The following is a 72,089-nucleotide window of genomic DNA, read 5'->3' on the forward strand; positions in this document are numbered from 1 at the left end:
GCTTATCTCTTAAACACCTCATGCAACTAATAAAATAAAAGACCTATGCTTCCTTTTCATCCTAAACAATTAATTCTAATTCCAAAACATCTTTGATCTCCCCGTCATTATTCTCAAAACTCAATCCCAAATCTTTGGGACGTAGCTTCTGTACCCCATAGCAAGAAAACTGCAGCAGCCACAGAAAAATGATTACTGCTGAACACAAATCACAGAGAGTTGCATAAATAGTGACGAGGGAAAATTGTAGCTTAATGCTGCTGATAGAATCAATATCATCTCTGATCACAGCACACCCCAGGTTCTATTATCCGTCCACCAAATACCAATACCGCGCAACCTGCAGAAGAATTTCTCTCTGGATCTACCCTCTGTTAATTCCCAAGGGAATAATAAATCAAATCAGATACTGGAAAGATCATCTCCTCCTCCACTTGTTCAAGGCCCTCAACTGGTCACCGTGCAGCTCCAATGAAGGTGCGTTAGGGAGCATGTCTTTAAATTTATACAGCTTCTTAGCAGAAGAACCAGTGGTAAAGAAAAGAGGTGATTTATAGAGACTCGTGCTTCCTAAAAAACGTTTTGTGCGATTATTCTCTTGGAACCACAGTGCTTGGGAAGGGGCCTGGAGCACAGGGCTAACCTGTAATTAATTGCCCTTTGAATAAGCAAATATGTATTGCTTGTGCTTTCTTTATGTCTAGCTCTCGTTGCTCATTTTTCTCTTTTTCCTTCTCACTGTTCTTTAAATTAACCTGCGGGTTTGCAAATGTGAGAAAGCAACCTGTCTGCAATTCTGAAGGTGCGTTCTAAATGTTCCCTTCGTGGTAGCATCGTGATACCACCCGCCGTGACAGTCTCAAGTCTTACAGATCAACCAGCTTACCTTTCAAAGTGGCCTCTGTTCTCCCAGCATAGTAGAAGACTGCTGATTCAATCCTGTGAACACTAACACACTTCTATATAAACACACACACACACACACACACACACACACACACACACACACACACACTAGATTTTGAGTTCTACATCATGACTTATTTTTGGGTCAATAATCACCATAATTATATGCCAGGGAAAAATATATTTATTTCTCTCTCACCATTCGTACAAATCTTTCTACTACATTTGTCTTGCAGGGGAATGTGACCTGATTTTTATAATAAAACATCTTGGCACAGGGTCAAGAGGCCCAGGATTATAATCCCCAGCTGTTCAGAAGGTTAAGGCAAGAAGATCACAGATTCAACATGTGCTAGGGATACAAAGCAAATTCAAGGTCATCTGGGACAGCCTAGTGAGACTCTGTCTCAAAAAGAGAGTTCATGGACTCTAGATCAACAGCTAGGGAGCCTACACGGGACTGACCTCGGCCCTCTGCATGTGGGTGACAGTTGTGTAGCTTTGTCTGTTTGTGGGGTCTGTAGCAGTGGAACCAGGATCTGTTCCTGGTGCATGAGCTGGCTTTTTGGAACCTATTCCTTATTCTGGGTTGCCTTGCTCAGCCTTGATGCAGGGAAGAGGAGCTTGGGCCTGCCTTAACTTGATATGCTATGTTTTGTTAACTCCCATGGAGGCCTTACCCTTTCTGAGGAGTGGATGGGGGTGGGGTGTAGGAAGGAGGTTGGGGGGAGGGAACAGGAGGACAGGAGGGAGGAGAAACTGTGGTTGGTATGTAAAATAAATAAAAATAAAAGGTAAAAGATGACTAGGAATATAACTCAACAGCAGTGGCCTTGCCTAGCACATGAAGGGCCCTGGGTTCATCCTTAGAACTGCCCGAAAGACTAGGCAGCTGCCTGTTCTATGCCTTGGGCCTTGGGTGTGTGGCTGATGCTGGTGAGGCAGGCCGCCTTTCCTGTGCTGTGGACCAAGATCTTCAGTGAAGTCCCCAGCGGCAGGCAATCTGACTCAATCCTACTTGAAACCAAGGGTGTTCAAAAATAAAATGTTTTTCAGTTGACATTCACCACTCTAATTCTTAGGAGGAAAGATTAAAAACGTGAAATTTGCCAGGAATGGCTCTGCACAAAATTAAATTATAGCACCTTCTGTATAAAATTTATTAAGAAACTAAAGTGGCAGCTGCAGAGCACTCAAACCAAGCTACACCCTTGTCCTAGGGCCTGTGTGGCTACAGTCAGTACCCCCACACTGCCCACTGCCACATCACCAGCCTTGGTCTCCTCTCTCTTCTTTGACACCCATGTGGTCCCGAATGGCTTAACACCATTCAGGTTTTGTTTGGGGGTCCAGAGAGGGTGGTCATTAAGTGCTTCCTGCCACATGGGTGTGGTGGTCTTGAGCAGCACAAGAAATTTAAAGCATGATAAAAAAATCTCTATTTTATTACTATTTCTTTACCTTCTCCTTGTAATTGCTATAACAGTTCTACATATTTACAAGGTGCATGTTGACACTTTGATACGTGTATCTGACCTGATCAGGGCTACTGGATTATCTGTCACTTTAAATAGTCGTTCCTTTTTGTGGACAATGCTCAAAATACTTTCTATTAGCCATTTTGAATATAATTGTCAGCTAATATCATCCTATGATGCATTGGAAGTTAGGACATTAGGAATTATTCCTGCTGTCCTCCTGCACTCTGTACTTGTTAACGATTTAAAACTATTTGGGTTTTGATTAGAGTTGGGGGGCAGATAAGATATTGAAGCAATGAAATTCTGTGTAGCAGGAATCTTAAAAGTTCTTATTAATAAAATCAAATCTGGAGCCAGTTATTAGGGTGAATGCTGGAAGATCAGAGAAGCAGAACAAGCCACAGCTTCCTCACCTTGCCAGTTCCTCAGCTGATCCTGTTTCCTCAGACTAGAAGCCTCTGAATCCTCATCCAGAATGAATCTCAGCTGAACTGCTGCTCCAAAGCCGAAAAGCTTAACCAGCCAAATGCTTCTAGTTTCTGGTTCTCAAGCCTTATATACCTTTCTGCTTTCTACCATCACTCCCTGGGATTAAAGGTTCGCATTCTGGGATTAAAGGCGTGAGTCACTATGCTTGGCTGTATCCTTGAACAGATGGATTTCTGCCTCTGGAATGCTAGGATTAAAGGCGTGTGCTACCACTGCCTAACCTCTATGTTTAATATTGTGGCTGTTCTATTCTCTGACCCCAGATAAGTTTATTAGGGTGCACAATATTTCGGGGAACACAGTACCACCACAATTCTGTGCTCAGTTTTCTTTCTCTAACCTGACATTGAAGTGCCTGGTGCCCCCTCTCTGGACAGTCACTACCTTCTCCCCATTACCTTATACACTTGCTGTCACTAGTCACTGGGCACAAGGGTGGTTTTTCTCCAAGAGTTTCTTGTATTAATCTGAGGTATCCCTAGGCACATGACATGATGATATAAGGTATTCCTTTGAGCCCTCATTGACCTAGGACACTGTTCCCCATCAGACCCAAGCAGGAAAACTCTTCGAAGCTACAGGCCTGTTTTAACTGAGATGGGCAGCTCCAGATATCAGGTAAGTCCCTTGGGCAAGGCTTTGAAGCAGACACTCTTTCTAGGGAAGGCAGAGGATGGATGCTACCATGGCTTCTAAGGTGAAGGATCATGCTGAGTCTTTCTTCAGTGAAGATACTTCCAATTAGATAGCCTCTGATATGGGGACCCAAGGAAGCACCCAGTATAGCTGATTAAACTTAAGCTTAAGCCTAGTAACGGCTCAACCTGCCATGGCTTTCTATGTTTGCATAGAACCTTGCATCAGTGCAGGCTGAGTCCTGAGACCAGGGAATAGCTTCAAAATGTCAGGGGTAATTTCAAAGCCCAAATCACTTGTAAACAGAATCCAAGGACAGACTGAGCAAACCTGTAATAAACAGTCCCTAAAGGGAGACGACTCAGTCAGTAAAGTGCTTGGTGCGTGGGCATATGGACCTGAGTGTGATTTCCCCAGCATTGATGTAGAAGCCATACATGGTAGTATGTGTCTATAATCTGAGCTCTGGGGAGGTGGAGACAAGAGCATCCCCAAGACCCACTGGACAGCAAGTTCCTGGTTCAATAAGAAAACCCATCCAAAAAGGTATTGTTGGCGAGCAATTGAGAAAGACACTTGATGTTGACCGCTGGCCTGCATATGTGTCTTCCCCATGTGTACACAAGGGTTACCAGCAGGGAAAAGATCAACTGAAAGTGTTGGGGCAGGGACAAGTCAACTGAAAAAGTACCCGTAGACAACAGATTGGCAAAACACTCGTGTTCGTCAGAACAAATTCAGGTGAGGCTGTGGGAGAAACAAGGTATATTGGGTGTCGCTGGAGAAGCTGTAAAATGATATGATTGCTATAGAAGGGAAATTGGTAATATCTAGAAAAATTATACATGACTAAACACTTTGATCAGACACTCTCACTTGTAGAAATCCTTCCCAGACTGCCAAAAACACAGCAAGGCACATCCACAAAATTAGCCATTTTAGTATATTTATCTTAGCACAAGACTGGAAACAACCCAGGTGTCTCCATTAATTAGGGGTTTGAGGGAGTAAACAACAGAATGTCCACACAAATGAACTGTACACAGAAGAAAAGGAGAAAGGTCTATCCATGGATGTAGAGCTTGGGTATGCAACAGAATGCAACTAGCAAATTATAGAATATAGACTTTTTATGTAAAAAAAGGGAGGTAATATAAATATGTTTAACTATTAGCTTGTATTTCTAAAGCAAAACCTGGAGAGATAAGGGTAAGAAAAATCTCTGTATAAAGGCAGGGATTGAAGTGAGACCTCCCCTTTCTGAATCATGTCCATGGTTTCCAGAGTTAATAGTATCTTAAAACACATGGAAGTCAATAAACATGCTGTATATGAATATGAGGCATAAATATATAGCAAATAATGATTTCAAGTGATTTTAGAAGGGCACCAATTAACCTGTACTTCCAGAGGAGGAATATTTTTTGTGGGCAAACAGAGCAAGAACATGATGTTAAAGCCATTCTATAATCATATTGCTGGTAGGATGCATAATGTTATATCCTGCTTATTTTACCCAATTTGAAGGATAAAGCAGTAGGCAAATCAGAGCAGATGGTTCCTGCACGAAACAAATACAAAGGTAAAAATCAAAGGAGATAAAGAAAGTTCTTAGACTATGAATTTTACAATATCAATATGAACTCATGATTTTAAACTTTATTAGTTCCATCTAGAAGCAAAGGCTATATTGTCCCTGCCATAGTGACAATCCCTAGTACCTAAAGGTGGGAAGGGCAGAAAGGAAGAAAAATGTAGCACTGCTGCCCAAAGATGAAGCAGTATGAGCATCAGAAGATGATAGCTGAGAAACTGAAAGTCACTGTAAAAATAGAAACTCAGTGAGTCTGAAAGGGGGTTTAAAAACTAGAGCAAAAGAGAGGAATATGGACACACTGGAAAGAACTGACTGGAAACCACTGATGGCCGTGAGGACTTCAACCCTTTGCCTGACCATTGGCAATGGAACTGACCAAGCTGTTCATTCACCGTCTTTGCGTGCACGCATAGCACTTCTAGCTTGTGAAGGAAAGTTCTTTAGGAGAAGGTGGAAAGTTGGCCTTGTTAGAAGATCACTGCCTAGCAATATGTAATGATTGACAGGTTTAAAGTCAAGCTGGTCCATGGGGAAGTCATTCAATAACTGTGCTTGATTGTGCTTCTGATGATGGCTAAGGTAGAGTCACAGAACTTATGGAATGAATCTCTCTTTCTCTCTCTCTTTACAGGCTGCAGTCCAAGAATGACTAGCTGTGGTTGGAAAGTCCAAGAATCTAGTAGTTGCTCAGTTCCACGAGGCTGAGTTTCTTAGTTGGTCTTCTGTAGATGCTGGAATCCTGAAGAAGCAGGCTCCAATGCTAGAGAAGGAATGGATGTGCTTTCAAGGCTGGAGCAAGAAGATGAGTAAAAGGACCCTGCCTTCTTCCATTGTCCTTATATAGGCTTCCAGCAGAAGATGTGGTCCAGATTATAGGTGTGCCTTCCCACCTCAAGATCCAGATCCAAAGAGTGTGTCTTCCAGCCTCAAGATCTAGATCAAAGGCATATTGTCTTCCTGCTTCAAGATCCAGATCACAATTATGCCCTCCATTTCTGGATTGTGGTTCATTCCAGATATAGTCAAGTTGACTAACAAGAATAGCCATCATCCCCAGTCCTCTTTTGCACTGTGACACTGATTGTCCCAGCAAGAGAGTCTGAACATGACTTGTTCTGAATGAAGGATGAGGTGGAAGTGATGGTGTGGAGCTCTCCAAGCTGGGCCCTATGAGAACTGTAGTTTCTGCCCTTGATCTTAAAATAGCCCCTCTCTGAAGCCACCGGTCACAGAAAACTACCTTGAAACCATGGTGGCGTGAAGAAGCTCCAGCTAGCCATGTGTTAAGATCATTCACAGGGATGATGGCCGAGAAGCCAGACCATCAAACCCCTACTCGATTTGCCATCCCAGAACCCAGCTGACTGCAATGGGATCAAGGAATGTCTCTTTCAATACCCAAAAAATGAATCAGACAACCCAGAGCAAGCTCTGCTCAAACCCTGAGTCATGAAGCTATGCAAGGGAGATGGTTACTCTTTTATGCCACTTGGTGGTAGGGTCATTTTGTTGCATAGCAGCAACGGCTTCATTGGAAAGTCAGTGTTTTCAGCCTACAATAAAACACAAGACAGTACAGGAAGAGATTAGCAATGATGAAATCCGTAGCTCTAAGTTGGGTGGGGACTTGGACCCAACAAGGAAGGAGCAGCTGTTGTAATTTGAACCTAAGGATACAATAGCCAGTCAGCTAGGTCTCTTGATAGGAGGCAAGAAGGTGTATACAATTTGTACCTATTAAATATTCTTGAACCAAAAGCAAGACATTAAAGATTTAGGGTTAAATAAACACTTAACTTTTAAACTAATCTATAGTTTGTGGAATATGCTTGTTCAATATCTATGACACATATGGATGGAGAGAGAGAGAGAGAGAGAGAGAGAGAGAGAGAGAGAGAGAGAGAGAGAGAGAGAGAGAGAGAGAGAGAGAGAGCAGTTAAATGACATTATAAAGGAGAGGACAGAGGACAGAAAAAAAAATCCCAGCAAAGAGTTTTTTTTTTTTTCATGCCAACTGACTCGGTCATCTTCAAAAAGCCAATGACACATACTTGAGAGGATCAGGACCAGTTCTGCACTGAGAGAGGCTGCAGCCAGAGACTTTGAGCTCACTGTGCAAGAATCTTCTTTGGTTCTTGAGTCATGCAGGCCACGTGGCAAGAGACCCCCAAGACACTCGGGTAATTTGAATATGGAATGAGTGTTACATGACCAAGAATTATTTTTTATTTTTAGGGTGTGAGAATGGCATGTTAGTTATGTAAGGACACGTCTAGTCTATTTTTTCAGACATATATGCTAAATACATAGATGTGAAATGACAAGATGGCTGGAATTTATTTTAAAATTCTTTAGCAATTAGAAACAAAAGGAAGGGAGAATGAGGAAGGAAGAAAGAGAAAAAGGGATAAATGATGTGAAAGCCTTAAAAATGGTTAAGCCTGGGGCAGAGTTACAGGGGAATCTTTATTAAAAGTCTCTCAGTTATGCTTAAGAATTTTCATAATAAATTTCACATGATAATAGTTTAAGAAATACAAAAATTCATATAGCTTTCACATTCTGGTTGGAATCATATCAGAACTTGTTTTAGTTTAAATTCATGACTTACACTTAATAATGAAATAACCCGCTTCTTCCAATGTTTGACTCAAACTGATGCTGCAGAAGACTGCCCCCCTCCAACACACATACACTAAGCCCTGATTTCTTGAGCCCTCACCTCTCAGTGTGTGTTCTCTTGTTACCTGGTACCTGATTATTCTTGTTTTAATAGTTTCCTGTGGTATATATTGCTTTCTGAATTATTTAATATGTTGTGAGTCTGCAGTTGAGTCTGAAGAAAGAAGCCCTGCCCATGCGACAGTCAGTGACGTTATTACTCTGCTCTCTCTTTTCAGATTGATTTTCAGTGTTACAGAAAAGCATTGAAATGGTTTGTATCAATGCACTATTATGTTAGGTTCCAATATGTACATACATCGTGGAATACTTGCACCAGATTAAATATGGTTATCTCCTTGATTATTTATCATTTCCTTACAGTGAAAGCTATATAAATTCTTCTAGTTTTTTTTAACTTTATAGTACATTATTGTAACCTGTATATAGTCACCCTACCATGCAGCAGCACATTTGAGTTGTTCTAACTAACTTTGACCCAATATCCATCCATTCCCCCATTCATTCACTCCAGCCTCTGGTAAATTCTGTTCTACGTTCAATGTCTGTGAGATCAAGTTTGTGGATTCTATATGTAAGCAGATCATATAGACTTGCCTTTCTGTGCCTGGATAGTTTCACTTAACACAAGTATCTCCAGTTCCCTCCATGTTGCTACAAATGATAAGATTCCATCTGTTTATGGCTGAATAGTATTCCATGGTATATATGTAACAGCATCGCTTTAGCCATTCATCAGTTGATGGACACTGAGATTGTTTCCTTGGTTGTAATGAAGCTGCCTGGTTTTAATAACTGCATTGGGTCACAAAATAATGCCAGTGTGGTCTCCTAAGTCCATTTGCTTGGATTCAAATTCTGGCATCACCACTGATGTCACAGAGATGTCTTACTCTGTGTTTGCATTCTGTTTGCACACATATGCTGGCATTATTCACGGTAGCCAGAAGATAGATGCAGCCCCACTGTCTAGAGATGGCTGAATGGCAAGTATCATGTGGCACATTCACACAATTGAGTATTTTTAAGTCTTAAAATAAAGGAATTTCTGGCCTATGCTGCACCCCTGAGTGAATCTTGCAGCCACGCTTGTGAAGTAGGCCAGATACAAAATTGTATGGCTCCATTCAATGAAGAATTTAGGGTACCCAGATTCCCGGAGGCTGAAAGTAGAGTGACAGCTAAAATAGTCAGAGTTGGGGGAACTGGTCATTGGGATTTAATAGGGACAGAGCTTCAGAACGGGGTGATGAGAAGAGTTCTGGGGTAGATCGCAATAATTGCACAACATTGAGAATACAGCCAATGGTGTTGAATTGCATCCTTAAGATATTAAATTTTATCGAAAGTATATTTAATCATATTTAGGAAAAGAATTAAAGTCTGAAAGGAAAAAGAAGTCACAGCAGTTCCCATATAGGATTGTTGTAAGACTCACGTGAAATAATCACAAACATTATGTTGATGACTGTCTTGTGCAGAGCGAGTGCCTTTGAAGGACAGCCATGGACATCATGACATTACTTTTACACAGCTGAATAATACTCTGTAATACTGGGTGCCTGGGAGGAGACCCTGCTCAGCCTCCTTACAGAATCAAATGAAAATATGGCCCTTCTGAGCACAATGTTTGTTTTCTTCTTCTTCTTCCAGCCCTTTTCCCCTTGTTCTCTGTCTCCCCACCACACTCTATCCTAATGTTTCCTCTCTCAGCCTTGCCCAGACACAGCCATTCCACATACCCCTTTTGGACATCACCTCACTAGACAGAGGAGCAGGATCCACAGACTCCTGGTCAGGAAGTTTTGCTTTGCTTGAAAACCTGCAAATGTTTGTTGATCCACAAGCTGCATTCGAAATTATTGCATGCCTTTCAGTAGAGGCTTGCTGGAAAGAGGCTGGTACACAGGGATGACATGAATGATGGAGTCCATTTTCAAACTTTAGTAAAATATGCACACCACGAAGGTAACCATTTTAGACTACTTTTAGGGGTGCAGCCCAGTGGAATTAAGTACATTTACTTAGTTGTAATTAAGTACTTAGTTGTACAACCACCAGGACCACCCACCTCCTGAGGTGACTCAGCACCATCCATCCAAGTGACTCAGCACCCAGTGAGTTCACCATCCACAGCCTCCCCTCCCACACCGTTCAGTCACTGCAGCGTCTGTCTTCAGGGTTCAACCATGGTGCAATGCAGGCCAGAATTTGTTCTGAATGCTGACTTACATCAGGAAGGGGTGGATCTTGATGTAGTGGTAGGGTACGCAGGATGGGAACAGTTTGAGATTTCCCTGGGAGACATGTCCTTTCTTGGAGGCTGTTAAATGACACTGGTATTAGTTGATCATTTTGTTGCTGTCTGAACTGAGTTTAGGTTCTGTCATTAGGGAACAAGTCCACAGAGCTTCGGAGCCATAGAAATGCAAAAAGCTTATGAGGTTCTTAAGCTGTCATGGACTTGGAACAGAATGTTAGGAGTGTTTCTAGTACTGTCCAAATGCCAAGAACTTCCCAAAGACGTGGTCCCTTCTGCCTCTAGCCTTTCACTGTGGGCCCTTGTTTTCTTGCTATTCAACAGACACACATCTACTTCAAGATGGTATTGGCCAAAAGAGCAAACATTTATGGGGTTATTAGCCCAACGAAAGGAAAGCAAATGTGACCTTCCAGGGCTAAGCCCACTGTCTAGGATGTGAATTTAAGGAACATAAAGCCTTCCACAAGGGATTCTGGATTGGCTGGGTCTAGGCATGAATATAAATCTCCTGCAGGGATTTCTCCATCTCTCTCTCTACATTGCTAATATCCAAGAAAAACAACAATGTGTGTAGAACCCAATGAGATTAGACTAAAACCCAGAATAAACAAGGATTTTGATATCATTCTGTCCTGACTCATGTCTTGCATGTTTTAAATTCTCTTGGCCCCATAAACACATTACAGCTAATTATGGCTGAGGCTCAGACAGCTTGTGACTGAGTACATAGTGGATTCCAAGGCTAGAAAGCTGAGCTTAACTTCTCCAGGTTGGCAAGGGCACAGTCCTACTCAAGGGCCAGAAACCCTGGGGAGGTAGCCTGAGTACTTGGCAGCCAAAAACAGAGGAGGGGCAAGAGAAACAGAAATCAATCATTAATCACAGCATCTAAGCCTCATGGGGTTTTGGCTTCCCTGTGTTTTGTACCTTTGTTGTAACAGCTGGAAGGCTGAGCTCAGCTGCCCTGATAGTTTCTAGCATTGATGTATTTGGGGATAACTCAACTCTTGGAAGCTTCACAAAAGAGATTGGTGAGTTCTCTGACATCACCGGGAACAAATCAAAGGTTTTCCTCTGTGGTTTCCTGTGTGACAAACATTGATTTTTGAAAACTGAAACACAGCAGTAAAGAATGGGGAGTCCGGGCTGAGGACGTCATTTGGTGAGGGCCTTTGAGGCTGGAGTAGGCTAACTCATTGGGTTATTGCTGCCCAGGGCTTAGGGCCTGTGGTACCTTTAGGAGCTCACAAAAGTGCTTTCAATTCTTTTAAATTCAGAAGAAGAAAAATGAACATTTAGGTCAGGAAAATATTTCTACACACAAAGTCAATATACTTGTGCTATAACAACCCCAGTATAAATACTATTTTCAATCTTTTGTTGTTTGCTTGTTTGTTTTGCTTTGTATTTAGATGTAGGAGGGAGTCTGCTGAGGTCTAGTGTGTAGGGCCAGTGAAAGCCACGTGAGGTTCTGACTGGAGCTATGGGCTCCTCATTGTTACTGATACCTGGGTTTAGAAACAGCTGTGGGGCGCTAGGCTGGATCCCTTGTCGTGTATATTCTTGGATTTACTGGCTCACTGGGAGAGAGCTGCGGGAACAAGAGAGATGAACGTGACCACTGAGAGCCACTTGCCCTGAACCCACGTAACTTCTCCCTCTGAGGTCAGTTTTTCCTTCTTGCTCAGTTCCTTGGCCTCCACTGCAGAGAGGCAGGTCCTAGTCCCCAGAAAGGAGTGGGGGAACTCCAGGCTTCAAGGAACCCGTAGTCAACAGCACAGGGGACTGTGGGCAGCTCACTCTCTGCAGAGCGGGGACTGTCTGGCTGCTGGTATGGAGGAGGGCAGTGGAGTCAAATGGGTCACTAAATCCAGATATGGTTATCCATCCCTGTAATCCCAGGATTTAGGAGGCTGAGACAAGAGAATAATCACCCATGAATTTGAGGCTAGCCTGTGTTGCAGAGGGAGACCTTGTCTCAGAAAAAAAAAAAAATCAATCAACCAAACTGACCTAATGTTTTACGGTAACTTATTTAGAAAACACATGGACTCTTTTTTCTTTTATTGATAATAGATTTTTCTTTCTTCCCTCTTATCAAAAAGTCTTTTCTCATACAATATATCTTGGTTATAGTTTCCCCTTCCTCTACTCCTCCCAGTTCCTCCTCATTTCTCCTCCCACCTGGGTCCACTCCCTTTCTGTCTCTCATTAGAAAAGAACAGGCTTCTGAGAGATAACACCCGAACACAACAAAATAAAACAGAAGAAGATAAAACAAAGCCCATCACATCCAAGTTGGACAAGGCAAACCAATATAAGGAAAGAGTCCAAGAGAAGGCACAAGAAAGCATCAGACACCCACTCATTCACATACTGAGGAGTCCCATAAAAACGCTAAACTGAAAGCTGTGATATGTGTGCAGAGGACCTGGTGCAGACCTGTGGAGACCCTGTGCATGCTGCTTCTGCCTCTGTGAGTTCATATGAGCTTTTCTCCATTCGTTTTGAGGGACCCATTCTCCTGGGGCCCTCCATCCCCTCTAACTCCCATATTCCTTTTGCTTCCTCTGCTGTGGGTTTCTCTGAGCACCGAGGGAAGGGATTTGATGGAGACATCCCATTTAGAGTTGTCATACAGATTCTTAAAGGCAAAAAGGAAGTCTTTATGCACCAGCCAGTGGGTTACAAAGGGAACTTGCCCTAACTGTGTTCTTGGCTTTTAATGCACAAAACCCATATACTTGTTGACACGCAACAATTAACAAGGACAGTTAGCAATGAGTGGAGCTATAGAAGCCAAAAAGCAAGGTTAGTACATTTGAAGACTTTCCTAGTACTGTGGACTATGATAGATTAGGTCTGGACGAGTGTTGGGGTCTACATGCTGGGTTCTAATGGTGCCTCCAACATGACATCCAGTTGTGCTAAAGTCTGGGGGCTTGTTACACAAACCAGTGGTAACAGCAGCAACAAACCCAACCCCAAATCAATTACTAAGGCAGACTCCTAAATCTACCTCCTTAAGTACCGTGTGCCGTAGGCTCTTCCAACTTTTCAAAATGGGAACAATCCCAGCTGTCTGCCCAGGCCACCTTCTGTAACTGTTACAGACATCAAGCAAAAAATGTATGTGTGAATGGGCTTTGCAAGTTTGAAAAGCTTTCCCTGATATAAGGACCTATGAGTCATTTCACACACTATGCCTAAATTTCTCTACGGGGAAAGATGGGGACAAAATGACACTGGCTTCCAGCTTACCTCAGAGGAGAGTCATACGGACAGATTGCTACCAACAAGAAAGTTCCCTGAAGACAATGCCTGACGATCATGGTTTCAGATTGTTGTTAGGCTGACTGTGGCCTGCATGTCTTTATACAGAACACGACCAAAAGTGGAGCCTTCTCAGAGATGAAGTTAACAGGTGCCTGTAGTGTCCCAGAGGCAGAGCTTCAACTTACCAAGGACCTGTGTCCTAGAACCTGCACTAGCTGGCACTCCTAGTAGCTCTATCCTCTGGCCTGCTCCCTGCTGCCCGTCAGCAGGGAAGGTAGCTGTGTCAGTTAGGGCTCCGCACACGAAGGAAACCCAAATCAGGACCATCTCCAACTAATAAGTTAGGACTAGCTGTTGAGAATGGGCATGTTCAAAAGGAGATAACACCATCTCTCCATGGGTAAGGAAGTCACATACTCTAGCAGGGAGGGAGTAGGGTGGGCACATTCATATAAGGTCACAAAGGGGTGTGTGTGTGTGTGTGTGTGTGTGTGTGTGTGTGTGTGTGTGTGTGTGAAGTGTTTCCTATCTGCTAAGGATGCCAAGTGCATATTTACTACGCTACTAGTAGAACCATTCTGCTGCGGGGCTGCCCATCGGACTGCACATACACAGCCAACCGGAGCACAGAGCCTACCAAGACTTTCAAGATGGCAGGCACACATTACTGGATTGGAAGCTGCAGCCACGGTAGTGCGGCACAGCACCATAGATTGCTGTGGTCACTCTCTGGGTCTGACTATTTGTCAGGCCAGTAAGGTTCAGGCGGTTCTTGTCTAGGCTCTGTTCCTGAGGCTGCTCTGCCTGTCCGTGGCCTCTGCCCACTCCATACCTGTTCACCAGCACCGGAAGCACTGAGAAACCCTGTCTAGAATTCTTGGCCTTGGCATGGCACCCTCTTTTGCCACCTCCCACTCCCTAGTTGCTCCTAGAACTGGGATTCCATTCTGCTACTGGCCTTTGCTCCCAGACCATTTCCTGTGTGCAAACTCTAAATTTGCATCTCTGAGTAGGCAGTCTCTCTTCCATACCCAGCTTTTCATAACTGGTTTTTTAGTTGGGCCTGAATTGTACCTTAATAACTTGGCATTACGTAAATTAAGAGTGCATTCTGGAAGCTTTGCTCCTTGGTGACCTCTATAGGTGTGCTAACGATACAGGGGCTCTTCTTGTAAACGGATTACTAGAGGAGGTTTGGGATACCTCATCATTTTAGGGGCTAGACATGCCCCTCAGGATCTCAGAGTCTCATAGAAGGGACCAGGGAACTATGGCTTAGAAGGCAGACAGAGGTTCCCTTTGTACTTGTTTTCTGCATTTACTTGTGTGTCTGATTGAGTTGGAAGAAAGAACATTGCAATCTAGGGAGCCTTGTGACTGGCTGAAGTCACACACTGGTGGCTGCAGGAGTGGAGATGAGAGCCTGGATTCTAACTCCAGGTTGCTTTTGAGGGGGCTTTCAGCATGGTCTCTATGCATCTATAACTGTCATGCCCAAAATGATTTCGAGCTTTGGAAATTTCACTGCCATTTCTGTCTAATTTTAAGGACCGTGTGTTTTTGTACATTTTTGCAGTTGTTGGAATTTTAAGGTTTAGTTATGGCCTCTGAGCACATAGTGAAAGTCATAGAGACACTGATCAGCATCTTGGGGGCTCCCACAAACTAGAATGGCACATAGTGTTCCCCCAAGGGAGAAACATTGCAAAATTACTTATAAATAGTGAAAATAAGGGAGAAAAGAATGCCCTACCTGAAGATGATTGGGGCCAATCTACCCTATAGGGACACAGTCAGCTGTCTTACATTTCCCCTCACCTCTGGAGGCATTCTCATTTGTTTACTATGAGGATAATATTTCTAAGAAATGAATTTCCCGAGTCTGCTACTCAATGAAGAAAAATGGCTTTTATAGTTCCTGCAGCAAATAAAGATGAGTCAGTGCAGTTTCATGGGAGGACTCTGAAGTGAGACCCCGATAAAAAGTCCAACGGTAGCTTTTGTCCATGTTCCTTCACATCTTTGTAGTAAGGAGAATGTAATCTGTGAGAATGCTCATGCTAAGAAATGATGTGTCAAAATATCTGATGTGGAATATAAAACACAGAGAGGAAACACATAAGTGTAACCATTAAAGAATGAGCATATAATAATCTATCCCTTTTTTTTTTTTTTTTTTTTTGGTTTTTCGAGACAGGGTTTCTCTGTGTAGCTTTGCGCCTTTCCTGGAACTCGCTTTGGAGACCAGGCTGGCCTCGAACTCACAGAGATCCGCCTGGCTCTGCCTCCCGAGTGCTGGGATTAAAGGCGTGCGCCACCACCGCCCGGCTAATCTATCCCTTTTTGATAGAAATATATTCACACATACATCACTACATTTTCATACGAGTTTAGTTGCGTGTGCTAGAGGAATGCTCTCGGCAATTGGCAGATAATACTTTGGGAAGCAGTTTTTAAATCATGACACAAACCCCACTTAATTATGTCTTTATTTTTTATTACTCTTTAATTAGGTATGTTGAGTATGAGCATGCAAGTGTAGATGCCCACAGTGGCCAGAAAAGAGCTAAGACAGATCATCTGTAATGGGAGTTACAGGCAGTTGTGAGCCGTCTTTCATGAGCTTTGGGAACCAAAACTCAGGTCCCTTGAAAGAGCAGTATTTGTTCTTAACCACATCAGCCCTTGATATTCTTATCAGTACCCTAAATATTCAAGGAGCAAGCACCCTGTACTTTACTCAAGATACAAGGATAAGAATTAGTTTTCACACTTGAGGCGTTTAAAATCCAGTAACAGCACAAAATACTTTTATGTGACCATATCACTACTTATTCATCTCGAACATTTCAAATGTCAGGAGCAAATTTCCAGGCAAACCAGAAGACAGTTTCTGATGAGTATTCAGGCAGTTAGTCTTGAATTCACATTATCCACTTGATATCTCTGCTGTGTTAGGAGTTGCTCACGAGACAGCTGAAAGGGATAATATTAAAATAGATTAGGTGATTGTATTCAGTGCCTATAAAAAGCCATAATCTAAAGGCCTAGAAAGTTTATTTCTATAACTACTAAAATGTAAATGGACATTCAAATGTAGCATTCGTATTTTTAGCGAAACATGGCTTTTATCATATATAAACAAACAAGCAATCCGAGATTGTCAAAGATGTTGTTAGAAGTAGAAAATGACTAATTAAAATAAGAAATACCGGTCTTATTACCCAGCAATGGTCTGGAACTGAATTGAATGCTGTTTGATTTAGGAATTATAGCAATTCATATCTTAAGGGCTCTGGAGTCTTCATCAAACCATGGAAAATGTGGTACTTTAACTATGGAGACCGCGCACGGAGATGTAAGTGCAGGCATAATCTAACCAGAGTCTCCAAGGCTGAGGCGGCTCTTTCTTTTCTACTTCATCTGGGATCTGCTTAGATCAGTGTAACCTTCGTTCAACACCCCACATTTCAGCCTTCTGAACTGTCAGCAGACTCTCCTGTTTCAGACAATCATCAATTTTTGAAAAGAAGGAAGGTGTCTAGAAGTGACGGAATTCAGACCACAGGGCAGCTATTACAGTTGGTTTTAATGTCAACTTGTCACATATCAGAATCACCCGAAGGGAGTCACACTTGAAGACCTGTTCTGACTGCTTTGATTGCTATGGGAAGACCCAACCCCACTATGGCCAGGACCTTCAGGTAGCAGTCCAGATGAGATGGGTGTGGCCAAAAGATGAGCATCTCACCTTCTGCTGCTTGACCTTCCCCTCTTGCCTTCCAGATGTTTTCTCCAGTTGATGCTGCTGCTGTTGATTCCCTTGATGATGATAGTTTCCAAGCTTTTATTCTAGAATAGGAACCAGTGGTTCTTCAGGAATCATCCTGGATTCCAGCACCAGATTGGGACTGCTGAGGCTACAGCTTTGTGGATTGAGCAATTGGTAGTTTTCACCCCCTCCTCAAATGAGAGACAGACACTGTGGGACTACTCTGATTGCTGAGGCATCCAGGACAGAATAACTACTTGTTTTTCAGCTCTCAGGTGTGATTCTCCTGTTCCTATGATTTTTAAGTTGACTGAATAAGTTCTTTAACACACACACACACACACACACACACACACACACACACACATACACACACACACACACACCATTGGTGCTGTCCCTGTAGAGGGCCCTGACCAATATAGCAGCAAAGCAACTAGACTCTGCCTTTGAGAATTAGAACTATTAAGTTATACATTTTATTAGAAAACGAAGATGAGTCAGAAGAAATATTGATGGAAATCAATCAGTGAATAAGTAGCATATATTTCTTCTTTGGTTCAGAGATTTATGGTGGAGTCTGGCTGTGTTTTTGTCTGCCACCCTTTAGTTGGAATGTGACTTTCTTGTATTTATTTTATGGGAGTCTCATTTGACAGCCAAGACTGGTTTTCTAGGTCTTCCCATCTCAGATATTTGAATGCTAGGATTATAAACTCCTGCTACCACACCTGCCTAAGTGTGGATTTTTAAGGTATAAGTTTTGTTTCTGACTATTACTTAATAAGTAGTACTCTAATAGCAATGGCAATTCCTTTTAAAAAAGAGCTTTACTGAGGTACAATGATTGAACCATCTCAGTTTTAAGTGGTTTATTATCAACAGATTCTGTGATTCTTTTGGTGGATTTATGACCTCCTTACAGTGGACAAGACAAATCTAAGCACAGAAGTTTAGCATCCATTTACACAATCCACAGTCCCAGGACGTTTTTCCTCCTCACAATCACTGCCAGGAAGGAAATCCCTCTATTTCTGTTCCTCTTTGTTTTACCTCCCCTTCTCTCCTATTTCTCTCTTTTCATACAGATACTAGGGTACGTCTTTTCTTCTGTAAAATTCTTATTTTCCTTACGTCAGTGATTCTCAACCTGTGGGTCACAACCCCTTTGGGGTCCAACAGCCCTTTCACAGGGGTTGGCTAAGACCATCAGAAAACTCAGATATTTACATTATAATTCATAACAGTAACAAAATTAAAGTTATGAAGTAGCAACAAAAATAATTTTATAGTTGGGATCACCACAGCATGAGGATTATATAGAAGGGTTGCAGCATTAGGAAGGTTGAGAAATACTTCCTTAGGAGAACTAGCATTCTACCTCTTCCTTCTGAAATGGCTCTGGATTTTGGGTTGTTACTATATTGAGCTTTCTAAAATCACACAGTAGTCTCTTAGAAGCTCTTTCATGGCACAAACATGAACACCAGGTCTTGTCTTGCTGATGTAATATTTAAAAGTCCACAGTAATTTGTCATAGCTATCACTGTATCAGCAGTGATCTGTAATTGACATAAATTTTGAAAAATAGAAGAAAATATATTAATCTAAGAGAAAAGTGTTCAAAATACATCCCTTAAATCACATGGACTATGATTCCTATAGGAAATGATTCTGTTTGTATGTGACTTGGGATCTACCAAATCTGTTTAACTCACCCAGTTGATCGCTGATCTTGGTTGTAAACTTGACTACATCTACAATCAACAAAACCCCAAACAGTTGAGCATGTCTGTGAGGGATTTTCTTGATCGGATCATTTGAGGTGGGAAGACCCAGCCTAAATCTGGGCAATGTCTTCTGCTGGCAGCCTACAGAAAAGGTCATGGAAGAAAGAAGCTTTGTTTTTTTGTCTGTCTACTCTCTCACTGGCAAGTTCATCTATCCTGCTGCTGAGACATTCCTTCACTGGTTTTAGAACCTACTTCTTTGGTATCCTAATGTAGATTGAAGACCAGAAGAGACATCAAGCCTCATGGATGGATGGAACAACCCCTGGATTCTTGGAGACAGTCATTATTGGTCTAGCTAGATCATGGCCTATAAGCCACTCTAATAACCCCCCTTTATCTCTCTCTCTCTCTCTCTCTCTCTCTCTCTCTCTCTCTCTCTCTCTCTCTCACACACACACACACACACACACACATATATACACATACACACACCCATAGTATATTATATATAACCACTCTATCAGTTCTTTTTTGAAGATCTTACAGTTTTTACATTTTTTTTAATTTTCATTTTTTATGTACAAAGACTAGCATGATCAGTTTCAATGGGTAGATAGTCTTGAATAGTTCTTCAAAGTACCTTCGTCCAACTTAATGAAACCTATGTTCTTCACCTACTGATGGAAACACTGAGGGCACATGTTTAGCCTGTGTTTCCAGATCAGACTGTGGAGGTTAGGGCAGACTCAGCAAGAGCTAGAACCCTGGCCAAAGCAGTTGGACACACTTCAGAGAGATGTTTTTGCTTTAATGAAAGAAAGGGTATTGCTTATGGGGACAATAACCTCCATCAAGTTTATCATAATGGGCAGCATATGATATCTAAGGAGGGTAACAATTTTGTCCTGACCTGCTTCGGGATGTCTTTCTGTATGCTGTGAAGATGTGTGGCTCCCATTGGATAATAAATAAAGCTGCATTGGCCTATGGCAGGACAGGATGGAGCCAGGCAGGAAAATCCAAGAGAGACAGTGAGAAGAGAACAGAGAGTAGGAGGAGACACCAAGGAGCAACATGTAATGGGATGCAGGTAACGCCAAGGAACAAGTGGTGATACATAGATTAATGGTTATGGATTGAGTTAAATTGGAAGAGCTAGCTAGCAAGAAGCCTGAGCCAATAGGCCATAGAATTTGCAATTAATATTAAGCCTCTGAGTGATTATTTTGTAAGTGACTGTGGGACCTCAGTGTTGGGCAGGACCAGAGAAACACCGGACCACAGGGTCGAGTAGGACCAGAGAAACTTCCAGCTGCACTGACCTCTCCTCTTACTGTGTTGACTTTTCTCATCATGAAGGTACCTCATGGCACTGTGAGGTTCCATACCTTGAGGCAGTCCATTTAGTGTTAGCTTTTGACTCTGGGACAAAATAGTTTAGAAAATCAACTTAAGAGGAAGGGAAGTTGACTCTGTCTCACACTTTCAATGGTTTTCTCCATGGTCCATGGTAGCTTGACTCTGTTTTCTTAGAACCTGTGGTGAGGCAGAACAAATGGTGGAAACAAGGCAAGAGAATAGAGGCCTGGCATCCATCACCTCCTTCTAAAGGTATATCCCAATTATCTAACTTCTATCTCCTAGGTCTCACATCTTAAACATCCCAATATCTCTCAAAGATGTCACAGGCTGTTCAATAAGTCTTTACAGCACTGACTTTGGGGGCTGTTTAAGATCTAAGTCATCTTTATATTTATTTTCTTTATAATGAGTTTCTATCAATTTTGTGTCTCTTCTGGAGTCTAGGCTGATCTCCTCTTTATGGTTCTCTGTTCTTTGGATTATGACCTTATGACTGGTCCCCTGCAAACCTTCTAAACATGCACTCAGTGCCCGGGACACTCTGCACCATGGCACAGCTGTCTCTGTTGATCAGATCTGGGAGTCCAGTGCCTGAGGAGCTCAGCTGAGGACACAAGCTGAGTGCTGGATTTATTTGGGAGTGCATCCTGTGACAAAGTGCAAGTTCGTACTTCTGAGTTGGATTGGCCACGTGGTACAAGCTCTGAGATTTCCAGTGCAGGTGTCTTGTCATATTAATATCCAAAACTGAACTTTGGAAGAATTAAATTCGATTTTGCCTGATCACAAAATCCCTTCTGAGTAAGCACAAAATCTCTCATGGAAACCATAAAGAAATGAAAGAGTCTTGAGGGTAATCCACCACAAGTCCTACATGAAGCTTTGTTTGTCTTCATAAGACCATAGACTCAGCCCTGGTGTTATCTATGTCTCCATTCACCTGTATAGTATTTTTTTTAACCTTGGTAAGTGAATAAATACTAGCTTGCTCACTCTTTGATTAGTTTCATAAATGATGGGATTTTAAGTCTCTTAAGAATGTTCATAGCTTTTGCTATTTTTTCACCAAAGTTTAGAGAAACATGTTGAAAACCTGATATGTATACAGTGCAACTCAATGCATCAGCATGAATATAACATTGAGGATGACCACCTACCATGGATAGAACCATCCTAATAAGCATTTTAAAGGAGAACCTGGCCACATCAACTTCCCAAAGTTAACACTTGGTAATGAGGGTGATTAGAAGTTGATCTTCAAATGTGACCTAAGTGTTGAGTCACTCTGATTTGAGTAGTGCAGTTTGGTATTTTCCCCTGTTCTTTCTGAGAAATGAAATACTATAGTTGCTTTTGTAGTCAAATCCAAACAGATAAGCAAAACCAAACACTTAAATTACATGTGTATTGTGAGAATAAAGCCGGGTATTGAGTGCAAATACTACATTAGAAATGCTGATAAAATTGATGCTTTTCAAGGTGTCTGTCCTCTATAAACTTAGCAGTTTGGACAGGTGTCTGATATAGATAAATTCCATGATATTCTCAAGGCTAGAAAAGAAGAAGCTAACTTTATGGTCACTGTCTGGTGACGAATTATTGAACAAAAGTCTAAACTGGAGCACAGATGCAGAGAAATGATAGAAATGATCTTCAGCTTTTGAGAGCAAATCCGGTGTAAAGATGTCGAACACTCTAGAGCTGACAAAAAGACGTTCTTCTGATTTCTAGATGGGAACCCAACCTTATGTTACAGCAGATTATCCAACTGTCGCATAAAACCACATTCCTATAAACTTGCACAGTATTTGAGCCATCCAAATGAACTCCAGTTGCTCCACCCTGGGCTTGGTGATTCCCAGTGATGATGGTACTGGCCAGCTAACTTGCTCTGGGGCAGGCTTTTCTGGGTTCAGCATGGATAGAGTGGAGCTGGTTGCTTCAGCGATATGTGGTCTTAGACCATTTTCTGCTGCTGTGATTGAGTGCCACAGAGTAAGTAGCTTGTAAAAAATGTATGTTCTTTTGCCTTGGGTTCTGGAAGTGGCTGGGAAGTCTGAGAGTATGCTGCTTGTTTTGAGTGAGGCCCTCAGTACTGTGTCATCTGATGAGTGTGGGCAGAAAGGCAAGAAAGGAAAAAAGCTAGAATATAAACAAGGCCTAAACTTATTTTTCTAGCTAACTCACCCTTAAGATTACATCAATCCATTTGAGAAGGCTAGATCCTTCCTGACTCAGTCTCATCTTATAAGTCTTTAGCTTCTAACACTGGTGATTGGGGATTAAATTTTTTTTTTTTTTTTGGTTTTTCGAGACAGGGTTTCTCTGTGTAGCTTTGCGCCTTTCCTGGAACTCACTTGGTAGCCCAGGCTGGCCTCGAACTCACAGAGATCCGCCTGGCTCTGCCTCCCGAGTGCTGGGATTAAAGGCGTGCGCCACCACCGCCCGGCTTAAATTTTTAATACATGACTTTTGGGGACACATTAAAACACAGAATTTGCATTCATGACCATGAGCTGAGCCCTTCTTCCTTCAACATAACACACATGATCTGAGGTCACTGTTTAGACAAACCTTGGTAGCTTGAGCTTTCTTGTGCCTTCCATGTCTGGCCCACAAACCTAGAAGTACCAAAGACCAAAAGCTTTCCCCACTTTCTACATGTTTTTACAATGACTATGTGATTGGTTGGGCTTGAACCAGAGTTCATATCTACAACACTGGCCTCAAAACACAGAAGGATCAAGGAGGCTTTCTAGTCTTCGCTGTGGAAAATATTTACTTTGTGCTGTATAGGGAAGCCGCCAAAAATGTGTTTTTTGTTTATTGGTAAAGGGTCTTGTTGGAATTAAATTACTTAGGAATGTGTCTATTGCAATTAAAAGAGGCATAATGTTTATATTAACATTTTCAACTTTGGTTACTCAGGAGCATCACTTTACATGAGTGTGAATATGCAATGATGAATATGTTAAATTGTCCCATATTAAAACTGGCTTTCTAGGAAAATGTTAGTGTGGTTTTGTGGACCTCCCTGTACCAGCTGCAATGTAAGATATTACTGCTAGGGTTTCACTCCTGAATGCCTAAAGTGGTAGACAAAGAATTAGGCTTGTTCTATGGAACTTCTCCATCTGAACTTTCAGTGAGGTCAGGGTCTACAGGCGACATCGTTTCTGACTATGGGGAAACCGGACCAGGAAGTAATCATTGGGGAATTAAATCTAAGAATTTGGATTTAAATTCTTTGCCAGAAATTCTGGTTAACATGTCCTGGTCAAGATTTGATTCTGGATCCAGGAAGACATCATTCTCTCCTGAGCTGCTGACTGTACTCCCAGGGAGATATTGGCCCATGTGTGTGTCCCATGCCCTCGTCCTATGTCTTAACTTGGAGATTAGATCTGTAGTGTTCACTTCTGTTTCCTAGGTGACTTGGTTGTTTCTTAAAATGCTGCAGGTGCCTTCTGACTCTTAGTATCTTGTCTGTTGGTTTTTGCGTTGGTGCTGAGTGTCTCCAGAGTCTGATGCATACTAGGGAGAAGATTTAGCACCAAGCCTCTTTGCCTCTACCACACTCATTTTTTTCTACCTCCCACACTTTTCTCTGTACTGAAGCAGCCTGAACACACATATCTTACCTTGCTTGCCCTTTGCTAGGCCATGAGGGAGAATCTTTTGTCCCACAGTGGGCAGATGCTACAGATTAGAAACAGAGAATGAAAATCTTCTCCTTCAAATTCATAACATGGCTGGGCTATGCCTTTCTCTAATGAGACTTTATTTCATGTTCGTTTTCATATGGAGGTCACACCTCCCCCACATAAGCCCCTTGGTAAAGCTGAAGAAAAAGATAAAATAAGAAAAGTTCTCATTGTGCCCCGAGGGTATATGTATTTAAATCTATTTTAGTAAATATTTGTTGAATGCTGACTATATTGCAGATACTAGGTGATGTGGACTGGCAGGTAACTGGGAGAGCTGGTGAATGGAGAAATACAAAGAAGGGAGTTGCAGCCATTTAGGTTTGGGCCTAAGAAAGTCACATTCACACAGATCCCTGTGTATAATGCGACATGGGACTAGAAAAGACAGAAATGCCAGCATTTCAAAGGAAGCAGGGAGGAAAGTCCAGAGGTGGATTAGCATTCCTGAGATATGGTCAAGATTCATTAACTAGACAGAGGTCAGTTTGAGTGTTGAGGTAGATCACCGAGGGTGCAAAGATCAGAGAAGAAAAACAAGGATGCTCAAGTGCTGGTCTTAGACCAGGGATGAAGGCACCAATTCCACAGTTCACTCATGTGTGGAACATTAGGCTGGGAGTCAATAGGAATGATAGGAAATGATCGTGTACTGGGGCTGGGCAACTATGGCGGACATACAGCTATGATGTTGAAAGTGAGTCCTCAGAGGGTTTACAAATACTTTATTTTCTAAGAAAAATTAGAAAATATTGTGAGCATAAAGAAGAAAAACATTAGGTGGGGGAGATGCCTCACTGGATAAGAATACTTCCTGTACAAGCATAAACCTGAGTTTGGATTCCCAGAATCTAGGAAAGTAAAAGCTGAGCATGGCTGTGTAGCTGTGTGAGCCTGCAAACCCCCGTAGTTCAGCCAGCTTAGCTGAAAAATGGTGATCTGTGGATACACTGAGAGACCCTGTCTCCAGAGAATAGCAGCATGTCTGACCTCTGCATGTGCACCTGAATGTGCAAATGTGTACACACACACACACACACACACACACACACACACACACACACACACACATACACACACATACACACGGAAAGAAATCTCCTATAACCCCCCTTTTAACCCAAGAATTTATGACACCCCCCCCCCCCCCCCAGAATGCCTATGTTGAAACTTTTATTCCTAAAATGATGGTATTAAGAGGCAGGAAGGGGCTTAGGTCATTTAGCAGGAAGAAGTCCTCAAGAGTAGTGTTACCACTCTTGTAAAAGGGATGTTGCTTCCTTGACTGCCAAAACCAGATGACCAGGATGCACCGTCTAGACTTCAGAACAGTGGTTCTCAACCTATGGGTCTCGACCCCTTTTGGGAGTGGGACAACCCTTTCACAGGGATCTCATATCAGACATCCTGCATACCAGATATTTACATTACGATTCATAACAGTAGCAAAATTACAGTTACAAAGTAGTAGTCAAAATAATTTTACGGTTGGAGGGTCACCACAATATGAGGAACTGTATTAAAGGGTCATGGTGTTAGGAAGTTTGAGAACCACTGCTCTAGAATCTAGAGGATCTGGATATGCTTATTTCATTTGTCTGCCACAGTCTTTGTAGCCCACACAGACAAATGAGGATGACCTACGTCACCCGTGAATTGCCATGTGGGTATCAAGCATCATTAAAGCAATGTTAGAATCTGTTAAAAAACACTATTAGGGCTAGTGATGGATTCTTTTAAGTTTTAACTGGAAGTACTCCTTCTGATGCTCATTTGACTGTAAGTTAGCAAGGACATCGGGGGCTGGGGGAATGATGAGCAACTGTTGGACTCAGGCTCCTAAGAAAAAGACTGTCAAAGAGATAGCTAAACTACCTAGCTACCCTCATGTCTTCATTGGCTGTGCTGAGCACTCCACAGATCCCATGAGAATTCACAACGGCAGTCAACTACTCCAGCTCCAGAAATCACAACCTCAGGATGTCTTCAAAGAGTTTATTTTTGCCAGACTTCTTGCTATCAGTGAACTCTTGATGGCCCTACAACCATTTCCACGTAGGCCATAGGGGGAACACTTTATCTGATGGCCTCCCCAGAGACTGCCATGATTGGTACTGGAGACAATGATGTGATGGGTGCAAACATGAAAACACTGATTTGCCACATGAGCACTGTAACTTGTGCAGACACCCCTGCTCTGGGTACAGAAGCAGACTCTTAGGCTCACTCCGTGAGTCACCCGAGGGATACCCACCCGTGCTTCCTTCCCAGGGGTCATAATAACAAGTTCCTTTTTAGTGGCTTCTACTTGTCTTTACCTATTTTTTAGTACCATGGGGTGTGTTGGTAACACAAAGGAACAAACAGCAGAGATGGTGGAGACATGGCAGCAGGGTCAGAAGCAGTAGCCATCACATCAGAATGATGATTGAACAGCTGGCATGGATCCACCGAAGTGGGGGGGGGGGACTGGCCAGCTGCTCCACTGTGGCAGAGGAGGCAGAGCTGAGCCATGACAGGCAGCACTGTAGAAACAGCAGAGTGGCTGCCAGTATTGTACTGACAGATGAAGAAGAGGTGGAGCCTGAAGACCGGCAGCCATGGCAGCATCAGTAATAGTAAGAGAGCAAGCGGAGCTTACCCAGAACGGCAGCATCTGTGCTAGTGGCCATAGCGACAGAGGGAAATGGAACAGCCCTAGTCAGGGCAGGAATAAGGAAGATTGTTGGAACAGGGAGGGGATAGAGCTAAGGCTGAAGGACAAAACAGATGGAAAGAGCCATAGAAGAGGACATGTCGACCTGGGTTCTAGAAGACTTCCAGAGAGCTGTCAGGTCTTTAGGGCCAAGGGTATCATCTAGTCCAGGCCCAGGAGCTGCAACACTGGCCACTGTCAAGAGCTAAGGAATCTGCAAACCTAGGCACATCTGGCAGCTGTAATGTCAGTCTCTGCCAAAGGATGAGGAATCTCAACTTCCTCGATTTATCCAAGAGCTAGAATGCTTGAAAAGGCTAAGGTTCCTGCAGCTGGAGTCCTGCAGAGGAGATGTAATGGCACAGGGCATCAGCAGCTGCTGTTTGCACCTCTTACTGCTGCCCAGCCCTCCTCCCTGGGCAACAAGAGCTGTGGACAACCTGCACTCGAGGGGTTTCTTCTTGTCTTCCCAGGCACCTAGGCAGAGCAAGACGACCCCATGGACAGCTATTGGTAACTTAATCCCACTGGAGCTGGGTCAATCCAGTGTGGAGAAACACATTCATCTTCAGCCAGGCGTCCCACTGTCCATCCACGCTACCCACCTCCTCTTCAGTTATGGCTCCGCTGTGAGTGATGACGAGATCGGTTCTTCATTTACGTCTAATCACCTCATGTCACCGGCTATTTTAGATCTTTTTCTCTTACCATTCAGTTTCTGCCTCTGCCTAACTCCGCTGTGCAGTTTACCCCTGTTAGGATGACTGGGGAAGCCTAAAAAGCCAAAAAGATATTGTTGTATTTTAACTTATTTTTTAAAAATATATCTCTGTTATCAGTATTTCTCCTCTGCTGTGGAAAAAATGCCATATTAAACACACACACACACACACACACACACACACACACACACACGCCAAAATTTAAAAAGGCAAAAGCAACTAGTACATTTTCACACTCTTTAAAAAGTGAATTGCTAAAACATGTACATAAAACCACATTCCCCTTTTAACAAATCAAAAATATCCCATTCAGTTCAGTAAGAATATAATAGTTTAATTTCAATAATTATGTCAATTACTCTCATTCTGCACACCATTAAAAACCTTTTAAAATGTGGTCATAAAAGTAAGATGTTTATTGAAAAAATACAAAAATAATATGAGGGAAAAATAACCCACAGAGAACCATGGTGCGTAGTTTTACACAGAACAAAGTTGCCTGGGACCAAACATTGCCTACCTAAATTATCAGCTGAGTGATTTACTCTGGGTAACTCATTGCTAAAATACAGATCAAAACACTATCTGCCATGTCAATTATTTTGTTGACCGGATAAAGTAAGTCTGTTTTTCTCCCCTCTTTTGGCCTTCAGTAAACCCAATCATGGTAATTTCTTTCTTGTGATTTTTACATCTACACTGTCATGAGCACATGTATTTACAAACCTGGTCACATTGTATTTAATGTGCTATGGCCTGCCTGTACCATTATCTGGTCAGCATTTCCCCAAGCCACTTGGCATCCTTTGAACACATGGTTTTGAGAGGCTGAAAGCACTCTGCTCTAAGGATTTGCTACCGTTCACTTGCTATTGCTGGTTAATTAGGCAGTGACAATTTTTTTTGCTATTAGAAATAGCACTGCAGTGAGCATCCTCGTACATAATTCTTTGTTTGCTTCCCTGATAATTTCCTTGGGATACATTCCAAGAAGTATAATAATTAGGGCAAAGGATGAGAACATTGCTCAGAATCTTCTTCCATGCGGCCAGTATGCTATACAGTGAGTGGCCTGATTCATATTCTCTTCAAGAGTGTGGGAGAGTTTCCAATTCCTTGTACCTTGGCCAACTGCTGGATGATGTACAGGGGTCCATTTAAAGACTGTTCCCTTCTTAGCAATCTGACCTTTCCCTACTCCAGACATCCCAGTAGCAACTCTGGCCTACATCTGTGTCCAAGATGGCATCTTCTAATTTATTTTTTTTAATTTATTTTTTATTTTTTGGAGCTGAGGCCTGAACCCAGGGCCTTGCGCTTGCCTAGTACTGAGCTAAATCCCCAACCCCCTAATTTATTTTTAAAAATATCCCGCGTCACATACTTGCTGCCATATTTTTTGTTTGGCAAGGTCTTATCATCACCTTTCACCACTGGGCACCAACTCTGGGCACGTGAAAGTGGTACAGCTAAGACTTTGTTCTTGATGTGTGAGGAATGAGCGAAAGACATTTGTTCCTGCTCATGGCACCAGGGAGGAGTCAGGTAAGTATGAGTTAAAGCGACTGACTTCAGGGATGCTGGCCTCTGTTAGGTAGAGTTTCTCCAGTTCAGACACCCTAACTAATATTTTTCTAGTCACCTTTTTCATTTGTTCTTCCTCTGTAAGGTTAATATATTAACAAATGTGTACTAGTGTAGTGGCATACTTTAAAAGACTACATGTTCTGTACGTGTGTATTTAAGTCCTGGAAGAATGTGTCCTCTTTGGAGTGGAGGGGCCTTGCACTTGTCCTGTGAGCTGGGGCTGTAAGTGTTTGTGGCATTGAGGCAGGTGTCCTGGGCAGAATAAAAACCAGAGTCCTTCCTGCTGCCTGTGAGTGTAATGGCAATTAACATGCTTGTCTGGAAAACTGAGAAGCAGTTTTTTTCCTCCGTGTTATGCAGAGCTGATTAGGGCAATGCATGCTCAGAGTGGAAAGTGGATGGGGAGTGGGCTGGCCTGTAGGAAAGAGTTCTTTCTGCAAGCTCCTGTGCTGGGCCAGACAGCTGAGAACAGACCGGAATAGAAAACGTATCATTCACAAGGGCGAAAAAGCTCTGAAACAACCCGCAGCTGAGAGGTGGAGAGCGAGAAGAAAGGAGAGCTGACGCACACAGGGTTACAGGAAGAACGATGGTTTAGTCGCATTGGCTGAGTTTCCTCCTAGTTTACTTGTTTGTCACTTGGTTCTCGTCTGAGCTTAAGACTTGTAGCGTTTGTTTCTACAGTGCTGGGAATATACCCAGTCTTGTGCATGCCAGGCTAGCAGCTACCCCTAGTTCCAGGTAATTCCATTGTTTGTCTTGGTCTTAGTTGAATGTCATCCGTACCATCAACGGGGACTAATTTTGTCACCTGTCCTTTGCTGAGTGGTGGCAGGCTGTTCTTGAAAAGTGCACTGTCACTGCTAGGTATAACATTAACAACTGCTTTTTTTTTTTTCCTTTTCCCCCGTTTTTCTTTTTTTAAGTTTTTGGTTGCTTTGTTCAGCAAATCCTCCAGAAGTTGCGACGCTGTGCCGCACAGTCTCCTTGATTTGGGTTTAGGCTGCGCTTTGATTCGGTGGCTGCTTGGGATAATCGCCCCAGTTAGCACACAGTGCTTCGGTGCATCTGATGAGAGAGCCGCGAGGCTACACACTCAATCAGCGCCCAGGCGCTTCGGAGCTGGGGTTTAGGACTCTGATTTCTCCTGCGGTCTGGAATTCGTGCTGCTGGCACATGAATCCTCCCTGATTCTTATCTTTGTCTGTAAATAGCATAGAGATTGCGCATGGAAAAATGGAACAAATCATACTTTCTTTGAAAGAGCGAATTAAACATTCCATAGAATAAGGGAAGACTTGTTAGCGGTGAAAAATGCAACTTTGCTAGCTCCAGTGTGAAGAAAAAAAAGCACAGAGGAAATTGGACTCAAGCTCAGGCTCAAAGAACAGTTTGAGCATTTTTTTTTTTTAATTCGAACCGCCCTCTCAGCCCTCCTGCCAAATACAAAATCCTAAGTTTTCCGAAGGTTTGAAAATATTCCCATTAATTTTCCGTGCACAGCCCTGTATTTACCAGAGTTGAAATGGAAATACTGAAGCCTAGTGTAAAGGGCACTGTGGGATTCCCATCTGGGCCCATCTCTCTTGGCACAACACTAGGAAGCCCAGTTCCTACCAGTCACTGCTGGAGTTTTTCAGCTATAGACTGTTTTGAAAATTCAGGTAAATTTAGAATAAGCAGGATTTTTTTTAAAAAAACTTAAACGGAGTGATTTTTTTTGAAGTGTGTGCATGTGTGTGGTGTGTGGTGTGTGTGTGTGTGTGTGTGTGTGTGTGTGTGTGTGTGTGTGTGTGTGAGAATTGTGGACAAAGTTCCAAAGTTGTCAGACAAGGGAGATGAGATGAGCTGTCTATATAATGATCTGGAATCACCAGCCTCCTTATGGGTGGGTACGGGGTAGATTAAGGCTGATTTGGACAGAGTTCATGAGCACAGAATTGCTGCTCGCCTGTGGAAGGAATTCTGGAATTTCTTGCAGGAACCACATGGCCTTTGGGATGAAGGCTGTATTTGAAATTCTGGAGAGTGGAATGGGGAGTTCGGATTCACTCATGTACAACAGTTCAGTGATCACCTACACAGATTGCCGACAAGGGATGGAAGGCATGCTTGGACCATTAGCCAGCCAGCCTTCTGCTGGCAGATTCGGAAGGGTGGTGAGGCGCAGGTCTTGATCACATTTTCACAGTTGGCTAGTGGCCCTTGCTGAGGACCAGTGTGTAGCTGCAGTTCCCATTCTGCTTCAGTTGACTAAGCAGACAGGCCCCAGGTGAGGCCAGCTCCATCCCATTGCGGCCCAGGTTGGGTTGTTAAGCCTGTCCTCTGCTGTGGTCTACTCTTACTTTTAACAGCAATGTTGTTCAATACTCCTCTCCCATCATCTGACTCCAAGGTAGGGCACACATTTCTTCAGCTTCCAAGCAGCCATGTTTTCTGTCTTCTGGAGACACATCCCTATTACTTTCTGGGGCAGAAACTCTCATGTGGAATCTCCGACCCTGCTTCCTCTGCCATGAGATATGAACCCTTAGAACCCTTGTCACACATACAGCTCTGGTCCCCACCATGCCGATATGACTCAGACCTCTCTTCCTTGGCCTGGCTCATTCCTCCGGGCCCTAGTTTGCCTAAGATTGGGTATTGACGGTCATTTTTTTCAAAAAAATCACTATGATTGGATGTAGAGGTCAGAGGACAATTTGGGGAGTTGGTTCTCTCTTTCCGTCTTCGTATGAGTCCTGGGGATAGAATTGCATTTCCCCACCTGGTGCTGGGAGCCCCTTTCCCAGCTGAATAATCTCATTGGCTTGACATTTAATACGTTGTTAAATGATATTTAATCATTGTTTTAGGAAGGAGAAAACTAGTTTTAGAAAACTAGTTTTAGAAGTCGTACAAAGCAAAACTCCCCATCATTTTTCCTACTATATGGCACTTTGAACAAAATCTTAATTCGAGTGGACTAAAGAACCCTAACCGTATGTACTGTTTCTTTGATTTAAAAGACCTTGCTCTTTGTACAGAAATCTAAAGGGGACCATCTCTAGGATTTCACCCTGTATCCCCAGCATACTTCCCCAGGATCATTTTTTCTCACATCTATGGAGGATGTTTTAGTCATTCATTTGGGGGATTAGTTAGCCCAGGAACCCCCCGGATTCTAAGGAAGACAACACAAAATAGCTGTTACTTCTCAGCGTCTTAGCAATATTTACCAATTAAAAGGAGAGAGAAAAAATAATCCCGCATGGTTTAGATAATTCCTTGAAGATTCAGGAAATCATTAGTCAAGGTTTTGGCAATAAAAATGCACACTCTATTATTTTATTTAGAGACTTTATGGAAGAAAAATGCTTTTTTAAATTTAATAGTTCTCTTGGTGACTCTATTGTGTAATAAGCTTAGCTGGAACAGAATGCTATTATTTATTAGACTGAGAGGCAACATCATTTAGTGGTTAAAGAGGGGTGCCCCTGGCTTTATGTGGCTCTGCAGCTTATTCACTGTAACTTATTACCCTGGTGGAAGAACGAGTTATGTTTTGCCTTCATAATTATCTTAGTATGAAGGTTGATGAATGAATGATTCTGACAAGCAACTAGTAGTAAAATATCTGAAAGAGAGTGTTTTTTTTCTTCCAGAATCCTTAGGGTTCCCAGATCAGCACCCCTTGTCCAGTGGAGTTGATGCCCCCCTTTCCTGTGTGCTCAAGAATAAATATTCATACATCAGAGTTTTTGTTGTAAAATGCAAATGTGCTGTTTAAATAGCCACACCTCTCTTTTTATACTTATCAATACTGTGAACCTGTGAGCTTATGAAGTTTAGTGACATCAAAAAACACAAACAAACAAACAAAAGCAGAAAAAAAAAAACACCTTTGTATCAACAGTTCCTGGTGTGGACACAGCGAATGCTTAAAACTACCTCTCAAATATGTGGATGCTCAACTTCTGCAGAAGACAACCATACTTCAACTGTAGGTTCCTATTACATTTTGTCTATTTGGTCCCAAGATCCAGGGGGTGGTCATTGTTACTTGGTTTTATTTCACATCCAGAAAACAGAACAAAATGCAGCAACTCGACTTACTTTTCTGAATATGCCACAGGCATTTGGTCATTTGAACAAAAGCTACTCATCTGAGTGCATGAAGAGCTGTGGGATTTAGAAGTAACCACTCCAAGAAAACCATGAAAATGCTACTTCTCATCTGTTCTCATTTGCCGGATGCTTATGGCTCAGAGAAACTGTACGAGGGAGAGATTCCTGGCATCCAGTGGAAATGACTGTGGTCTTTGAAAATGCAGTGATGGTTCAACAGGGAAGCCTTGGCTGGATCTTGATCTGAATTCTGCAGTAAATGGACAGGATTCCAGGAGATACTGCAGTGACTGAGGCTGGCCCAGGACAAGCATCAGAAGAGAGGGAGACGCTTAAGGGTGACCAGAAGATGGGTAAGGAGTGCCGTTTTTCAAATGTAACTCCTAATTCCTTTTCCTTATTCAGACAACAAATGCCGCCTGTCACAGCAGCCTGAAGTCTTACCCACTCTCCCCTTGATACCTCCCACTGACTTTATTTACCTCCGAGTTCAGAGGCCTGGAAGCATAGCTGAAGGAATTATGAAGCTGATCAGAGAAGAAACTGAGCTGTCTATAGATACAAGGGTCTGAACTTGTAGTAGTTTACAATCTTCTTAACATGGTGGTGCATGAGCGCAAGACATGAAGCCATTCCGAAAGATCTAAGGTAATAGTGCACAAATACATGTAAACTCATTTACTTGGGACGTATTTATATATTACATATGAAAGGTGTTTTGGGCGATCTCGATGAGATAGATTATAGGAAATAAAGGTTTTATTTAAGATTTATTTGTGTGTGTGTGTGTGTGTGTGTGTGTGTGTGTGTGTGTGTGTGTGTGCGCGTGCGCGCCATGTATACTGGTGCTCATATAGGCCAAAAGAGGATGCCAGATCTCATGGAACTGGAGATACAGGAGGTTATGAGCTGGGGAACGTGGGTGCTGGAACCAAACTCCTTGAAAGAGCAGCAAGAACTCTTAACCACAGACAATTACTAGAACAAACATATGGTAAACACTTGGTTAATATTTAGTGTCATTGTAGAACTGTACTCACTTCAAGTCCAGCCTCTCCCCTCTTCTGAGATCTGAGAAAGCAAGATAAAGATGGAAGTGGAAGACGGCAGCCACGCAGATGTTGAAGTGTGAGTTTCAGATGTCTGCAGGTTGTGAATCTATGGGGTTTTGATCTTGAATGGGAGTTTAACATTGCAACCTTACATGGTTGAGAAGATTCCCCAGTAGCAACAATTTCACATCTGCATAAACAGCTTTCTTACAGCTGAAGGAAAACATAGAAAGGACAGAAATCACCCTGGCCAGAGCTAACACCATGAAGCAATCATATCTCAATGAGGATCTTACTTCAAATCACAGACTCTTCAGCTTCTAAATGATCTTGATCTCCCACAAGACACAAATTTAGAATCTTGGGGATAAGATCCCTTAAAATCTGCATTTGCTGCCATCATGTGTATTCTGCCTCAATGGAACTTCTAAAAGACCACACATGGGTGAGGTGGGGTGGGGTGGGGTGGGGTGGGGTGGGGTGGGGTGGGGTGGGGTGGAGGGGCAGAGAGGCAAAGAACCAAACAATTTGATCCGAAAATTTACTTTTTAAAAATACAAAGTAATAAAATGGCTGGTCCCAAGATGCTCTATTTTATTTTAAATGCACTTTCAACACATGACTTCTGTCACTTCTCAGTCTCACTTTGGGGATCCAGAAGACTCAGCTCCTTGGGGATCCATCCTTTCCTGGCCTCTGTGGCTGTGGAGACATCTCTTTTGCATAGCAGTGGTACTTTTTGGCTGTCTGAGCTTACAGCTATTTTCTTAAAATATTCATAGAATTAGGGCAGCTGAAGCTCCAGTGTATTAAATCACCAGGTGTCCGTGATTAATGAGACCAGCTCAGACACATCTTTCCAAGCCCAAGGTTGAAACAGCCCGAATATCTGCATCAGAGGTGTGCTATTTATTTATTTGCAGAAATACAGTTTCACTCAGCATTTTGGGTAGATGTTGGATTATTTAGCTCTTAGGAAACTTCACTCAGGCGTGTCTTTGTTGTCTACAATTTGAAAATAAAAAGCAGTTGAACTGAGAAATACAAATATAGGCTTGCACGATACTGCTGTTTTTATTACGACTCTTAAGTTTTATATGGCAAAATGAGGAGCTTCGCCGGAGGGAACCTTTACGGGTTTTACTATGTTTTAACTCACCTGCTTATTAACTCCATCTCTTAAAAAATATTAATTTGTAAATTTGAAGGGAATGAAGTGAAATTGTCTATTCATTTGGAAGTTGGCAAAACCATGTAAAAGGCACACAGTCACATGGAGAATTTCATATTCTCCTGTCTCATTCACGGGAACTTGTCAAAGCCATTCTCATTTTAAAATGTTTTATTCACTTCTAAAACACTGAGCGGTAGTTTGCTTTCTTACATTCAAAAGTGGAGTGTTAATTTAAGAGACAGAGCTGTGAGAATGTGAAAGCCTTTGTATTTTTCTCCCAACAAATCAATGGTTTAGGCGGAGGGCATGAGGGAAATCTGTTCTCTGTAAAGGAAATGGATGAGGGTGGAGTGAGATAAAGAAGATGCTATGTGTCTTCACACCAGCTGGAGATTGGGGTGGACCTTCAGTGAGCTGGGTCTTCATTTAAAACTTGAAAACAGCTGGAGAGCCCGAGTTCAGTAATAATTGAGAACACGGGAAGGTCTCTTTAAGTTCTTACTTCTTTACGTATGCTAGCTACTAGTTTTTACATAAAACCTGTGAGGGGACACCAGTCCTCCCCCTCTTTACAGGTGGATTAAGGAAAGATGAGAGAGATTAAGCCACTCATACTGGTCACTCAGCTAGCACGTCTAGAGGACACACTGCTAACTCGCCTTCCTGCACTTGAAATCAGTATGGTCACGAGCTGTTTCTGACCCTGGGCAATGGGCATGGCATTATCTGTGCCTTCTAAATGATCTCAAGCAAAGATAAGTAAAGAGAAGGCATTTTAAAACCACAAAGGATTCCGTCATGTAGCAATAGTGATGGCAAAGCTTTTGGAGCGTACAATTCTGTGTTTGTCAATATGGATGGACAGGTATGCTCTCCCACATAGGCTTGTCAACCTCTCAGCTTCCCCAAGGAAGAAAATATCCACCCATCAATCAAGAAGACCCTGCTACTTCTCACTCCGGAACTTGAAGTTGCCCAGATCAGAAGCAGTTCAATAGCAAAGTGAAGTTGGCTTTCTCAAATGTTCCGCTATGTATTCTGTGGGTGTGTCTAGTACCCCCCTCTCCCCACCCCCTGCCATTGGCTCCTCTCTGTTTCTCTGCTTGAACATTTTTAACACATGTGACATGTTTCTCCATCAGCTGCTATAATGCAAGCTTAAGCACCTACTTTTCATTTTTAGAAATTATTTCTTTTATATTTTGAGATTATAATTACATCATTTCTCCCTTCTACTTCCCCAATCCATGCCCCCTCTCCCTGTATACCCCTCATGGTCCTCTTTCATACTCATGCCCTCTTTTTAAAAAAATGTTACACACATATATTTGTATGTATATACATATATATATCTCCCCATATATACATAAATACAACCAGGTCAGTATATATAACTTTGCTTAATTGTGTGTTTAGCTGAAATCCTTAGATCTTCGGCTTTTTGAGCAGATTATATGTCCTCTTCAAACCATGTTCCTCTTTCATTTAGTCTCCTCCATACTTTCTTTTTCTGGGGCATTTATTAGGACCTCTCACCAGCCATTTCCAGTTGGCTGCTTTCTGGGCTAATTGCTGGATTGCAGAATTGCAGGATTGCATTTCTCTGTTCTTTCTCTCTCTTTCTCTCTCTCTTCCTTTCTTCCTCCCTCCCTCTCTCTCTCTTTCTCTCTTTCTTCCTTTCTTCCTCCCTCCCTCTCTCCTCTTTCTCTCTCATGTGTGTGTATGTGTGTGTATGTGTGTGTATGTGTATGTGTGTGTGTGTGTGTGTGTGTGTGAGAGAGAGAGAGAGAGAGAGAGAGAGAGAGAGAGAGAGAGAGAGAGAGAGAGAGCATGTGTATTTGAAGAATACCATGTAACTAGTCTAACTGATCAGGTACAGTGCACAGTTGCTAGCATAGTACACTCTGGAACACTTTGGCTCACACTGCACAAATATGAACCAAGTGTGTGCTTTAAAACATTCTAAGTAGCACACTGAAAAAAGAAAAACAATTAGATGAAATGTACTTTCTTTAATCTATGATATTAAAGAGCCCTCACTTCAGTGTGAAATCAATATAAAATTGAGGTGTTCTCTATTCTTTCACTTCTATTGTTATTTGGACACCGTCTCTGGAATTAGTTCGTATGCAGCCATTTCAAAGACTCCATGGGACAGTGACAACAGTTTACTGCGTTGAGAGAGCAGCCCTCAGCTCTCTGCCTCTGCTAAGGTGACCCGCAGTGTTTGAGAGGGTGACTGTCTCACTTCTGGTCACCGGGTGAGGGTTTGGGGGATGAATTGTTCCCAAAGAGGAATCTGAGTGAGCCTGCGCCCTCTATTATCAGAAGCCATGAATACTTGTGAGTTTTAGTAAAAGCAAACAACAACAACAACAAAAAAAAACAAAAAAAACAAAAAAAAAAAGAAATAGTCTAGCTTGCCTGACACTCTCCCAAATAGAAGCCTACTCACTTCATTGGCTCCTTTTGTGTGTAGCATGCTTTAATTATGCCTTCAGCAACTGTTTCTCAGTGCCACAGCATTTTTCCCCCTTAGTTGTATCTCGTGGTATTGTCTTTATGAGCCCTACTTTATTTAACTAATTGCTGCACCGAGGCACATTTAGAGCTGCTTCCGTCTGGTCAACACAATAGTCAAGTCTATGGTAATTATTGTTACAGTTATATCTTTTGGTACAGTAATGATATTTAAAAAAAAAATCCGCTCATGATTCTTTTCACCTGAGACTTTAAAAAAAGATTTATTGTTTTAAATTTATATGTAATGTGTGTGTGTGTGTGTGTGTGTGTGTGTGTGTGTGTGTGGTGTGCTGTAGTTGAAGTTATCTCCAGTCCCACTCAAGCCCAAGTTGCTCAGACCCAAGTAAACACACAGAGTCTTATATTACTTATAAACTATATGAGCATGGCAGGCTTCTGTCTTAAATTAACCCAGTTTTATTAATCTATAAGTTGTGACGTGGCTTGTGGCTTACCGGTACTTTACATCTTACTTCTCATGGCAGTGGCTGGCAGTGTCTCCTGACTCAGCCTTCCTATTTTCAGAATTTTCTTCTCTGCTTGTGCTGCCTATACTATACTTTCTGCCTGGCTACTGGCCAATCAGCATTTTATTTATCAACCAAATCAGAGCAATACATTCACAGGATACAGAGCAATCAATATCCACAGCACTTCCCCTTTTCTTTTTTTCAAAAAGGAAGGTTTTAACTTTAACATAGTAAAATTACATATAATAAAACAATTATCAAGCAAGAATTACAGTTACAATATCTAGTCTGTTTATAATATCTAGTCTATTAGTATTTGGCAAAATTGAAGAAGATATCCTATCTGTCTTATATTTGTGAGTCTAAGGTTTCAAATCTAACTTATCTTTTATCATAACTAAGGAAATTATAACTATCTAGTCTGCAACTATATCGAACACCTCAGAAGGATATAATATTACCTGAGAAATGGGAGAAGGAGGCAAGCAACTTTCGGGAATCTTGCTAGAGTAGACAGAGACAGCTGGCAGCCTGGACAGTCATCCAAACTTCCTCTGTAAAGTTGGGGCGTCTGTCTTCAGCCCACAGGTGTAGAGTTTCTCAATCACTTCTGTCTGTGTCCTGTAGAATGTGTGGAAGTTTCCTCTGCAAAGCAGAGGACCTGAAGGACCATTTTGTCAAGCAAAGATCAGTGGTTACCTTTACTGCCTGAGTTTGTATGTACCATGAGCATGCAGGTGAGCATGGAGAGCAGAGGATGCTCAATGCCCCAGGGTTACAGTTGGTTGGGAGCTGACTGATGTAGGTGCTGGGAACCTAACCTGAATTTTCTGGAAGAGCAACTGTTTACCTGCGGAGCCATCTTTCCAGTCCCAGTAATGATTTTTTTTTTAAAGCCACACTCCTGCAAGCAGATTGACTGGCCATTTCATGGCCCTGGATAGTGTCTTCTGATTGCTTCTCTAGAAATATCAGGGTAGTCACCCCACCACCTGATGTGTCCTGCAGGACATTTTAATGTTTGTTTGTTACCGAGTAAGCACTTTTTCATATTTGAGTTGGGTAACTGTATTGATTACTTGACAACTACATGTTCATGTGAACAGACTTTCTCCTCAACTCAACTTTTTATCTTTAATAATTGGTGGCACTTCTGCCTATATGTGGGCTATGCCTGTTCATGTGTAGTCTAGGAAAGGTATCATATTGCCATAAACACAATATGTTCTGCCACTTTCTTCATTTCTAAGATTACATATGAAATACATTATTTTATATAACTCTTGTAATCTACTTTAAATCTGAACATTTTGATGCTTCAAATGTAAAGTTGGATACAAAATTGTAAGTTGTTGCACATCAAATATTCCCTAGATTCCCCTTATACAGTAAAAATAAAGACTTTGATCACTGTAGGCCTGCACTAAAGTAAAACATTATAGAATGCATTTAGTTGACTATTAACAGGTCCTCTCACACTGTTAAAAACTACTTGTGAAACTGTCCTTGGTCACGGAGCAAGATGTGTCATAAATGCCGAGTAAGACATTCCACTTTTTTTTTTTGTATAAAATGTTATTTCTATATTTTCTGCCTACTGTACAAATGGAAAAATGTGCAAAACCTACCCAGTATTTCTACAAGAACTTTCGATGAATATTGACTATATCATGGACTTCGGTACATATCATTTCTGACAGTAATTTAAATGGGAAACAAATAAAGGCTAGGCTCTTCTTTCCCATATCACCATTTTTTGCCTGACGCCTGCATCAATTCTTCCTTAAGCATTCTCTTCATTCTAATTTGCCTGGTGGCCCCTAATTCTTGTTATCATTCATGCTTGTAGCACGTTTCTGTCATTTCTGGAAAAGTATTGTGAACTACAGAGCTTATGCGATTTCTTACCACTTGTATGTCATTCTTAATACACACAGGATGGCTTGCATTCATTTGTAATCATTGTTATTCAACAAAATACCTGTAAGAGGGTTATTATAATAGCCACCATTTTGCCCACGAGGAAACTGAGACCCAGAAAGGTTAAGTGACTTACCCAAAGGCATAGAGTGAGCTGATGGCAGAGGCAGGGCTGTAAGCGAGAATCCTCAGAGGGAGCCTATTGTTCAGCACACCCAGCAACAGGGCCTCCCGGCTGTATGCCTTTCTTCCACACATCCAATTTTATTATCCCTTTACTACACAAACAATTCTTTAAGAACTTGTGTCATGCTTCTAATGCAAGGTTAGAATAATAATTTATTTTGTTGGGTTGTCCCTTCTTTTTAAAATGCACCATTCCAAACACTTGGAAATGGAAACAGAGAAGTCATTCAGGCTTTTCCATGGAACAACTGAATGGAATCATTGAAGAATCCAAATGTGGGTCTTGTCTCTTCCCTTAGGGACTGGGCAGTGGTGAAGGAGATCCATACATTTTCTCATCTCATGCACCTTTAAATAGTGAGAGATGAAGGAGAGAAACTAATAATTAGAAGGAAGTGCTCTGGCTTAAAAGGGTTTTTGCTTTCTTTTTCTATTTCTACGCATGTGAGGTTTACATGTATGTATATCCATGTTTTCATGTATGGGGGCGTGTGTGTGTGTGTGTGTGTGTGTGTGTGTGTAGTGTGTGTGTGGTGCATGTAAATGTGTGTGCACATGCCTGGAAAGGCCTGAGGTTGATGTCACTAATCCTGCTGGCTGACTTTTCTACTTTATCCATTGAGGCAGGACCTCTCAATCAAACCCAGCACTCTCTGATGTGGCTACTCTGGTTTTTATGATTGTCAATTCTGAGGATTAGTGCTGCTTCTCATAGACACATAGTAAAGTATGGCAGAGGCATGCTTTGGGTCATTTTGGAAATTCTGTCCCAATCCAAAGCCAAAATTCATTGATTTTTATTTTGATGCAACACAAGCCAATAGCTCAAGCAGTAATTTTAAAAATCAAACATTCTAACACAATACAGCCCAAAGACGTACTAATGTGATATGCATGCTGAGGAATGATAGTAGAAACGTATTGAAAATCTGTTTTCCATAATTGAACCATCATATCTATACAAGAGTTGAAAATTCTGTATGTACAGGAAAACACTCCAATTTGTAGCATATAATAATCTGGCCGCTGAGCCCAGGTGTTTCAGGCAGCTATTGTGGGTGCTGAGTGGAGCGCTGGCGTGTATGGTGCAAAGTATGCCCAACTGTGTGTTCTACACCAAGGTTTCGGTGCAGCTGAACACTGCCAGACACATTTCAGATTCATTTTGCGTTTGCTTTTTGAATGAAGTTTAAGTTTGTATATGTTCGAGAACTCTTTCCTGTTGCCAGAATATTCATGAACCCCCCACCCCTCAGTTACAGTCTATGGGGTTATGACCTTCATCTTCAGCAGCTGAAGTTTAGAGTGTGTGGGGACATTTATTCCCATTTATCCTTCAAGTTTATATGGCTCTCCAACTTTTCCTTAATCAATTTCAAGTAATAACAAATATAACAAAACAATATTATAAGAATTGTCAGAGAAAAGGACTTTTCAGCTACAAATGGTGAACAAACAGAACGGGACAAGCCTTGCAATGTTCTTTTATGGTGCATAGAGCGCTGTTTTAAGTATAAGCTTTTTGGAGTAATTAGGGAATTCGGCATTTGGGCATATTTCTGGAAATTAATTCCATCTTCATATAAGATAATGGGCTAGCACGTGAACATTACTACCTTGAGTTCCAGCTCTCCCCTTGTTTCCATCATAAAGACATTTTGTGTTTGCAGTGGGTGTCTTCCTTGGAACACTTACTGTTCATGAGTCGCTCCTCCATTTGAAAGAGACTTTTGTCTTCTCTTCCTGTTCAAATAATGGGGACATTAAGATTTTTCATAGGAATCATTGGAAAGAACATGAAGGAGACCATGAAGGATGTGAACAAAGTTGGCATTCAGTTAAATTTAAAGCCCTAATTTAGAACATATACCACATTCTTTTTAGCCTCCAAATGGTTTTTCAGTAACTCTTTGGTCCAAGAAGTTATCAATTATTACCCACCCTCAGGAAACAAGTTATGTGTTCAGAGGTAATCAGATTAACAGGGAACTTGATCCAACTTACCTTAGGAATAATCTTTCTTCTCAGACGTTCAAGAATATCAGCCTAAGCACTGATCTAATTTTGTGGGTCTGTACAGAGTCCTAAGCCGAATTCCCATCTGAGGTTACTGATACCTCTGCTTTCTTTTCCTCTTATTTCAAGGTGCACCCCTCCTTAGTAGGAAAAGTCAGAGAGGAGATTTACCCTAGCTCAGACAACTGTAGGGAGAGTTAATCAAATAAACATAAAGCCCTCAGTTTACCCTGCTGAATCCTTTCTATGACAGGGTACTACTCCATTTCCGTGATATCAGTGGGGTTCCTTCTGCCCTTTTTTTTTTTTTTTTTAACAAATCCTTCAAACTACTTGTTGTCTCCTTTCCCTGGTTATTTTGTGATCTTGTGCTCAATTCCCTCCAAAGAAGCCAAGAGCCTTGCTGGTGAACATCCTTCCCTTCCTCAGTTAAGGTAGGGTTGACGAGAAGCAGGAAGATCAGTGGATCATCCTGGCATGTTTGCCCCTGCCCATTTCTTCTGGTTTCTCTGCTTCCAGCTGCTGGGGTTGGGGTGTCCTCACTAAGCTGAGACCTATGCATCCTCCTTAGGCTTCCTGAGGGATCCCTGTGGAGCACTAGCATGGAGAGTCTTTGCTGACACTAGATTTCTTCTCATTCTCAGCCAAATGAGAATTTGTGCATACTTTGAGATTAGCTTTATAAACAGAGAACATCCAGGCTGGTGGTGTCAAGTGCTCCCTAATGGTGGCATGTCTTCTCACTGAAGGGGGTTCATCATCTGTCCTGTCCCGAGCAGAGTGTTCACTCTGATCGCCAAAAGAGTTAGGTAGGCAGCTCCAGAGGAGCAACCAACTCTTCAGATTCCTTGAATTCAAACTCTTGAGTTTGGGGAGCATGTGATCTTCCAAAGAGTTTTAGCAGCCCATGAGCCCATGCCTGCTTAACCTCCCAAGTTGTGCTATTAAAACCAGGTATCTGGCTGTGGCACTGGTGTTATTTGGGCATAAAAACTTTCAGCTTGGACCTGGTGGTGGTGGCACATGTCTTTAATCCCAGCAATCTGGAGGCAGAGGCAGGTGGATCTCTGAGTTCAGGGCCAGCTTGGTCTAAAGAGCAAGTTCTAGGACAGCCAGGGCTACACAGAGAAACTCTGTCTCGGAAAACCAAAAATAAATAAATATAAAAAATTTCAGGTAAAACTCACGAAGTTTTCATATAAATTCTCCCCTTTTCCCTTATCCCTAATCTTCCTCCCTTTGGCCAAGGGGGGGGAGGGGAGGCTATATCAATATTAAATAAAATCAGAAAGAGCAACCTTGTGCATTTAATTTTTTGAAACGAAAACCAAAAAACCATTGCTTCTCTTAGGATACTGTTCCGGCGGTTTCAAAGGGTGCTTTGATTGATAACGTGTGTCTACCCTCAGGAGAGACATCACTTCTGTCATTTTCTCCTCTTGTTCCAGACTGACAGGATCTGGACTAAAACATATTTTAAAAGGAAAAAAAAAAAAAAAAGAAATCAAGAAGGAAGAAAGAAGATTTCTGGGAGAGAGCGCTTCTCCAGGCTGGGCTTCTCTTCTCTCCAGGGCAGGGCGGGGCAGGGCGGGGCGGGGCTGCACCCCCTCCCCCCCAGGCAAATGCGACCCTCCACCCCGGGCCCTTGGGGCTCCCTGGTTCCCGCCGGCCGCCCTATTCATTCTGCGCATCTCGGGAGCCAAGCTCGGCTTCCCTCCAGGGATCACCCTTGGACCTTGCTATTGTCCCTGTCGCCTGACTTCTGCTATGCTAAGTTCCAGCAAGGTGATCTGGAAAAAAAACGATACTGGCTCCCAGGCCGCGATTCGCCTTTTCTGCGGGGACCTCGGGACGCAGGCATCGGCGCATTGTGCTGGACGCGCTGACCCGGTCGCCTGCGCCCCGCCGGGACAATTGTTCCCTCATTAGGGCGGCCTGGAGCTGCGGAAAGGCTGGCGGCCCTTTCCCACAATCACTGACAATGTGCGGCAGCAGACGTGTCGCAGAGGCGGGTGAGGAGAAATGGAGAGGATGTGCCCGGGATGGGACTCCCGGGACGTTTCATTCCCACGCTGGAGAGGGGACTCAAAGTCCTCACCGCCACAAGTTGACGAGGGACGCCTTAGAAATAGATCGGGAGGGTTGGCGGGCGGGAGGAGGGGTGCGGGGGAGAACCCACAAAGCCCCACAGACAGCTCCACGAGGAGTTCCAGAGAACCAGAGACCTCGGGTGCGGCTGTGCACATGCACCAATTGTCCGGTGCAAAGAGGCTGAACTCTGCCCTGTGGGAGCTGGGAGGGTGGCCCCGGGGCCACCGGCTGGCGGGCAGCTGCGAGCCAGTCCCAGGCGAGACACTTGTAAATGATCCTTTAAAAGGAGGCGTTCCTGGGAGCGCAGCTGTCTGTTCCCAGTCTGCTTCTGCCACCAGCTATCTGCCTCCTGCCCTGGCCTTCTAGGGCCCTAGTGTGGCCCTAGTGTGGCTCTAGTGTGGCCCTAGTGTGCGCCTGCCTTATCTAGACGGAGCAGTCCCAAAGTCACACTCTTCCACATGCTCACTTATCCTCCTCTAGGTCAGGGCAGTGAGGACACTCACTGGGCCAGACAGCCTTTCTGTCTCACCCCCCACCTACCCAGGCCAGTTCCATTGAAAGAGCCTTCTCTAACACTCAAAGAGTACAACTTCAGAGAGACTGAGCTCAGGCTCAAGGGGGAAAGGACAAAGGCAGCTAGCTGTCCCTGCTCTTAGATGTATACAAAAGGCTGTTGCCGAATCCTAGTCTGTGAAACCCCATTTGAGTTGTAACGCAATACCCGCCCACAAGGCTTGCATGGGAAGTGAGTTTGGCAGCAGGGGTGAAGTGGGGATAGTTCTCTGTATTTTATAAACATCAGCAACTCCTCTTATGTGAGAATGTGAAAATGTGTAACAGTTTTCTTTTGCATTAAAATAAAAAAAAAAAAAACTAGGTTTCTGTTTGGGGAAGCAATGGCATTTGGCAACCGATGATTTAAAATTAGGCACCCTAATGAACACTTGTTTCAAGAGGACAATGTAAACACACATTTCACCTTAAAAATCTCCCCCCAAACAATGCTTATTTGCTTCTTTAGTAGACTATAAAGATCGAACTGGGGGCGCGCCGGGGGGGAGGGGGTTGTGTGGCGCAGAGACGACCCTATTCCAAGATGTTGTTTGTGTGAAATACTAAAAAATATTAATTGTTTATATTTTGGTTACATAAAAATTTCTAAGTACTTAGAATTGCTGTTATGGAAGAACGACGCATCATTTTCGGCTCACAAAATAATGCAAATTGTGTTTTTTGTTTTTTGTTTTTCTTTCAAAACCCACCAAGTACCTAGGGTGGTACATTCTTCTGGTTCTGATCTTGTCTGGGCTGCCAAATGGGGCTTTCATTCATCCGCCTTTATTAGAAACAAGAGCTGAGGTGGTCAGCGAATCAAACGCAGGTGAGGCTTTCGTTCAGTTATGGGCTTTCTGCACACCTCTCGGGTTTTTAATTAGATAGCTTCCTACTGGCTGTTTGTCTTAAAATCAAAAGTGTGAAGCACCTCCTTTTCAGAAATATGGTTGTCTCAATTCAAGGTTCATTATGTTTGCTATTTTGAAGTTTGTGATGACTGGGTTTTGGTGATGTGGGGAAGAGTTCTAATTTCTGGCTTTCTTGGAGTCTGTTAAATTCCCGGCCTAGTAAATCTGCACTTGATCTAGGCCCAAACATATTCTGATTGTAAATAAAACGTCCTCTTTCATGACGACGTTCACCGTGCGGCTGGAGCAGTGTAATTTTTATACAGGTCTCGGCAATCAATAAAAAAGCCACGGGAGGAATGATTTATCTTGTTGGGTACAGAGACTGTCACCGAGAGAAATTGTAAAAGATCAATTTACACAACCTGGTGTGAGAATGTTATTGATATAACATGGTTGATCGGGTTCTGGTCCTCTGCGAGCAGACGTTGAGAAGGGAGCACCAGGCATCCATAGGCCGGCCAGTCAAGGTCTTAATAGACGCTGTGCTTCATAAAGTGGACACAGCCAATGACCACAGAGGTGGCAGGCAGGCTGGCACCCACATTGGCTGCGCTCTGATTACTTCCTTAAGTGGTTGGAGTCAAACGTCCTCCTTTTTTTTTTTACGCCCCCCCTTCCCCCACTGTGAGAACTGTTCAGTTGGAGACTCCCTGCCTTAATTACAAAGAGCCCCTTTAACCATAGGTCGCACAACTTGGCTCTCTCCACAGGAAATTAGGAAAGGAGCCTTCCTGGAAAAAAAAAAAGAAGCCAAACTTCCACCTTCTCAAATTAGTTAAATGAAGGTTATGGACAGTTGGGAGCTGAACCGTCTACAGTTGGCTAATTGCAGTTGGTACATTAACTATGTTTAACCAGTGCTGTTTGGGATTTAAGTGAACAAAACAATAAATAAAGCTTAGGTTATTCCAATGAAATACTTAAGTCCAAATCTTACCAGAAATGCTATAATACAAAGCAGAGTTTTACACTATAACCTTTTAGTTGAAGATATTGATAAATGTTAAGATTTTTAAAACCACATTGAAGCAATCTTAAACCTGAGACAGGCATCCCTTTCTCAAGTGCCTGTCCCATGCTTTGGCTCTCCCTTTAAAATGTTCTCCTCTGTATTTGGAAGCTGCGGGAAGTACGTGGAGTCGTCTGTGCACAGCATTCTCGAACACAGAAGTTTTCCAAATGAAGACAGACCTTTAGCTGAATTGGTTTATTTTCTGATTCATAATTCTTTAATGTGATTACCGAAGACGGAATGGCATCTACAGTGAAATTACAGCAACAACCACCCCCTCCCCTACCAGCTACTCCGGTAGCTTCCTTAATCAAAAGATTCCCACACTAAAGCAAAATAAGGAAACACAACTGCAGTGCAGACAAACACACATGCCTTTATATTTAAATTATTATCTACACCACCGCAGAGCTGCAGAATGAAGCTGGAATGTGGCCTAGAATACAGGACCAACGAAGCTGTGAAAGATGAGGAACGTTCGGCTTATACTCAGACCTGTTGTTTTAGAAATCATCTCTTGCACTGTTTTGCTTTCTAAAAAATTCCATGTTTTCTTGTATGTAGATGTCTATATGCTGTTTTATATTTGAAATTTGCATTTTACACACATACACACAGACATGCACACACACACACATTTCTCTTGGAAAATGGGTGACCCTTAAGCTTTCTGAACACCTCTTTTTGCCAGGTAAGAACCAATTATTTTTGTGCATTGCAGTTAGATAAAATTTGAATTGTAAGCATCCAATGTTTATTTGCTTTTGTTTAAAGAGGGTGAATAAATATATGACTTTTATATTTTGGTATATTAAGTTCCTTAATAGCTCTCACTGCCTTTATATTAGCCACAGCTGGTCCTCAAATCTCTTGCTACATCCATTATAACCTGGGCATACATAAAACAACTGATCTCAAGATGTGCTTCACTTTCCCTATGGCCCAAGCTCGCTCCATGCACACAGCTCTTCCTGTATGGGAGCTGCCTGGAATCTGGCAGCAGACAGCTCAGTTCTTCCTATAATATCTGCATGTCAGCACTCCCAGGGCAGAGCTAGTGAGGAGGCTTCAGCACCTGTAGAGCATGTTCCCTCCAGATGAGAAAAATCATTTCTCAGTTTCCTCACATCTGGATGAGACATGCCTGCTCACATCATGTCTTCAGCCCATGTCTCTCTTTCTTTCAAATGCAGTTTCTATTGCCTGCCAATCTCCTGATGGCTGCAGGCCCCATAATGCTCTAGTACTGCCTGTTCTCTGCCCCGGTGCTTCCCAGCCTCATCCTCCCACTTCCATCCTCCTAACCAGATCAGCCCCTCCCTAGCATCCTACAGATCCCAGTTAAATGCAATTTCCTGCTTTTGATAAGTAGACTCTATCCAGCCAGAACAAAACAGAGCACTCTGATACGATTGTCTCACGGCCAAGGACATGGGTAACTCCCACCCTTCAAGTCTCCCTTCCTTTCAGCTAAGCAGGAAATGCAATATCTGATGTTCATTCCTGTATTTTTTCTTCATACTCTCCAGAATCTTAGGGACAGTGTCCACCCATGTAAATCAGCCTCCAATGGAAGCCAAGACCCCTAGCATGGGGCCATTTTGGACAATTCCACCCACTCTGTTAATTCGAACATTAATAGACATTGTTGGTCTCGAAAAAAAGGGTCAATAATCAGAAAGGCTCTAGCTCAAATGTTTAAAAATTTATTTTCATATGGGACACGACCTTCTACTAGAGTGTGCCTTATCTCTAGGGTGTCCAATTATCTAGAAGCATAGTCTGTCTCTTGCCAAATGATTTTTCCTGCAGCAACCCCTCCCGGAACACTTTAGACTCTTATTTGATAATCATTAACACCATTGGTTTGCCTCTGCTTTTCACAGTGTAGTTGAAGTAGATACCCCTGAATAAAGTCTCTGGTTACTTTGTAATAGCAAGGTAGATGGAGGGAGCTAAAAAAATTAACCAACATGCTTCTTCTATACCGGGGATGGCCTCATCACCCTAAAAGGAGTAAGGGGAAGGCATAGTACACACTTTCCTCCGAAGGTGCTTGGGATTTGGTTGGTGGGAGACCACGCTTATGACTAAAGAGTAAACAGGAAACTGGACTAAACTGACAAGGCATATTGCAGTGAAGTATGACATCATTAAAGGCTGCGATTATGTGGGGGAAAATCAGGAAGAAATTATTTGGTTGAAAGAAAAGAATAGAGAGTATTGATGATGAAGAGAGGGTGCAGGAGATGCTGTAGAGGCCGGAAAAGACTACCGCAGTCATGAGACAGAGTGATAAACTGGTTGGCAAAGGAAAACTGGTCAGAAAAACAGAATGTTGGCTTGTGGACTGTATTGATAGGTATACAAGATGTCTAATAAATGTTCTGTTGTCGAGCAAGCAAGCGTGAATTTGAGGCAGTAGAACGGGAACCGACAAGCACTCTGGGCAGCAGCTTGACATAATGCACAAAATCGTGTTGTGACATCACTAAAAAAGCAGACTTGTAGCCTTCTGGGGTGTGTGGCAGGGCAGGGACAAGGAGGCACAGAAGGCAATGGTTTATGACTGTAGGTGACAGATAAAGGGGGGCTGGATTAGCATGCCCATGAAAGTGAGAAAGTGAACGTTTTTAGAAATTTCAGAAATAGATAGATACTGGCAGTCAGTGGGCAGTACGTACAGCATTGACGTTAGAGGAATGTGACTTCTGGGGATGAGCGATGAGTCAAAGGCAGTCCCAGCCAGGAGACTAGCATCACAGTGGGATTACTGCAGAAGCAGACTTCCTGAATTGATTACAGGATACGTGCACACTTTGAAGGGGCATCAAGGGAGGGCAGTGTAGACATTTCAAGTGAAAATATCCAACAAGAAATTAGACATTGCCAGGGCCTTGTGGCTCTAGCTTGTAATCTCAGCTACTCCAGAAGTCAAGGCAGGGGATTCACAAGGTCAAGGATCTGTCTGCACTATGGAGGGAGTTTGAAACCAGCCTGGATGACTTAGCCAGTCTCTGTCTCAAAATAAAACGTGGACAAAACAATGGGTTAAGGATGTATATCAATGACAGAGCACCTTCCTAACACACACAGGCCTTAGGTCCAGTCCCCAGTGCAGCAAAGCAAAACACCCAAAGAGTTGAACAATGATGCACTAGACTTTGGTTGAAAAAGGACCTTACAGGGCTGTGGCGATGTCATATTGATTGATAAAACCAGGTAGCCTTGCATGGAAGCCATAGTCAGGATCATTTAATCGAGGTTTGCAAAAGAATGTGATACATTCAGTCACATTACTTATTCTTTTTAGTTATAAAAGTAGAATATGCAGATCAAAGTGACATAGAAATAGCACACAATATAATGTATGCAATTTAAAACGAGTGAAAGGAGTTTTTAGACTAAATTGAGCTGTCTCATGTTTTTTAGAGTAAGGAACTCATCTCATTCTAGCAATTTTTTTTGATGAATCTTAAAGATGTACGAATTGAGCAAGATGAAAATCACCGCAGCTTTTCTTACTAGACACAGAGCTGTGTGTTGAGGGCGTTCCACACTGACTCATGCTTCATAACCTGGACAGAGGAAAAAAAATCTCAGGAAGAAGGAGTTGTTGAGTGGCTGATGGCTATAATGTAAGCGGGTCAGTGATTAGTCTGCCAAATTCAGGCACGTAGCCAGGCAGCACGGTGCTGGTCAAGGGCTGGCTTGTCTGGGAAAGCTGTGATGGTTTCTCAAACCATACTTTAAATTTGATCTTTGTCCAACCAAATTGGCACCAGGAAACATAGAAATCATTTATTTGACAGTGTAATGACAATCAATTATTAGCAATATTGTTGGATTAGGAAAAGACTATCTCATGCAAAGAATGATTTAATCTTAATTCAAACAGTTATCCCTTGAGATAGAAAAAAAAATTGTAATGGTTGAATAAATTGAGAAATAAACAAGGATTAAACTATTGAAGGCCAAATGCCTAGATTTGTTAGTATGTTTCGTTCTCTCCTGTTTTGATATGGTCTTGGATGACAGAATGCTGACTGATTTACGAATTAAAGTTGAAGTTGTACTAGATATGCCCTACTGTGCATACACAGATGCATGGATGAAGAATACAAGGAGAGAAACATATATTTGTGATAGCATATTAGGTATACTATTAGGACTCATTAGAATTTCTATGACACAATAGATTATTACATCCAGCCTTCTGAGATTTGTGGAATCTTCTCCCATATTACTAAGCCTCGACCTTATTATGTTAAGTTTGAGAAAGCTAGATTGCTCAGATATATTAAAAAAAAATAACATGAAATACCAAACAAAGAATGTCAGTGCCTTCAAAGAGAAAGAACACTGATACATGGATCCCACAGAATAAACTACTCGTACCCAATACAAGTTATTAGTAAACAGAGAAGAAGACATTGTACCAACCTAAGAGTCAGTTGAGAGAAACCAGTCCTTGTGAACATCTAGTAACATTTGTTTTTGGAGTCAATGACAATTGCAAAATCCATTGATACTGTTGAACCTAGATGAGGCAACAACACAGAGCTAACAGAGAACAAGAGAAAGGGCCGGGGAGATGGTTCAAATGGTATCAGTAACCATGCTTGCTGCCAAGCTTGATGGCCTGAGTTTGATGTCTTGGACGCACATTGTAGAAGGAAAGTGCCGGCTGTTGTAAGTTGTTCTTTGACCTTCACATGTATGCCATGCCATGGATGCTATCATACACAGAAAGACACATAGACATGTAGACAGACTCCTCCCCACCTAGGAATGAATTGAATAAATAATACATATAGTAAAAAGAAGAAAAATCAGCTAAAACACTATGTAACACTTATTATTTTGGACAGAGTAGTATTGGATCAAGAAAGTCTGCTCATTATTGGGTTCACTGATTTGTAGCATCATATTCTAGTGGCTTTGGTATTGTTTTCAATTATTATTGTAGTAAAGTATGCATAACTCCATCTAATAAGAGCACACTTCAGTGTCATTCACATTGTACATTCATGCTGTTACACAAGATCTCTGGTATCTATCTCCAGAACTATTTCACATTTCCAAATTGAAACTTGGTGTTCATTAAACACTAACTTCCCATTCCCCTTTCTCTGGCCTTTGATTTTGCCATTTTACTTTCTATCTCTATGAATTTGGCTACTCTAACTATATAAATGGAATATTGCATATAATATATGTACTTTTCTTGTAACTGGCTTAATTAACTCAATATAGTGTCTTAAAGGATCATTGAAAATGAAAATGTGACAGAATTTCATTTTTTCAAGATGTATAATATTCCAGATATGTTACATATATATATATGTGTATATACATTTAGGTTGCTTCCATCTTTGGCTGTTGTAAATAATGTTGCCATGAGCGTGGATATCCAAATACACACAAAGATCCCACTTTTGACCATTCTGGACATATACCTAGAAGTAAGATTTTGGAAATTAGGTTTTGAGCAACTGCCATATTGCTGTCCTGTGTTTATGTGATTTTTTACCTGCTTATCAGCAGTACATAGAGGTCTAATTTTCCCATAACCTCATAGCATTTGCTTTTGTCCTGTTTTCCTGGAAGCAATCCTAGTTGGTGAGGGTACTGGTTCTTTCTTTACGTAATTGTTTTTCAGTGAGATGGAACCTAAGATCTCACACATGCCCAGCAAGTGCTCTAGAACTGACCTACATCCCCAGTCCATGGCACTGCTCTGTAAGGATCCTCTTTTTGGTGTATTGAAAGGTACACATAATTAAGTCTCAGCCAATCAGCTCATAAAGATAAAATGTAAATGTATATTGCGCAAGCACAAGCCCCTGAGAAGCCGTGATTCCTTTCTTTGCAAGAGAGAGGAATGTAAGCATGCCATCCTTTTAATCATCATTTGTTGTGCACAGAATAAAAAGCCTGGAGACAGGATTCCTGACTGTGTCAAAGACACTAATAGACCAACTTCTCAAGGCCTTTCTAATTTCAGACTTCTCTGAGTGGATTTTTTTTTTCTCCAGGGAAACACTATTTATTATGATGGACAGTTGCATTGCCTGTTACTCCATGAACTCTTCTGTTCTCAGATGTTGAGGGATGCACACACTCTCCTCCTTCACTATTTTTCTTCTCACTTTTCAAATCCCTTGCCATCTTCATATTTGGTAGACGGACACAAAGGTTACTTCTTGGAGTTGGAGAGATAGTTCAGTGATTAAGAGCACTCGTTGCTCTTCCAGAGGACCCAAGTTCAGTTCCTAGCACTCACAATGAGCTTCCTACAACAGCCTATAGTCCAAGTTCCAGGGTATTTGATGCCCTCTTCTGGCCTCTGAAGGCACCTTCACACAGGTGGCACACACACACACACACACACACACACACACACACACACACACACACACACTACAAATGAAAATAAATGTAAGAGAGAAGTCACTTCTACACCTGTGGCCCTTTTGCATCATTTCATACCAGTTTCACATTCCCATTCAGTCACGTGGCTTTGCAGTCAAGCAAACTGCTCAGGCCTCTGTCAGCTACCATGTATGTTACCACATCAAGATAAGAGCATCTTTCCCATATCTGCACACATATTTTTATCCAGGGGGTCCAGACACTCTGATGGTGCACTGTCACTGTTGTGTGAGCAATGAACACAGGCTAATCGGTAGAGAGCATGCTATCCTGTTCCATGACATGATTGGCAAGAGGCTGTTGGACAGGATGGGTTCAGGTCCCTTCGCTTGTGAAGCAAACTCTTCCTTGATTGAATCATTTCTTCAGTCCTGAATTCTGGGGAGTTTTAATTTTTCTCAACCGGCCGTGGGTTATTGGGTGAGACTTTGAGTAAGCACCATTTACTTCTGATGTTTGAGTCAGGACAAGGTTTTCAACAAGGATATTTTTAACCATCTGTTCTACACCAAGGGTGAAATAGGCTCCTAGTAAGCATGACAAAAGATCCTATCTAATCACTTGCCTTCCTAAGATCATGGGGTATACAGTGATACCCAAAGGCATGGGAGGCTGGCAAGGTGTGCTAGCATGGCACCGTGTGCTTTTGAAGACAGCATTTATAATAACAATGGTAAAATCCCGTGAAGCCCCCACGGGACTGGACTAGGCCCTCTGGATACGGAAGACAGTTGTTTGGCTCCAACTGTTTGGGGAGCACCCAGGTAGGGGGATCGGGATCCGTCCCTGGTGCACGGGGCAGGATTTTGGGAATCGGGTGCCTGTGGTGTGGCACCTTAAGCAGCCTTGGTGCAGTGGGAAGGGGCTTGGACCTGCCTAGGCTCAGTGAGCTGGGCTCTGCTGACTCCCCATGGGAGACCTTGATTTGGGGGATGTGGGGATGCGGGGTGGCTTGGGAGGGAGGGCTGGGAGATGGGAGGAGGGAGGAGGTGGGATCTGTGGGTGGTATGTAGAGTGAGTAGAAAATTTCTTAGTAAAGAAAAATGAACAAACAAACAAACAAGCAAAGAAACAAACAAACAAAAAATTCCTTCCTACTCGAGCTATGTAATTTGAGTGTACGTCTTAGGTAACCCTAACAGAAGATATGAGTTTTTCCTTCACTTTAAACATGCTTTAGAAGGTTGTGTTTCCTAATGTTTTCAATGATTTTGATAGCGATATTATAGAATGTGAATATTTTGTCTTTCTTGCCTTGTTCTTTTCGATCTAAAGGGACACAGAGGGAAGGAGTCCCTGAAGTGTGCTTTGATTACAGAAGGGAAAGAGCCAATAAAAGCAATGACAACTTCATTAAAAAGGCATCTGAGAAGAACAAAACTTCACATAGTATCATCTTATACTTTAAGTGGTATTTCCCTGCATTCTCTAAGAAACTCCAGAAGGAGGACAGTAAGCGCAGCAGATAGGCCCCGGCTCTTATCTAAAAAATAGTATCTCACATTAATAGGGCAATCTGGTAATCTGTTCCTTTGTTTTAACATCATGAACATTTAAACCTTTCAGATGGAGGGGGAGAGGGAGGGAGGAAGGGAGGGAGGGAGATATTAGAGGAGAGAAGCGGGAGGTGGAAGGGGGGAATCACAGGACAAAGAACTCTCATTGCTCTTAATATTTAAAATCTCTGCAGTTGTCTTGTGTATTATGAAAAACTACCAAGCTCCAGATTTATCTTTTGCCATTTTCCCCAAAGGAGGCTGACCCAAATCCAACCACAGAAGTGGAAAATTTCTCGCTAAGCTTTATCAAATGGCTCCTACCAAATCCAGCTTAAAATGAAAAGCTCCCCTACCAGAGGGAATATATGTGCCTTCAATAACTGAAATGTGTTTTTACTTTCTATTACAGAGGTCAAAAGGTTCCTAAACAAACCAAATTTATCAATTATTTAGAGCTGATTTCTTCTGAAGTGGTATTTCTGATATATTATTTGGGGGATAAATTCAATGTTCTAGGGCCACCAGCAGTATTTTATTCATAACAAATTTCCTCTAAACTGAATTTGCTGGGGCAACTTAATTTTTGCTATCGTGTTTGCACTGTAGAAATATCAGCGGAGCCGTTATGGTGCCTAACTAGTGGGCCTTTCAAAGAGAAAATTTCCACGTCGGCGTGCTTGTTCAGCACACTACCCGCCTTCTGTTTATTGCTTAAGAAATGAAGGGCCCTCCCTTCTACTGGAATTTAATTTTTCTTTCTCTCTTTTCCCCTTAGTTCCTGGAATGTTGTTTTCCAAAACTGTAGAGGCATTTTTAAAGTCAAAACCAGTATGCTCAACTGCATTATTGTCCTAGGAGTTGAAATAATAAAATGAGATTGATGTTAAGATTTTGATTGGGGAGATTTGTTTTTAAATGAAAGAGATGTAGGTTTGCACACTCACATGTATGTGCCAACAGGCATACACATATGCGTAGCCCGCGTGTGCGGATGCCTGGGCGCTCTGAGGGGGGTCAGAGTCTCTTCTCATGAATATTTCTGGAATCTTGATGGATCACTTGGTTTAGGACTCTATGTTAGGGAATTCAATAACAGTTTATAGACCAACTGCTTTTGATTCTTAACACAGTGCACAGCCCATGTAAATATTATGTTTATTATATACTAACTGAACATATATTGGGTTTCTGCCTGAAGTCTGCCATTTGGTGTATGCAGAAAACATTATAGCTTAGCTCCTAAACTCATTTGAAGCTGTGTTAACTGAAAGCGGCCATCCAGAAGCTGAATCTTTTCATCTTAAAAATAGCAGCCATCCCAGCTCTAAAGCAGTAGGTTTATTTATACTGGTGAGTGAGACACACCAAAATAATCAAGGCACTCTGTGGAATATCCCGTTTTAATGAAAGCAAATTTCATCACAGCAAAAGACCAAATTATATTTCCTTTATCAATATGAGTTTCTCTTTTATTGATGTTGATCTTGGTATTGGTTTTGTAAACTCAGAAGGGGACACAGGCTTTCCTTCTCCAATTCCCGTCAGCCCATTCGAGATGGAAATAATGGCAGTTAGGTTTTCGAGATGTCTGCTGATAAGGAAATGAAAAACGAAGGAGGATCGTGAACAGCCACCAGGACAGGCAAGCTGGGCAAACTCAGAGAGAGTCAGATGGCTGTGAGGTGGTCAGAGCTGAGCAACTTTGACCTCTGAATGACTGGCTACTTTCCAAGAAGTGCCTGGAAAGACTTCAGTGGGCCCTTTCCAGACTTGTACAGGTGTGTGGGGGCGAGTGGGTGGTCTCAGGGGCAACACCTTGGGGGGATGGGCTTCTCCAGCACACCTGAGATCTGTGTGAGTCTTTATGGAAGGCATGGTTCCAACCTCTCACCTGCATGCTTCATTCCTGGAATTGGTCCATGGTAGACTTGGCTGTGTACACTCCAACAGAGACACCGACTTTCCTTAGCTTGCTCGCCAACAACTCCAGCTTTACAGGGAGAGAGGATTCAAGTGTTCTGTGTTCTGTGCTGCTGGTGCCATTTTTATCACCCACTATTCACACTGCACAACAAGAAACTGGGTTGTATTGGTAACAGTTGTGGGGACATTGGGAGGTAGGGATGCTTTTATCAAATCAATTAGTTTACATTTTCTGCTCTATGAGGGCTGGGGTATTCTTTGATAACAGGTTTGGCTTTGGTGCACAGAACTTGTTCAACATAGGTCCTTTGATGGAGGGAGAAACCATTTGTTTGAACAGTGATTTTTACACAGAAAGCATGCATTGCTCTGGAAGTCAAAGGCCTCTGGGTTCCTGGCCAGAAAAGGAAACTTGACCCTATGCAGGAAGATTCTATTTTGGCTTTTTGACTCTGTTTATGTAAAATGGTCTCTTGAGAAGAGCAGTCTCTGTCAGTTACTGGAGCACCAGGGTCAGTATTTGATGAATTCTCTCTTGTGAATAATCAAGTGGTAACATGGGAAGGTTTCTTTTGTTTTTGATTGCTTCTGTTTTAGGAAGTAGACTTTGTAGCTGCACAGATATGTAACTTGGAATCCCATGGTGGGGAGCATGTGTGGGCACACACACACACACACACACACACACACACACACACACACACACATACACATAGGCACACACAGAGACACATATTTATACACATGAGCACATACACATACACACAAACACATGCATACATGCACACATATATGTACACATATGTGCATATAGACACACATGTACATGCACACACACACACACACAACACACACACACATGCATCCCACACACAATGACTTCAACTCAGAAGTGCTTGTATTTTCATGTCCTTCCTGTTCTTTTACTACAAATCATTAAATGGCTTGTCTTCTAAGCATCTCTAGATTGTTTATAATGCCTAATAAATATAAATGATAGACAAACAGTTGTTACACTGTGTTATTCAGGAAACGATAATAAGGAAAGGGGAGAGTCTGCATGTGTTAAGTGCACACACAACCATCCTAGGTTAAACTACAAAAGGTATGTCAGCAAAAGGGTAGATGGGAAACAGGAAACCAATAGCATTCTGGCTAGACTGAAGACCTCAGTTATCACTGTACTTCAGGTCCCCAGTTAGATAACTAGCGGGTACAGAATATAACCTCTGGAGCTTAGAAGAGGTGTCCAGGGCCTGAAATTATTTATTTATATCTACTCACCTGTCTGTCTGTCTATCTATCATCTATTATCTATCAATATGTATATCTATCATCTATCTATCTGTTTATCTATGTATCTATCACCTATTATCTATCATTTATCTATATGCCTCTCTCTTTCTCTAACTATCTATCATCTATCTATCTATCTATCTATCTATCTATCTATCTATCTATCCATCTATCCATCCATATCTATCTATCCATCTATCCACCATCTATCTATCTATCTATCTATCTATCTATCTATCTATCTATCTATCTATCTATCTAACATCTATCTGTCATCTACCATCTGCCTGTCTATCATCTGTCTATGTATGTATGTATGTATGTATGTATGTATGCATATATGTATCTGTCTATCTATCTATCACCTATCATCTATCATTAGTGGGGGGAGACTTTATTTCAGTCCACAATTCCAGGTTGCAGCCCCTCATTGCAAGGAAGTCCAGGTGTCAGGAACATGAAACAACTAGCTGCATCAGACTGACAGTTAAGAGCACAGGGGTGTGAATACACAGTGACTGCTCAGCTTTTTCTCTACTCTTTCACAACTCAGGATAGGGAATGATGATGCCCCCATTAGCCTGGATAGGTCAAGCCATGAATTTTGATGTCCTTAAAATCTCTTATGACCTGGGTGCCTTCTTTGCCCTTATGAGAATTCTCAGTACATAGGCCATCCGGGTGTTTCACTTGGTGACAGGAGCTGGCATGGTGACTATAAAGTAGCCTTCCACACCCATGGTCCTGTATGTCCAACCACATATGGCCCAAAGTGTCACCTACCAGCCACCCTATGAAGTTCAGCCTATAATGAGTGGGTCTAATAAACATGTATAGATTTTTTTCCCTTATCGTTTTTCCTTAAACATTGTAGTATAACAGCCACCATTTTTATAGCACAAAGAGTGTGTTAGCTATTATAAACAATCTATATATGTTTAAGGAGGCTATTTATAGGATATGATATGTGGATATAGGATAGGATACCATGTAATTTGATATAGGGACTTGAACACCCTTGGAACCTGGAATCCAAAGGTGGTCCTGGGAACTGTCCTCCACAGCTTCTGAGGGACCATTGTCAGGACACTTTCTCATATTAACTGCCTTTTGTGCCCATGGCTGATGGTCATGTGCAGAGAATGAGAAACCCCAGTGCCTTGGTGCTCTCCATAGTAGGGAAAGACATCCAGCCAATGCCTGCTTTTCTTGTTGCTTAGAAGGAAAAGCCACAGCACAGTGCAAACAAAGGACACACGAGGACTGAGGTTCACCTTGGGTCTGGCATCTGGAAGTGCAAATCTCTTGCTGGTCCTGAATTAGGGAAAGTGCAGCATCCAAGTAGAATACACCAGGCCCTCCCTTGCCACCGAGACTGGATGGGGGAGAGGCAGGGGAACTGAGCAGTACTTTTGAGCATTGTCCTTCTCAGGCAGTAGCTGTAACAGTGGCTTCTTCGATTACTGGCACCTCTGATTGAACATCCCTTGGAACTCCACTCCTATCCTCGCTTTAGAATTTTTAGCCAGCCTGCGATTGGAAGTGTAAAAGGTTATTTCCTAAAGTGAGTTTTTTTTCCTGGTTATTCAATTCTTATTATAGTATTTTACTATAACATTTTTATTCCGGGGAGGGATCAAGAGTTGCACCAATGAACTTGGCTAAACCATGCCATTTGCCAAGCTGGAAAAACAAAATCACACTCAAATTAGTTTTAAGAAATTTGGCTGTAATAAGGATGTGACCATGATGCTATGTGAAGATGTCATAGCAGAGATGTCAGCTATTAGGCCAATGTTAATTATTTTTATTATTTCTGTTAATATAATTTTTCTTGTAGAGAACAGTTTTCCTAAGTACAGGGTGGGGAAAGCCAATAATTTGTGTCCAATTGAGCTTTAAAAGCCATCTTTCATTGTCTAATCAATAAATAATTAGTCAATTAACATACTTATGTACCAGCATGAATAACACAAATTCCCTCCCCCCAGCTCTACTGACAGAAAAAATGCCATATTTATAAAGAGGTTCACAGAAACTCACAGAACCTGTGAACGGGCAAGGGCTAATATGGTGGCCTCTGTCAATGTCAATTCTTACTCCCTGTTTTTGTCTGTGAATCAAGTCTGGCAATCTAGCTTTAGTAAGATCCATACATGAGAAGCCATTACCTTCAGCAGACAGCTTAAGCTTAATTCCCACTTGTTTGTCAGTTTTGTCAGTGAAGTTTTTAGTGTATCTAGATTCAAGTTTTATTGATAAATATTTTACCAGTTGTTATGAGTATCTTAATGAGACAAATAGATAGTAGATTAATACAAGTGTTTGAGAGACAACTTGCTAAGTTCCAGAGAGGTGTTGATTTTTTTTTTTTTGCAACACAGACATAGGAAGCTACCCAGTATTCTAAGACTTAGATGGTGGAGACAAAAAGTACTTGTCTTTCAACACAAATGTCAGCCATGAGCCCCCGCTGCTGTTGGCTATTTTGAACACACTTCCTTCATTATTGCCATTCATTTCAAGATATGCAAAATCAAGGTGTAGCCTAAAGTGCCTGGTCAACAAATAATACATACACGCATACTTACTTACACACACACACACACACACACACACACACACACACACACACACACGCTAATGCACACACACACATAGACACATACAAAGAGCCAGGAACTCTTCAGTTTTTTTTTAACCCTGCTTTGGATAGAAGCTTTCGCAGAGGAACACCACCTTGCACCTGTGTGCCACTCCCCAAAGTCACCTGCCTTTAGGTGCTGAGGAATAGGTGAATTCTTTCCCATCATGTCCTTTGGAAAGCATTCTAGTTTAAGCTTATCATGGTCATGTCGACTTCTGGGTCCTGAAGACCAGGTAGATGCCAGGTACCTGAGACCTACTTTAGCGGTTGATCTAACTAACTCCCCAATGCCTAGAAAGAGCTGCTGTTCACTGGGCTTGCTGCAGAGTTGTTATTCTAGCCATGCTCTTGCTCTGAAAGGGACAATCAGACTACCATCCTACCTCTCCCTTCCACCGTCTCATCTCCCTCTATTCTCTGCATACTCTGGGCTAAGCTTCGGTCTCATGTGGGTGGTGCCAGGCCAGGTGGACAGTACTGATTTCTCTTTCCTTGACTGGGTTCAAATATCTGGAGGTGGGTCAGAGGTCAGATTGACTTTGGGCCTTGCTATGGCTCCATACTCCAGGAGATGATGCCATATGCTCTTGTTTTCCCTCGGGGATTGGGATGAAAGAGTCACTGGATTTAGGTACTCTTGGGGACTTTGAACTGTCAAAGGATTATGACAGCTTTATCAGATTCTTCACCTTTAATGTTTTGTAATGGTGTAGGGAACTCAGTACCTCCAGCTTCGTGACCGGTTGAAGGTCTCCTAAGTGGGATCACAGGAAGAAAAAGTGGTAAACAAAGCTGTAAATTCAGCATCAGTGTTTCTCCATGCTAGAAAGATAATAAGGCAGGCAGATCCAGAGTTGTGTGTAGTTCAGATTGTTGTCACTTTCAGATGGGCGGGACAAGCTTAGGCCACCCCAGAAATATTGATGCATAGTTGATTGACACCTGTGTTGAGATCGTGTTGGGTTGCTTCACTCTCAGTGAGGTAGCCTCACATGTTCACTGAACAAGTACACTTGCCTTCATGGAAACTTTTCTCATGCCATGTACATTGATATCCCAGGGAACATAAAAAAAATAAGGCTATGCTTGTACGAAAAGTACAACACAGTCATATCATTTAACCAAGAAGCATTTTCCCGAGATATGATAGCACGATGTCAAAGGCCAATGAAGAGCACAGCAGAAGTACCCAGAGCTCAGGCTCTCACAGCTTATGGTAATGCTCAGTGATGGAGTGCTTCCAAGAACAGTTTTGACATACTTTGCACATTTGCACACACTGTTGCTGGCCCAGTTGATGCTTTTGTACAAATTAGGAAAACATGCTCTTTGCCTAGTAATGACCCAGGCTCACACTTAGTTACAGGGCTTGCTCAGCCCAAGAGGAGCTGTGTTTCAAGTTCTGCTGGGCAGGGTATGGTGTCTACAACTATAGAACACTTTCTAGCCATCAGTGACAACAACTGAAGCGGTAATAATAATAATTCCTCACGGTAACTGCACAAATGCTACCTAATTAATTTCTAAAACCATCTTCAGGGATCAAGATTTTGGTCCTTATTTTAAAATCTTTAGGAAAGAGCACAAGGCAAGTGACTTCTCTAAGGTCACACCAATCTGAGGTGACAAGATAAAGGCCCCCTGAACCTTGGGTTCACTCTTAGTAATTCAGTGAGCATCATCCAGACCAAAGACTTGTATCCATCTATTCATTTAGTCATTAGCTATTCACAATTGCGTGTTTTCAAGGGAAGGGAATCTGCTCCTTCGTCTGCGTTCTGCAAACCTATCATAGCATTTGACATACACTAAGTGTGCAATGAATGTTTGTCACACAAGAGGCAGAAAGCATTGGCTCTTCTGTTCCTGTCATTACAGACGTGTTCTGCTAATACGTTTGGCTGCAAATGATGACTGTTAGACTTTGCCACCCTTCTCTTGCTGCCAAAATGGTGGGCGTGGCTAGCCTCGTACAGCTTCATTGATTGTGCCACGAAAGACAGTTCCTAGTTCTACTGGCCAAAGTTCCCTAGAAAAGGCAGGTGAAAAACCAACCAAGGTAAATGGATGAAGGTCTGAGAGCCTGCTTGGAAAGTGATGAATCTACCCTTCCGCTGCCACCGTTGGAAGGCTGGTGTTATTGCAGGCGTGAAATTCTAGGGGCAGGTATCTGAGAATGTGGGTCCCACTTATGGAAGATGTATGATCATGGAAGTTTGCGGTAGCATTTCTTTCCACTCATTGCTTGATAGTTTACCCATCATATCTGTCAGGCTCTGCTAAAAACAGAAAAATAATCCTGAAGGATTCCTAAGAGTAAACGGGCTTGGAGCTCCTCCTCTTGCCATTTATGGGTTTATTAATAGCATTCACTTGGAATCCCTGCAGTCTCAAAGAGGAGGAGACAGCCTAGCTGAGCTCCAAGTATCCTCAGAAATGTGACTTCCCCTAAGATTATGGGTGAAGCATCATATTCATTAGCCAATGGGAGCAGTCGATCCTCTTATAAAAAAAATGGAGGGTTTTTTTGTGAATAACTCTCAGTCAGAAGAATGAAAATTGTCCCGAGTTTATCTTCCATAGGTCTAAAAATATGGGGAGTCAGTGAGTTACACTTATGTGGCTCATAATAATGTCATAATTGAACGATCTATAAACGGCATTATGCAGAGGAATTCGGAGCAAGCACAGCTGAATGCTCTTCTACTGGAATCTTTTCTTTCTCACAATTAAATGTCATTATGAGGGATTCTCCTCTATTTTATACGTAATCAGGACTTGTAAAGTCTCAATATAAACAACATTTTTATTTGATCAGAGTTCATTATGAGAAGCAAGTACTGTATAGAAAAATGTCTGAAATTACACTGTGGACCAGAAGTCAGAATTTCCTCGGTGGAAGGGAAAAATGGCTGCCATGCCAAGCATGCATACCTTTGCAATCTGGTGCATTTCCTTATGTGGCCTTGCAAGGGCTTATAAACCACAGGAATCAATTTCTTTTAAAAACACGTTTTTCAGAAACTTATTACGCACTTTAGAGATATATTATATACCTTCAGCAGCAAAAGAAGAAAAATTACAGGTGCAAAAGCAGCCCATTTTTCTAGCAGCTGAAAATGATGCTGTGTACTAGTCACAGGGGAACAGTAAAAATTACACTCCGACAGCAACAGGGCAGAAGCCCACAAAGGCACAGGCGAGCGAGTGGCATGGCCAGGGAGTGTGCTAATAAATCAAGATAATTCTCTGCCTGCCTTGAACTTAGACCCGGCTACAATTCACTGGTACAGCAGCAAAAAAAAGAAAAAAAAAAGTCTGTTAGTGGAATTCAGCTTCACTGGGGGGACGTGATTAGTCACTGGGCAGATTGAGCCTCGATTGCATCTAAATGGTCCACTTTATGAACCATTTATCTTCTGCTCAGACCATTTTCATTACACCAAAAACTGATGCTGAGCCACCAGCTGTAAGATACAGCCTGGTGGAAATTAATAACCTTTTTTCCCCCCTTCTGCAGGACTCCTGCATATGTGAGCAGGAGCATTTATCCCTGCTTTGTTGCTATTTGCATCCCAGCATCCCTGGCAGTCTTTCAATTTTCTCGAGTCTCTTAGCCTTTGCCCCCTGTTTCGCTTTTGCAACACAAACAATCCATCCTGTGCATTTAAAATTCTCTTAGCGCCCTGACATCACGATATAGCCTTAGAGCAGGGAGCTGTTTACACAGAACGGGCTCTTATTAATTCCTCTGTCCTGCCTTCCTGCTAAAATATAGGGATCTTGAGATTACTGCTGGGTCCCTTAAAGACCATTTAGAGCTGTGCAATTTAAAAAAGGAGACCTTTATTAATACCTGCTTAGGCTACTGACTGCGGGGAGGGCAAAGGAGGTCTGGCTGTGATGGAAGATAGTCTCTTAGTGAAACGGAGTCACGTGACCAATAATTCAAGGCAGCCTATTGAGCCTCTCATAGCCACTGAGATATATGCTGATATGATTACAATAACATACAATGAAATTATGGAGTATTAATGGTGCTTAACCACTGTCAGGCATTAAGCAGCATTAACATGAGTCTTTTTCTGGGCAGACGTAGTTTTGATAGGGCTGATTAAGGATTTGGCTATCTGAGGAAACTCATTATAGTATTAATTAGGACACAATGAGCCCAGACTGTGTTGTTTTGGCGTATTTTCGCATGGGGCCACGTGTTTGGTGGGACGCTTGGAGCTCCTCGCATCAGTCCTGGAGTTCTTGGACGCCATACAAGTTGTGTTTTCCCTAACAGATTCCGCAGCATCTTCTGTCTTCCCTCTTCCTCTTTTGGAGCATGCCAAGATGATTTTGGTAACTAGTTTTATTGATCCCTAATGAAGGCTAGCTTGTTGTTAGAAATGCTAATAAGCTTTCAGAAAAAAAATATTTCATGTCCGTGGGTGCATCTTGTGACATTTGAAAAATCCCTCAAAATTTTTTTTTAAAAAAAAAATTGTAAAGTTCAGACATTTGATGGCAATGCCTGCCTCATTTACATGTGTTTTTGTGACTATATTGTGTTTGTTAGTGTCTTCCTTTGATATAACTTATGGGAAGGCAGTTGGGGGGAAATAATCACTACTTCTATTTAAAAATACTCTTTCCCCACCACAGTTAACATTTAGTAAGGAAAGAGATGGGTTTGGAGCCATGAATTGATGTTCTCTGCCAGAGAGGATGCTCAACAAGGTGATTTTAGGAAGTGTCTTTTGAGATGTGGATCGTTTGGTGGCAGAGACCACAAAGACAACAACAGTTACAGGACAGACTCTCTCTGGGCTCAGCGTGGGTTCAGAGAGCCCATCTTGGGCAGCTAGGATCATCCACCCTATGATCTTCATGTTCACACACTACCATTGTAATGAGCCTTGGCCAAGCTGTGATTTCTGCGACTGCCAAATGGAATTGATGGGCTACGTCCATCCCTGTGCTTAGACCTGGCTCCTGTTGACCATCTAGGTGTGCATGACTCGTCTGTCTGACAGCTGCTCAATGAACCATATGTAGCCAAGGAAAACTGTAGGCTTTGGAATGCTCAAGGACATTGACCCAGTTCCTTGGGATCAAGGGTTTTACAAGAACGGCTGGAAATATGGATGAAGCCATTCTTAGCTGTCTCCCTTCACAAACTTCTGATCAAAAAGGCAACGATTAACCTCCATTAAAATCTCCATGGCCAAACAACCTTGGCCAGAAATATGCTGAGTATTAATACCTCAAACTGAAGGAGAGCCCGGGACACCTGGTCCATAGTAATGAAATGCACCAAGCTGCTTGCCCCAGATGTCTCTCTTGTTGTGTCTGGATTCAACTTTTAGTTCAGAAGTCAAAGGAACAAAGACAACTTCTTATTGTCTTCCCACAATATGCCAGCTGCACCTGTCTCCAGTTAGCCCGTGCAAATGGCTGTCCTTGAGAAGAGTAAAGCTACAATAGCATCAAACTTGGAGATGTGAACTAAGTATCATCACTGACCTTGCTTGGCTGTGTTGATAGTTTTCCTTAAACAAAGGTGATGAAACATGGGATAACTCTGAAGGATGTGAAGCAATGGGGAGTCTTGCCATCAGGGGAAAGCTTTACTAAATTTTGGCATCTGCGTTAGAATAGTTCATAGTCTTATTGTGTATATGTAAACCCACATTGAAGACACATGGGAGGGTTCAGAAAATTGTACTTCCCCTGTCATTTTCTTTGCTCCTACGGCCAGCAGAGGATCAGCCTATCCTTGAAGCAGTTGAGTGAAAGCAAGTGACAGCCAGAACCTCTGTGGTTACACCTAGACAAGTCACCGAGGAAAAGGACCAAAGCGGGTACAATACAGAAGATCCTCAACTTAACGGGTTCCACTTCAAATGACATTGACTTTAAGGTGATGCAAAAGTGATGCTCATTCAGCAGAGACCAAATTTGATTGGGTATTTGAGTCTTTTCCTGGAATACTATACATGGTCAGGTCCCCCTTGGCAGTGCTGGGTAGTGGCAGGGAGCCACAATTCTTACTGTGCCACTCAACGCTCAGGGGGAGCATCCAATACTCTGCAATGTTGTCAAGTTGAGATGCCCAGTGTGTTAGGTACAGTGAATTCATTTTCTAATTACAGCACGTTCATCTTACAATGATTTTCTTGGGGCGTAATCATTGTACATTAAGGAACATCTTTAGAAGCAAATTAAAGCAAAGCATAAGGCATGGTTTATCTGGCATGGAGTGGATAGGGAGCAAATGCAGATGTAAGGGGGCTAGTGAGAGAATGACTACATCCTTCTTCCAGATACATGTCAAGGTGTTCCCTCCATCTGTCTGCAGAGGGATATACTGGCAGCAGAGTCCAGTGGCTACAGTCTGCAAGGGCTAGGCTGCTAGTCGCAGAATGTTACCCAGCATCCTGCCACCGGCATGGCTAGATCAACACAGAAGCTTCAAGAAAAAAATATTATTTGCTGGGAAACTGCTGGGGATTGCAAAAAGCACTTAAAAGAGACATTTCCTTTGCTTCTGGAAGGGTGTAATTTTATATCCTTCATATAAGGATAGGTTAAGGGCCTCTAACAAACTGTTATTTATATAAATCAATTTGAGAAGTAGATGGCTGAAGCCATTCTTGGAAATTGTGCATGAGTTAGTGGTGACACTGGGAGATTACAATTGGTCAGCAAATCACAGCTTGCCTGTAACAGGAATCAGCCAAGGAGCTCAGTAGACAAATGCCAGTTTGGTCCATGCTTTTTGATTTCTTTTACATTTGGGGACAGGACAGTGCACTGGGCTAGAGATATGCAAAGTGGAAAACAACCAATCAGATAGAGTTAGACTTCTCAAAGAGATCAGTAAAACTGGTGAGTCATTGGTCAGAACACAACTTCAAAAGATCTAGGAGCTGAGTGGAGGGGTCAGTGCAGCATGGAAGCCGATAGTCAACAAGGAGGGTCATAGTGGGCTTTTCAGAAGTCATGTCTGGGATGAGGAGGCATCTGCTAAAATAACGAAGGGAAGAATACCACAGTCAAAAGATTGGCCTGTGGCTCGAGAGCCGCTGGTGCTGGTACTGAGTCATGAGTGCAGCTGGGTATCCAGGTTGGAGATGGAAAGAAGGCTTGAAAAGCATGTTCGAGAGAGGGTGGTAGCAGCCATGACGAGTTCTAAAGTGTAGAAAGATACAGACAGACAAGTGCGTTGGGAAGCCCCTGGGAGCTGAGCATGATGGAGGTGGCATGGTGGAAGAAGTACAGCTGTGTTTTCCAACTCCTTGATGCTTCCAGGTCCTTAATTTTAGACTCCTGTGAAGTATCTTTCAAAAATGTCTCATCAGCTCATACTTTCCCATCCCTTTGCCTCTGTAATCTTTCCTCACCCACTGAAGATGTCAACACAGCTCACAGCCTCCTTTCCATCCTTACATCTCCTATGATTCTGGGGACTTCAGTAGCCGTTGAAGGTCTTTAACCAGTGCTGGCTCACCATATCTTGATCGTTGATCTCTCTGCAGGCAGCAGCACACTCACACTGCCATCAGAACTGGCTCCGCCTCTGACTTCCTCAACCTTCACTGGCACTTGCTGGGCCCCCCTCCTTCTCGTTTTATCCCTCCTCACTGCCTTGCACAAGGTCTTTGAACTTTGCCCTGCATTTCCACCCATGGCCACCCATGGCCTCCCAGGGCTTCATTTCCTGTCCAATTCAGCCAGACTTCATGGTTCATTACTTTGACCTCCCCTGCGGACCCCCCCCTCCATTTTCTTGCTTCCTCTCCCCGCTCTGCATCACAGGCATCTCTTGATGAATTTCTTGACTTCTCTGTTCCTCCTGAGTGGCCGACTATTTCTGTAACAAGTGATGCAAGCTTACTTTGTTGGGCGTCTGGCCTCCATTCTTTCCAATGGTCACCCTCATAAACTGTCACGCTTTCGGGAGTTTTCTTCTTCTGCTTTACGGGCAGAGATTGAGGCTTTGGGCAAAGTGGACCAACTTCCTTTTCATGGTGACCTAGGTACCTGCTTTCTCCTTCGTCTGTCCTTTTCATTCTTTCTGTCTCTACCTTGTACTTGCACCAAATCCTCAAGTTCCCCAGAGGCCTGGGTCATCACTTCTTTCTTCTCCCCACTCTCTCTTCAGGCAGCTCCATTTCCTGGCTGGCTTTCCTGATGGCATTCTCCACTCCGACCCTTTGGAGTTCTCAAGTGCTCCTTGCTCTCCTCTGCCATCTCTTCTTTAACTTCACTTTGCATTGTTTAGATGACTCTCCTCTCTATCCTTCACCTGTTTCCTCTCCTTGCTTTTTCAGGGGTATCTCATCTCCTTCCCATAACTTGTACCCAGGAAGTAGTAGTTTTCAAATAACATTTCAAATGTGAGTCTTGAGCTCACTGACTTTCAGTCTTGTAGTTGAGATCCCATGAGAAGCTCTGAGACCCAACCCTAGGAAGTCTGGTTTATGAGTCTTTGGGTGGCTTTGGGAGGAGGGATGTATCTGTGTTTTGAATGACTCTTTAGATGATAATGGACACACTGGCTTGAGAAAGACCAGACTGTGAGGTGGACATTGCTTCTCAGATATATACGACCTGCACCTTCAGCTAAATACTTTCTCCAGGGAACTCTAGCTTTCCCCCCATGAATACAGTCTAGTGTTTTCTATCTTATTTAATGTTTCTCTTTCTACTTGGTCACCTCCAGTGAGAAAACTAGCCCTTAATTTAGATTTCTTCTTAACCAAATCTGACTGTGGGTTATAAGTCTTAAGAGTTGATTATTTTCTTTTTTTTCCCCATACCAATACCACCCACTAACTACTAACTCTTCCCTGGGTAGTCATAGTAGACTCCATATAGAATCTGTCTGTACCTTGCCTGCCCCATGTCACATCTATGCTACTAGGGGGATGGCAATAAACTCCGCTCTAAAATCTTCCTCCCCAAACCTTCCAGTGGGTCTGCACTGCTGGCAGAACAGCACTGGTAATTATTACATTTCAGCATTAGACCCAGGGGGTCGCCTCTGCCTCTATCACCTATCTTCTGCCTTCCCTCTGTAGGAGTCAGAAGCCAGCTGACCTGGTCTAGTGGACAAGGGCCACCGATGCAGGAGGCTTGCTGTTATACATACTGTCTGGAAATAACACACTTGCGGTCATCATTTATTTTTAGCCCAAATGTTCTTGAACCTAAATTATCCTTATCAAAATATTAGATACTCAAAGCTAGGAAACAGAGACTCAAGAGATGAAAAGGGAGTGTGAAAGTGGAGTACAAATACATAAGTAAGTGACTGAAACATTGCTGTTAAAATACAAATGTTCAGTGAGTGGATACATGAATTAATGAGAGAGGGCAGTTCACCTAGGAGCTAGTCAGTAGCATAATAAAAAGAGAAAAACTCGAATTCTCATCAGTGAAGTGATATTGACGGAGATATTAATTAGGAAATTTTCTTGAGAGCCAGCCTATGCATGACTGCATCTCTTGGGATTTTTATTTGTCTATCAGTAAGGATATTGGACTTTAAAGGGTGATGCTGTCACAGATTAGTACAGGCGTGGGGTCCACTGAAAAATGTGTGCCCTTGGTAAGGCACGTACTGTCGTAGTCCCTGCAGGCTTTCATTGGCCCGCGGTGCAAAGTGACCTGTAGAGATAACAGTAAGTTTGAGGCAAGCCCATGGTGCCCAGGAAAGGAAGGACTTATGTATTTGTTTTTTAAACTTAAGCATTATGTAGGGAAGAGCACAGATTACATACTTTATTTGCAGTTCTCAAGTAGAATAGTGCCTACTTAGGAGGTAATTTAAAAGCCAACATTGAAAGAAAGAGAAAAATAATAAAGAGCATTTGAGTATCCTGGATGACTAGGTGGGAAAAGCAATTCTACTTTCTAAAACTGGAGGAATCCTAGGAAGACCTCTTGGCCAGGGGCCATTTCTCACTCATCTGTGCATCTTCAGCACCAGATTTGCACCTGGCATCCTAGATGCATCCTGAAATTCTTTTTAACATTTAAAATATTTGAGAAATTAAGATTTATATAAAGTTCAGAAAGTTATCTATTATTTAGCATGAGGGTGATTTTTTTGGTTTATTATGACACCCAGTGTATATAGAATGCCTGTAATTTAAACTGGATAATTTAAAACTTTAAGTTTGATCGTAAAAATAGAGAAAATAAAAACGTTTGTGGCAATTCACTTATACTCATCGAAGTGCAAAGTATTTGGAGGATGCTGGGTAGAAAGAAAGGGAATAAACACAAAAGGAAAAGCCTAGGCTTTTCCCGCTCAAAAGTTCACCTTCTACCCCCAGTTATCAGATGGGAGAGTGAGTGTGTGATTGACATTAAAACACAGCCTGCAGGTCATAGTTTAACAAAGAGAGTAGTGTATGTTTGCTTATTACACTGTGTCTCCTTCAGGTTTGTAACCGCAACAGTTTTTCCTTGGAGATCGCGGCAGCATTTATTTCAAATCAATGTTGGAAATTAAATGGTAACCCTCAAGGGGAGGGCGGCGCCTGCAGAACTCTGGCTCCCTATTAGAAATATCCTTTCATGTTTCTGCTCAGTACTCCATCCCGGGTTTGAAATTAATTAAAAGATATCCTTTCTCTAATCTTTAGATAATTAGCTTCAAAGATTTTCTTCAAAATGTTGTAATAACTTTATCTTCTATGTGTGAATTCAGAACCGTTCCTATCCAGACAATACGAATCCAGCCGTAGTTTGCAATTAAAGGGACAGAGGGTGTTGTCTGTCATCTGAGTACCTGTGTTTCATCTGTGGAGAAGTATTTACTAGGAAGTGTTTGTAGACTCACATGCAGGACTAAAAGAGGGATGAAGCCTGGTGACATTTTATTTGTGCTGAAATGTGGTGATATTTTATTTGTATGTTAATAAATGAAGTTTGCCTGGAGATCAGAGGAAATAGCAAGCCATTAACACAAGTCAGGCAGGGGTAGCATATGTATGCCCTTAATCCGATCACTTTTCAGGCAGGGTCTCTGTGTGTGTTCAAGGTCACACTAGGGAACAGAGACAAGCATGGTGACACATGCCTTTAATCCCAGTACCAACCATAGAGACCTGGAGGTCTGCTCAGACAGGCAGTGACAAAGAAGTGAGGTAGCTGGGCTAAGAGCCAATGAGAGGGCAGAACAGCAAGGCAATAAAGGCATGGGTAGACAGGAAGTAGCTCACTTTTTGGGAGATGCAGAGCTGAGTTGGTGGCTATCACTATTTCCCTGATCTCTAAGGCTTCCACCCCTATATTTGGCTCCATGTTTTTTATTTTATAAGACCATTTAGAAATTTGTCTACAACAGCCGGGCGGTGGTGGCGC

At 42.4% G+C, this 72,089-nt stretch overlaps 1 long non-coding RNA gene across 1 annotated transcript; it reads left to right on the forward strand.

Moving 5' to 3' along the window:
- The first annotated feature begins 43,984 nt into the window (after positions 1–43,984).
- LOC128114079 (uncharacterized) lies at positions 43,985–54,798 on the forward strand. The gene is made up of 3 exons (XR_008219717.1): positions 43,985–44,365; positions 45,711–45,825; positions 54,633–54,798. It is a non-coding gene; the product is annotated as an uncharacterized LOC128114079 (long non-coding RNA).
- Positions 54,799–72,089: the final 17,291 nt, after the last annotated feature.

The sequence above is a fragment of the Peromyscus californicus genome, unplaced genomic scaffold (genome assembly GCF_007827085.1).
Source record: "Peromyscus californicus insignis strain IS unplaced genomic scaffold, ASM782708v3 Scaffold_19__1_contigs__length_69161282, whole genome shotgun sequence".
Lineage (NCBI taxonomy): Eukaryota > Metazoa > Chordata > Mammalia > Rodentia > Cricetidae > Peromyscus > Peromyscus californicus.